Genomic DNA, 54,452 nt, shown 5'->3' with positions numbered 1-54,452 from the left:
GGGCGAAAAGTGGAAAGCGCGAACTGGTCGTCGGTCTTTAACTTAAATGAAAAAATTCCATGCAACCTCTGCATGGTATTGCCCACTTTCCACTTGTTTGATGCCAATATTAAGTTCTCATGCAACTTCCACTTCATACTGGTCGCTTTCCACATGTTTGGATGATCGCAGTGCCAAGCGTTGCTGAGGCCATTGCTGCCGCATACAGTAAAGATAAAGCTGGTATGATTTGGAGGCTACATTCAGCTGACCAAGCTCGCTTTACTGCAGCACCTATCTGCCAAATATACTCGCTCGAAGAACACGGGAAGAATGGTGGACAGTAGTTCTTCTCCTGGTGGCGGTAGGTTAATGCAAACACGAGAAGATACAGAAGTATGGCCCCCAGATGGCGGCTATGTTGGATATAGTGGAACTGGAATATCTGACCGTGGCCCAATCTAGCTTTTTCATGCGTAAGACGGGGATTCGAGGCTACGAGACCAAACAACCAAAATGCTTGCAATGAAGCATATGGCGACTGTTTGTAAGTATAAATGGAAAAAAAAAAAACTTCCGAAAATTTGAGCAACGAGGTGTACGGTATCCGAAATTTCAGTCAGTGCTATACATTAAGGTTCATAGTCATAATTATACAAGGCTTGTATTATTAAGTGACTTTTAAGTATGTTTTCAATTTGCCACTTCTCAGTCAGCAGGAAAAGGGAAAATGTTTAGATGAAATAATGCTTAAGTACCATACCTTTTTGTGGCGCTATTTACGCATGCTCGGCAGTTCTTCAGCCAACCCTTGGCTCCTGCTTCAATTTCTTCAAGCGTTGCACCACTCAGGCCTTTTATCAGTCTGACTGCTTCTGTAAATGGGGAAAATATGAAAATCATAACCAAGTCCGTTACCCTGGTGCAATGATCACGGGAGATATGAAAGCCTACCACTACTACAAATAGACATGGGTGAATATATGAGTGTTCTGACCAGATTAAATGATATGTCACCCTTTTGTTAATGACTGCCGACATAGGCTGTGCCGATTCATTTTGCCCGGCGTGCCCCATGCACACTGCATGACACTGCTAGTGCGAACACGAAATTAGCACTTTTTCATTGCATTTTGCTCATACAATATATTGATGCGCCCCAAATAGTACTTTAAGCTGGAGCTCAAAATTAGCACTTTCCCCCACACTAGCAATTCTGATGGCACGTATCACTTACATAATTGAAACAAAGAAAAAGACAGCCCATTGCTTGTCTGTGCTAACTACATGTGACGTGCAGTGCACAACATCAGAATTTGCTTGAATGTGCCTACCGAATTACTTGTTTCAAATTCCCTGACCGGTGTTTCTCTCGAAGGAGTGCTTATACGACCGAAGAACTCTGACCTGCTATTGGTCCTATGCTCGCCATAGTTGCTAAATTATGGAGCCCAAGTGGCTCATCCCTTTTAATGGATGGTTGCTTGATCTGCCTAGTGACATTTCTGGCAACATTACTCAGTGCAGACACGCTGCTGCACGACAGTTGGGTTTCGTTGCACACCGCCATACCACTTCCATGTGCCATTTTCCCTGATTTAGCTCTTTACTAAAATTTCCTTGACTTTTCCATATGGTTCGAAATTCCCTGACAATCCCAGGTTTTCCAGATTAGTTGACACCCTGTATAATACATGATGACGATTTACAATTTAATACGATTTATTAAAATTTCTTGTCATGTTGCTGTTGGCATGTTTTACAGTGAGGGTTATTTTAATAATTTGGAGCGGCACATTTCCAGAAACAATAATAATCATAATAATACTTTATTTAGTGCTAGTGTCCAAAAACAGCTGCAAAGACCTTGTTATTGGTACACTATAAACAAAAAATTAGCTTCGCACTAAAAAACAAACAAACAGAAAACCCAGCAACATGAACAAAAGTAATCGTCATTTAAAAACGCAGCTAAGTGAGCAAACAAAATACAGGAACATCAGAGGTCTGTAGAATGAGTATATGGCATGCTAAAAGCGAAACAAAGCCCAGCACTAAAAAACAAAGTATATATAGAGGTTACAATCTTTTTAGCGTTGATAAGGAATTATGTATGTGCATATATGTTCAGATCCGCATCATGAAGTTTATTATACAAGTGCGTAATTCTAGACATGGGTGGGAAATCATATGGGGTATTAGGGTAAAATGGTAAAATCACTCTACTACTTCGCGTCGGTATGTGAAAGTTCACGGATGATAGGAGTGATTGCTATCAGTCCGGCCAGAAGTTACTTTATGTAAAAACGCACATCACGAATGGTATGATTTAAGCCGAAATAGTTCACAAGTGATTCATAATTATATTAACAATGTTGAAAGTATCTGTCATAAGCTGTTCGCGCCAGGCGCTTCTGAACTCGCTCAATTTCGTTGCTCTGACTAGAAGACATTCAAGTCATTAACGAACCAAGGAACAAAATAAATGGATCAAACATGTAAAGTAGAGTGCATTCCGCAGGCGGCGACAGTCGCAGAAACAAAAACAGGCGCGGTAACAACAAGGAACTGCAAAGCAGATGACATCGGTACTCCGAAAAAAACAGTCAAAATATCCCAACAAACCACTTTTCTAATCGATTATGTGTCCATTCAATATGTTTTATCAGTAAGGATAATAAAATAATGCATTGGCAACTGATATCAGAAAAGCTCGTGCCACTTTTGAGTCGAAAAGATTGTCTGCTAAAGACGCCAGCTTTCGGCGCCGTATGCTCGTACGTTGGCGCAGTTGGCGTCATGACCCCTTGTGCCATCTTTTGTCTCTCTAGTGAAACGGCGGCATATTGTTTGAAGACCTTTGGCTTCGTCGCATTTCCATAGGAGCTAAGCCTTTTTCTTTCTTTACTTTTTCCTCAAGTAAGCTTGCTCTTTGCAATTTTACAAAAAAAAAATGCACCATCCCTGAGCAACGCTGCACAAAGTCGTAGTGCGATAGGTTAAGAAACCGAATTTTGCAGTCGATTTAAAGAGCCTGGCCGCTCCTTGATACACCCAATATACAACAGCCCAATTCATCCTACTGGTCAAAGTGTTGGCTTACGTCCAAAAACATGGAACGTTGGCAGGTACCTATAGTCGGTGACAGGTCAAGAACGAAGTGAAAGCTCCTCCCACCTCTTTCCCCTTCAGCAGAGCAAACGCTGGAAAGGAGGGTGCCTCCTATCCAGGGTTCAGTCTGCTAGAGTGGAAAAAGGTGGGAGCAGCTTCCACTTCCTTATTGACCTGTCACCGACTATAGAATGTGAGCAACCAATGTGGCTTTTATCTTATTCTGGGCTCGCTTTTGTTTTTGAATGTGTTTACCTGCGTGCCTGCATTTCTTTTTTTTTGTACATATGCACGGGCGTATTTCTACCTTCACGACTGACTACATACCTCCCCTCCCCTCACCCCTCCTGCAATAATGCCTTCGGGCAGTGCAGGGTAACCCGAAAGTAAAGAGATGTGAATGTGCCTGCCATGCTCGGCAATCCCAATTCAACTCCCTCAACTGCAATCCTCGTACAAAAAAGATGCACTCTAGCAACTGCGTGGTTGACATGCCAAAACCCAAACTCAAACCGAGACCAAAAGAACTTCAGAACTATGTGGTGCGCTAACACAGAGCCATTTGCACCTGCCGGCCCCCCCCCCCCCCCCTTTAGCTTTCTTTTTATTGCCACAGAAAGTGGTGTACAAGAAAAGATGAGTTGCTCTTTTGTTCTAACTCAGAAGAGTAAATTAAAGGCTTTAGTAACAGCCAATGCTAATCGAACACTTTTCAGAATGCTTTTTTGTAAAAAAAGAAAAAAAAAAAAGGTCACGCTTTATTTTTTTTGTGTTTGCATAATTAACTAGCTCCGCAAATGCAGCTATTTGTAATTCCGTGCACAGACCAAGCAAGGTACCATGAACACTTACCAACTATCGTACCTACCAAGTGCTCAACCCCCAGCTCTCTATGATTATCTCCAATTTAGAGTGGGCGTTGGTTCGGTATTTTACAGTTTGTAATGTTGTTTGTTTTGAAAATCAAAATGTGAGATAAATCCAGCAGGGCACTGTGGAAGCAGTGCAAGGGCCCTGTTTCACTTTTTACAAAGCATCCTGTCCCCAATGGCAGTAGAGGAACAGGGAGGGGGGGGGGGGGGGGCTGATGCGCCTGCAGGCTCTTGCCGTGTTGATAGCTGCCATCCGGACTGGCAGCTCATCGGCAGCTTCTAGTCACCTGCAGTTTTTTCGTCTTCATACAGACTTCCTGCAACATCATGAATAAGACTCAGACTGACATTCTGGAACAAAAAAGAAACCAGAACTTGCTTCACGGATCAACAAAAGAACAAGTGCAACATGACGCTTCTCTTGTCGTCGACAGTGCAAAGACCATGACGACACCACCATTAAACTCAACCAAATAAGAAAAATTAACTTCTGCATGAAGTAATTGTATTAAGAACAGTGTGCATGTGGAGCTTAGATACCTACCGGTGCATTAAAAGATCCCGGGAACTTCAAAACAAACTAAACACCACCTAGAAATAGCACAGCTCGCTTGATAGGCACATGGACAGCAATCAACAAGCCTTTTGACGTGTTCTGTAGTGCTGGGATAGAAATCAAGAATCAACACCGGAGATGTTGTCAAAATACTTTGGGGTAGTACAATGCGCAAGTTTATCCTGAAGCTACTGTTGATTACAGTCACCTAAGGTGTTAAAGCTGGTTCACACTGTTGCAACCGACTATGACCAAGTTGAACAAAACAGGGTTTTAAGTTGCTTACGAATAACATTGCTGCTGCGCAGCACGATCATAAGCTGTCACAAGAGGCTTGAAGACTGGTTTTGTCAGACTCAGTCCTAGCGGGTAGCAACAGTGTGGACCAGCCTTTTAGACTAAAATTGTACCCAGCACTGGGTTTTGGACATGGTTCCAAAAATGCTTTAAGAGACTCCCTTCAACTTTAACAGAACCTCAAGTATTTAAAAGTTGAAGTAGGAAGCCTTCACATTCAAAGCTGGATCTCCTTGATTGGAATGTGTCTCCACTGTACAAGCGAGAGTGCCTGGCAGGTGTGGGAGTTGGCTTGTGGCTGTCCCTATTCGCACACCGAGTGTGGATAGTGGTGGATTCTAATCCGCACTCCGAGTGTGAATAATTTTGGATTCTAATCCGCACTCCGAGTGCGGATTGTGTTGGATTCTTATCCGCACTCAAAGTGTGTGAGTAGACTGTAGTGTGAGTGCGGATTGCGTGCGGAGGCGCGGATGCTGTACGGGGGTACTAGGAGATTAGGGTACGAAGGCGTTGGCACGAAGCCGTTGAGAGTGTTGGATTTTATTTATCTGCACTTCGCGTGTGGTGCGATTTTGTCGCGCTATGAACAGAGTGGTTTAGAAGTTCTCAACTTTGTGTTGTGAATGACACTGGCTTTGAGCCTCGACGAGTTTATAAAAATATTGGTGGTTCTGGTTTCAGAATTATAATAATTTCATGCAAATGTTTTTGCTTCTATTAAAACAAAATTAATTAGCATTGAGTGGTGCACTTCAGATTAAACGGTACTCACGCCACGGGGATCGGACATAGGCGATCAATGTATGTGTATGTGTTTGTCGCAGGGGGAGGGAGGGGTTAGGAGAAAGGAGTGGGTATCTTGTACCCACTCCAAAACTTAAGAGAATCCCAAACACATCACCCCCCCCCCCCCAAAAAAAAAAAAGGAAGGAAAAGAAGTTTTGGCGATATTTTTTTTTGTAGGGTTAAATATTTTTATTGACGAAAGAAAAAAAAAAGAAACTAGAGCAGCGTGCAATTTCTAATGTGTATTGTCTTGTGCTTAGGTGATGGGGGCAGTGGCATAGGGAAAGGGGGGGCTGCAGGAAAATCAGTCATTTCCAGTAAACAATATTATTAAAAAAAAAAGAACCCCCCTTTCCTATGCCACTGCCCCCATGACCTCAGCACAAGACTATACACGTCTTCTGAACATTTTCAACACTACTAGATGAGGGAATGCTTGAAAAGCCCCTGCCATGGGCGTACCAACCGTGGGGGCAAGGAATGTGTTTTGCAGCCCCCCCCCCCCCCCCCCCCCTTAAACAGCCGTCACTGGGCAGGGCAAACACTGGCCGGCGGCGCCGAAGGGATACCAAGGGCACCGCCCCCCCCCAGCTCGGGGGGGGGGGGGGGTGTCGTTTGCCCCCTCACTCAAAAACAAGTTGGTACGCCACTGGTCCCCGGCCATTTGTTACTGTAGATTTTTTTTTTTTTTTAATAGAATGATGTGCACGTTTGTAAGTAGACGATAGATGTCATGGCTGTTTTGGGTGCGGCAGCAGCGGAAGTTTTGAACATCTGTGTGTGTGTGCATGAGGGGGGGGGGGAGCAATTGCATCTTGAAAATTGTTTGCTTGCCGCCCCCCTCCCCCTTCCTACATTACTGCCCCACCAGCTAAGCACCACAGAATGTTAATGTGCTGACCATGGCAAAGCTTCCGTTTTCGAAGTGCGAAAAGGGACAGCCGTGCGAGTTTTCATTGCGAGCTGTCCACTATACAAGCGAGAGCACCTGCCAGGTGTGCAATTTTTACACTGCAACTTTCTTGAGCATTTTAATCAAATCGTATAACCTATATCTTGTAAACTCTGATATGGGGAATGCTAAAAAAAACGAACAAACATCTTAGGGTTTACAAGATGTTGATTAATTACCAGCTTGCCTGCACTCTATCAGTGCTTACATATAACTAGCGTTCGGGGTTTTCGGTTTAAACCGATAAAAACCGATAAAAGTACGCCGAATACATTTTCAGAAATTCGGTTTTAACCGAAAAAGGTCAGTTTGTAGGTTCGCCATTTTCGACTTAAACCAATAAAAACCGATAAAAGTATGTCGAATTTTCTAAAATTCAGTTTTAACCGGAAAAGGTCACTTTGACCTTCCAGTCGTACCGCAGAGCCGTGGCGAAAAAGTGGAACGACATTGCCGACCGAAACGTGTCCGAATGCATGGGACACACGGACGCCATCACGACGTTATGGTTTAATGCGCGCATCATCGATCGGAACTTGAAGTCCGAAATGCCCCATGACTTCGCCATGTACGAGCCTGTTTTCAAACTCGTTGTAAGGAAGACTGGATGCAAGCTCTGCATGCACGTGCTTCAAAACGTCGCACCGTGTCTCTTTTGGCGGTCGCAACTGGTTGATTGGCCGATTTTCGCTCAGGCAGCGCTTCATCTCCTCAGCCCGCCAGTTTTCAGTGTTAGCGTTAAGAGGGCATTCTCGAAGCTCACGGTCATATTAACAAAAAAGCAAAAGTGCGGATCAACGAAGAAAACCTGGGAAAGTACATGTGTGTGTACTATAATAAGATCACGTAATCCCGATGTACAGAAGGTAAAGTTCCATGTGTTTTGGGCATACGGTTCATATCTGACTTGTTTGTACTTCCGTCTTTTTTTGTTGTTTCTTTTACAGTTGCACACATTTGCCAAATAAAGTATCGATTTCTTTTTCAATTTATCTGTGCAGTTATTCTTTGAGTGATCACAAATATCAAAGCTACAAAGATCGTCTGATCCGGTGTCCGTTAGTGTTAATTTGAATTCACCGAAAGAAGCCGATAAACTTTTTTGGGCATAATATACACCGAAAAAAACCGAAAACTGAATTTTAAAATACACACCGAAAAAAGTACGCCGAATTTTGAAATAATAGAAACCGAAAACGCGGAATTCTACATATAACCTCTTTCCTCAGCCATGTAAAGTATGTGTGCACCCCCGCGTTCTAGAAGTCACGAATATGACCGGGGTAAACTAAAACGCCATTAAGGCAAACAATAATAATCTTCATTAGCTACAGTAGTAGTACTCTGGGTGGCTCGCAAGGCTAGACATATATGCAAGGCCCGTAAGGGAGAAAACAACGGAAGTGACGAGCTTAACAGGGTCCTGTCAACACTTTTAAGCAACTCCAGGCCCGCGCGCCTGAACACCGACGACACGCAGTGCAGGCCGGCGCGGGGCACACGCCGTACGCGAGCGCTACGATGACGCCCAGCTTGGAGCGTGTTCTAACAACCCGCTGAAACCCGCTAAACGCCAGCACCCCAACCGCGCCATCCCGCTGGACGCAGCTCAAAAAGCCAGCGCGCGTTGACCGGGATACGCTGTCGCAAGCGTGAGAAAGGACGAGACGACACGTCAAAGTAAAAACCATCCAATTCTTCACGCGTGTCGCCGTCCCGAACACATTCAAGGCGTTCGTTCTAAGATCCGTATCCAAGCGTTTGACAGCACAGCTCAGTTTGGGAGGCACTCACTTGATCGAATGACGTTTTAGCGAACGCCCACGTTTCATCGAACGACACTTTAGCGAATAGTCGGACGCCGCCAAGCGGCGTTTTCGGGTGGGCCAAATGAGTTCATATTTTTGTAATGAGTTGCCGTAGACTGTCGCCGCGAAGCGGCGTAAAGCGCAGCGCGACGGATGGGTTAACGCGCGCCCCCGTTATTCGCTAAGAGTAAAACTATACGCACTCCGGAGTGCGCTTCGGACGGAAATGGCTATACGCACTCCGCTTTTCTCGTATAAAAAGAGTGGACACAACGAGCTTCCCAAGTGGTGCGATGGCATAGGGGTTAGGGTGTCCGCTTCATACGCAAGTGGACGCGGGTTCAATCCGCGGTGGACCTACTTTTTTTTTTTTTTTTCCTCAAACATTTTGTTTTGTCGAGGCATTTGGCGATATTTACGACATTTCCTTTTCTGCGATGAACGGTAAAAAAAAAAAAAAAGAAATCGAATGTTGTCGAGAAACTTCGCAGAACTAAATGGTATCGGACTCCCTTTCCGGCGGTGCGATCGGGGACAGCGGGGCTTGGATTGCCGGCTGGACGCCGCGAAGCGGCGTGTACTGGTTACGCTTTGTAATTAGCAGCCGATACTGTCGCCGCGAAGCGGCGTGAAAGCAGGTGGGGGGCTGTGTTAACGAGCGCCCCAGTGATTCACGCGCCGTTCGAAAAGGGTGGCCCGAGCGGCATGATCTCTCGGAGGAGTGCGTATAGCCATTTCCGCGCGAAGCGCACTCCGGAGTGCGTATAGCTTTACTCATTCGCTAAAACGACCAATCGCTCAAATGTCGCCGTTCCCTAAAATGTCATTCGCTCTTGTGATATGGACCCGTCTCTGCAGTGCTCCGGTATCGCAGAACATTCAAGGGATTCTCAAGATAGCGGCTAGCATTTACGCAAGGCTTGAACGAACAGCCTCCACAAGCGATAGCGATCGTTTCCCGAAGGCAGCCAGCATCCCTCAGAACTGCGACGCGACACGAAATCGCGGAGACCGCTCAAGCGTCGAAAAAAGTTAAATATCATCCGAATTACGGTGGCAACGTAAGCTACGGTGCTCGGAAGATCATCCAGCACATGTAGATGATACTCTTCGGGCATGCATTATGAATATGAAATCGAGAAAACTTACCTAAACAATCATTTGACCCACGCACGTTGAAGGTTCAAACAGGCCTTTGTCTGCACGGACGGGACGGAGAAGAATCCAGACTCCAGAACTTGCTCCAGAAGCTGCTTGTGGCTTTAGATTAGACTTTGGATTGGCTGTGGCTTTGGATCAGACAAGTATACGACTGCGGCATATAGTTTCAGTTTCGACCCAACTCTACTGCAGTTTATATTTCGGTGGCCGGTGTCGCTACCGTGGCCAGCCATTACTGGAGTTACCTTGTTCTCTACGCAGTTTGAAGTCAATTTTTTGAGCGAGCAGACATAATGTCCCAGCTTCTTCTCCTGCTATACGTTCCATGATAACCTTTGTTTGCTGACTGAAATCTACGTCAACTTATGTGCAAAAAAAGAAAAAAAAAGGAACAGGGTGTTCGGCATCTTAATTAAACTTGATTTTTTTTTTATATGTGTGGGGATATGCAATATCTTATTTAATTATTAAATATTTGTTTTGAGTTTTTATGTTTTGCTTAAAAATTATTGGTATTTCTATTTTTCTTTTTCTTTGTTGTTGTTTTTTGTCTGAAGCTTTCGTCGAATTGCGGGGCTCAGTAACAGCGGGTTATTTTGAGATTTTCATACACCAGTGAGGTAGGTAGAGGGGAGGCGGGGGGAGCTGTCAGGGGGGAGCCCTCTTCCTCCTGCCTCTTTTTCATCCTTGTCCTCCTCCTCCTCCCTCCTCCCCCTTCTCCTCCTCCTCCCTCTCGCTTGGTGCTTTGTGGGAGACGTCTCATAATGCAACACGCGCGGCACCGCGGTGCATTATGGCACGTTTCCGATAATGCACCGCGCGGTTACGCCGACGGCGACGCGTCACGCCGACGCGTTACGTCTACCGTTATGGTCGCCGTCGGCGTAACGCTTATTCGTTACGCGACGCAAAGGCGTGACGAAAAAGCGTTACGCGACGCTGACGTGTCACGAAAAAGCGCTACGCCGACGCATCACGAAAAAGCGTTATGCCGACGCGTTACACGACGCCGAGGTGTCACAAACAAGCGTTACGCCGACGCGTCACGAAAAAGTGTTACGCGACGCCGAGGCGTCACGAAGAAGCATCACGCCGACGCGTCACGAAAAAGCGTTATGCGGACGCCTTACGCGACGCCAAGGTGTTACGAAAAAGCGTTACGCGACGCCGAGGCCGAGGCGTCCCAAAAAAACGCTATGACGATGCGTTCCACGACGCCTCGGCGTCAGCGTAACGCTTTTTCGTGACGCCTCGGCGTCGCGTAACGCGTAGGCGTAACGCTTTTCCGTGACGCCTCGGCGTCGCGTAACGCGTAGGCGTAACGCTTTTTCGTGACGTCTCGGCGTCGCGTAACGTTTCCACGTAACGCTTTTTCGTGACGCGTCGGCGTCGCGTAACACTTTTTCGTGGCGCGTCACGTAACACTTTTTCGTGACGCGTTACGTAACACGTCGGCGTAACGCTTTTTTGTGGCGCGTGACGAAAATGTGTAACGCCGACGCTTTACTGTTACGCCCACGGCAACGCCGCTCAAGCCAGAAACGGACGCCTAAGAGGAGCGCTCGAAGATGAAAGAAACATCAATCAATTCAGGTTTTAAAGTCTGATGGTTAAGGTTTTATAGGCAAAAATGCGTATGTGTATAAATATTCCTAGTACATATGGAAGAATCCCGGCGATGTTGCCGCGACTTGGCTGGTACAGTGTCGTCATTCGGTGGTTGCAAAACAGAGCCCGATATAGAGCTTCATATATTTTCAGCAATATATTTTGGAAGCTGGCAGAAACGGCAAATGTTGCCGTCGTGTGGCCGTCATGTAGCCGGGATGCAGCAATATCTTTTGGAAGCTGGCAGAAACGGCCAATGTTGCCGTCATGCAGCCAGGATGCAGCAATATCTTTTGGAAGCTGGCAGAAACGGCCAATGTTGCCGTCATGTAGCCGGGATGCAGCAGTATCGTTTGTAAGCTGGCAGAAACGGCCAATGTTGCCGTCATGTGGCCGGGATGCCGCAATATTGGTTGGACGCTGGCAGAAACGGCCAATGTTGCCGTCATGTAGCCAGTTTAGTGCCGGCATCATGAACGCTGGCTCTAGACTGGTCAAGCTGGGCCCATATGGGGCCACCTTAACCATGCTGAGACCAATGTCGTCACAATATCTTGTGCGGCCTGGGCAGAAGTTCATGAGGGGTGGAGAAATATGTAATAATTAACGCGAAGTAATAAAAGCAATCGTTGATAAGGAAAAAAAGACATACCCATGAAAAACAGATTTATACAAAGAAACTTTTTCGGATATCCCGACGTTGAGATAAAAATGTTTTCGAGATTACAAATGACGTCTTGTAGATGTCTTCTGGACGTCTATAAAAATATGTCTTCCAGACAGCTTGACAAGGTGTCTTGTAGACGTCTAGGTGAAGACGTCTTATAGACGTCTAGAAAAGTTATCTTGTAGACATCTTGCGTAGCCCAAGACGTCTTGAGCTCATTTTAGACCTTTCAAGACGTCTACAAGACGTTCTGTGTTCACTGGGTTGGAAGGCAGCAGCCAATCTGAAAAGAAAAGTATTTTTATGCGGCCCTCTGTGGTGGTGATACTACATTAAATTATTTTGTCTCCAAATAGTGGAAGACAAGAAAACTTTCATGATGACGAGGTATAGCACGGTGGGCTGACTACCCTTATAATGAAGTGGTGGGTATGTCTAATACATTTTCAGCAGTGTTAAAATCGCCTTTGCTGACCGTTTACGTTTGTCCTTTAGCTGCAAACGATTGACTCCCCAGTCTTACTTGGTAAAATTTTGTTTCATGTTCCTGACGACAAACTTAGGCATAAGATACTTTTTACCCACGTTCCTGACAATCTAAAACTCTTTTGATTCGTATGAAAGTTTCGCCGTTTCGCACGGAAGACAAGAGATGGCGCAAGCGGTCGCAACGCCAACTGCCGCCAACGAACGAGCATACGACGCCGAGAGCCGGCGTCTTTGGCAGACAAGGAACTGCAGTGTCTTGTTGTTACCGCGCCTGTTTTTGTTTCTGCGACTGTCACCGCCTGTGGAACGCACGCCGCTTTTGAGTCGAAAGAATCATCTGCTAATGAGGCCGGCTCTCGGCGCCCGTATGCTCGTTCGTTGGCGGCGTTCGTTGCGCCATCTCTTGTCTCCCTTGCGAAACGGCGCCGTGTTGTTTGCAGACCGGTGGCGTCGCTGCGTTTCCATAGGAGCTAAGCCTTTTTCTTTCCTTACTTTTTCCTCAGGTAAATTCGCTTTTTGCAAATTTTACAAAAAAAAATCACCTACTGTGGGCAACGCTGCACAAAGTCGTAGCGCGATAGGTTGAGAAACCGAATTTTCCGGTCGATTTAAAGAGCCGGGCGTCTCCTTGAACCACCCTGTAGATCCGGTGCCCTCTCTCTCTTCCCTATGGCCGAGCAGAAGGACCGGTGATGGTCTCTTTGTATTCACTTCGGGGCAGGAGGTAACCCACGATGGGGACAAAGGCGAAGTTTAAGGGAGCCGTGCCTAGGCCGAAGCGGCTCAATGGACAAACAAGATTTAGCTGACGTTTGGGGTGTCGAACGGGTGGGAGATATACCTCGCGCGCGCGTTGTTTTCCATCCATTTATACCCGTTTTCACCTTAAGAAATAAGTGGGTGTGTCCCTCTCGTCGCATGCTTATTGGTCGCATGCCGTCGCGCATATTATTCCGTTCTGCGAAGTGGTTCCAATAAAAGTTTGCTCTCTGGGATGCTAGTGTTATTTAAGCTTTAATAAATTTTTTATTCTTAGTAGGATAAATAATACACCTCCTTAGTATACGCGTGTATTCACGTAATTCAACGCCTCACAAGATCTGAAGATCGGTGTTCGTAGCCAGCCGGCCAGCCGCTGTTGCTCGCCTTCCAAAATGGCGACTCCAACAGCTCTGGCTGATCGGTCTGTGATGTCAGCACTCCTTGCTGAAGACGTTTCCCCTCGGGCCCACCTTCGAGAAGGAGAAGATGACCCGCTGGATCCCCCTTGGACCGTGCTTCTCGGAAGCTCAGACCCACATATCCAAGTTGAAGTGGTCTCCCGAGCGGATAAGATAGCGACGGAAATCACGAAGACCCTACAAGAAGCGAACGAGCGACCGACGTTCGACTTGGCGTGAAGATCGGTAAACCTGCATCCCTTCCAGAACTGAGAAAAGCCACCTCGCTTGCATTCCTTCTTTTTTCAGGAACAAAATTTTTTTTTGGGGGGGGAAGCCGCGGTAGGTGAACGTCTATCCTGCGGCTTCTTGATGTGGTGTTCCAATAAAGTTGTTTCTCTCTCTCTTTCCCCTCGGGTGTACTACAAACGTCACGCAAGTCGAAATGTCCCGTCGAGCCAGACAAGGCAGTTTGATTTGAACGTTTATTCTTGGATGCGGCGGCAGTACCAAGAAAAAAACGTGGTGGAAGTCATCAACCTGACTGCCGCCGCAACGGGGATCAGTGTTAGCTCGGTCTACGAGATCAAGCGTGGCTACACACGTGCCAACAGAGCTGTGAAATCTCCTTCAAAGAAGCGCCCGAAATTTGCCGAGAAAAGGAAGAGGATTTCAAATCACGACGCGTGCACTTTGACGACCGTGAGAAGCTGCCTGCACAATTTCTTCCGTTGGGGGGAGATCCCAACGTTGAAGAAAATCGCCGCTCGTCTCCAAGAAGGCGAAGTGCTGCCGTCCTGTTCCGGGTCTACCCTGTATCGCCTGCTGAAGGACATGGGTTTCGAGAAACAGAAACGGAATCGCAACACCCTCCTGTATGAGAGAGAGGACATCGTCGAGTGGAGGCGGCGGTATTTGAGGGCAATCAGAAAGCACAGAGCCCAGAACCGCAAGATCTACTTCCAGGACGAGACTTGGGTGAACGCCGGCCTCACAGTTGACAAGGTGTGGACCGATAGCACCATAAAGTCAGCTAGGCAAGCCTTCATGTCTGGACTGACGACCGGGCTAAAGGTTCCTTCTGGAAAAGGTGAAAGAGTGATTGTCACCCACGCAGGTAGTGACACTGGCTTCGTGTCCGGCTGCCTGGACGTGCTCTGTGAGAAGAAGGGGGACTACCACGATGAAATGGACTCGAACAGGTTTGAAGCATGGTTTCTTCATCTGCTGGACCACATCGAGCCTAACAGCGTAATTGTTATAGACAACGCGCCATACCACAGCAGAAAGGCTGAAGCTGTTCCCACAACTGCAACAAAGAAGGGCGAGATCCAGCAGTGGCTCTCTTCCAAGAACCTAGACTGGACTTTCACAATGAAAAAAAAGACCTTCTGAGCATCGTGGCAACGGTGAAGGATCGCTACACAAAGTACAAAGTTGACGTCATGGCTACCCACGCCGGACACACAGTGTTGAGGCTCCCACCGTACCATTGCGAACTAAATCCCATAGGGTTGATATGGTCACGAGTCAAGCAGGAGGTCGCCTTCAAGAACATCACATTCAAGCCCATTGACGCCGAGCGGCTCTTGAGGGAAGCAGTGGACAACGTAACAGCTGTCCGTTGGCATGAAATTTTTCACATGGCAGAGCATGTGAAAAAAAAAATGGAGGCGAAGTTTCGAGAATTTGATGTTTCAGAGTCGAACCTCGAGCCAGTCATCATGCCCCTCGAAGCAAGCGACACGGAGGAAAAGAGTGGAGACGACGACGAAACTGACGACGAGGATGAGAATGAAGAGATCTCCGGTGTTCAGCCTTTTGAATGGAATTGACCGTGAACTAATGTCCCCTTAGGACATGTTCTCTTCTGAAAGTGGCTAGAACTTTTGAGTCTGTTTGTCATACCCCAGAACACAGAGCGGCCCTTTTAAGGACCATTCACATACTGCAAAATCGGATTCCCGACTTCATACACGCCTAACCTCCAGTGTCATGTTGTTGTCGTGATTCTACCTTTCATTACGTAATAGCCTTGTTCATGGCTTCTCGAGGCCTTTGAAATCAGCTGTATGTATCCCACTGTGTACAAAGATTCACACTACAAAACCAAAAAAAAGTTGCAGTTGTACTGCACTCGCTAGTTTGCCCCTTACAGCAGAGATGTCAGGCGCCATTTTGCCCTTTTGCATTCTAAACATATATGCATACAATTACACTTTAAGGGTCGTTTTCATTCAAGAACGAAGACGTAGTGTTGGCGGCATGCCGAAAGTCGACCATTGTTCTGAAATGTGACCCTGACCTTAACATTTCACTTGCTCACCTCATGCATATTCAGTGTCGCTTACACCTCATTTTGAAGTCTAAACATCATGCTCAGCCCAGTCTTTCATTGAGATAGCTCGTTTATTGCAGTGATCAGTTCCCCAGGCAGTTGGTGGGAAAGTAAACTCACAAAATGCCATCCACATGCCTTGGGGTCGCTCTGGCAGTAAACGTATCTCTCATCCACCATGCTGTTTCAGATTATAATCCGGATTCTTATCGCCATCCTCACACTCTGGCAACAAGCAGAAGCTTTGATGGGATCCTGGAAGAACTTATCTCACATCAACCACGCTGTTTCTGCTTAAAATCGGGATTTGTACCACCATTCCCACACCACGAAACTTAAGAAAACGGAATTAAAGAATAAACATTGAAATTCACCGCGACACACAAGGAAACCGATTGCCCACTCAATACATACACGTGAACGCCAACGCAATAACGTAAACAAAGGTATATTAGGACAGAATAAACTATGCAAACATAGGTTCGTGGCTGGTAGCAGGTCTGATCTAGTTCATCAAGCTTGCGGCGATGTCGATGATGTCAGCTAATCTTTTTGCTTTAGCGCTCCATGGTTGCTGTTAAAAACTGTAAATGCGCTAAAACTGGCAAGTACTGATTTTTTTCTCATAGTGTTTTTAGAAATCCGACGGTATAAACAATGTTAGATATACAAAGATATGTTTATTGAAGACAGTTTAAAGAAGCGATGCAAAATTTGCAGAGCATAAACATGTTTATCAAAAACAAGCACTATTTAACGAGGTATATTCTAGCTTTTTGCCACTAGAGGATGCTGCAGTGCTAAATTCGTTTTGGTTTCGGTCTCTAACTGTGGATCTCACCACCTCCCGACGGAGAGTGGTTAAGTCTGCGCGATATCGCGGCATTTCATTGGTGGAAACCCAGAACACTCTGCCACCAGCCGGACTTGTTTTACTTCGGTGCTTAAGGTGAAAACGAGCATAGTCTCGAACCCAGTAACGTGTCTAGGTGGTCTCACTTATTTGGCATAAGGTGGATACAGTATCTTAGGTAGAGTATTTAGGATAGGCATAAGTATGAAATTAAGAAATATAGAACTTAACTCGCTCACACACACAATTATGAGTGTCAGATAAGTATACTTCTGTACCACCCTGCCATCCTAACAACCTTCATATGCAGATATTCTGGCGCCCAGATTACTTGCAACATGACCTGGCAAACGTACGTTGAATATGTTAATAACGCTAATCGCACGCTGAATTAGCTAAAAAGAAATTGTTTTCTTTCAATGTAATCTTAAAATCAATACTGTATAAAATTCGCGTTTGCTCTCAACTAGAATATGCTTTATCTATCTGGGACTTCAGTTAATCTTATTTAATTTCTACTCTCGAGACGGCACAAAAACCGATCAGCTTGTTTTATTCTCGGTAATTATATTCGCTATGTAAGCGTAACGTTAGCGAAAGCCAATGTATCCCTGCCTAACCTCTCTTTCCTATATCATGGTAACCCGTCCTTAAACAAACGACTTATCACTCCACTATTTTTTTATTTCACCACAAATTGACCAACTGTTCAAAGTGGGTTTCCCAGATTGTAAAACTATCGCATTTGGCCATTCATTCGTTCCTGAAACGTCTGTGAAATGGAACCACCTTCTGGCTTCTATTGTATCCCTTGGATACTATCAGTTGTTCACTGGCTTGGGCCCTCATGAAGTAAGTATAAAATTATTGTCGTGTTTTTGCTGTTATTTTTGTGTTTCCCACTCCCCTCTATAATGCCAATGGCAATGAGGGTACGTAAATAAATAAATAAATGAACCAACACATTTTTGGCATACATAGTTTTTATTCTTTCCAGTATGATATTGAGTATCTCGAAATTCAAAAAAGTCTTTTGAGAAAACGGCTAATAGATGTTATGCGGAAAGCAACGTTCAAAGTTTGCTGCGCTACCCAAATCTGATCAACAGCTTGAAACTGTTAATAATAATGATAAATAAAAAAAAACTGGCTAGCGCACACACCGCCTAAAACAGTGTGAGTGCTTTTCCGTTTTTTGTTTCTTTTTTATTGTTGGAATTTTCATGATGGAGTGAATTGACCAGCGCGCCTGCGTATTTTTACCTTCACCTCCAATGGGCCATGTCACGTGTTGTACGACTTAAAAGTCAAGAAGGCTTTCTAAAAAAAAAAAAAAAAACTTTTTTTTTGCGTTTTTTTGTTGTTTAACTGGTGCGACTGTGTGAGCTTCCCCAGCATACATTTCGCACCATCACACTTCTTGAAACTTGTTGGAGACAAGCTGTTACAACTTTTGACGTCTAGTTTTCACTGTCGCTAGTGAGCCTCTAACAGAAAATGTGGAAATTCACTTAGCTCATGAAAAACAAAATATTATGAGTTAATTTGTGTTACTAGCTTCCGTACATCCATCGGTTTGTTAGACGAATCTTGGGGTGAATCACTGTCTATAAATATTTCGCCGAAGTGAAGCATTAAGAAGATTGACACGCTTTCGCGCTGAGCACGTAGGCTCCTTTTGTATACGCAAAACGCCTGAGGCAAGAAGATTTACAGCTGCAGTGGAACTCCGTAATATCCTTCGTAACTTAACTTGTTTTTTTGTCTTTCCGATTCCTTTCAGCGTTTTTGCCGTGGAAAATTTACGCCATTATAAAACGCGGGCAGTCAGATTCTTGGGTGGTGCCAGTTGAACACAAATAAACACAGTAAATTTACAACCGCTGGACTATCAACTATTAAACCCTTCTTCTTCCTTCACTACTCTCAATATTTACAACCTGGATTGGAACCCCCTATTGAAATATCTCATTTGTATGAGAAATTTCTGTGTTCAATAAACACATATGAATCATACAAGATACATGAGAACATATACGAACCATACAAGAACAATTTAATAACTATACAAGATAAATAAGAGCATATAAAAACCATATAATAAACTTGTGAGAAGTTTCTTTTAAGCTTTTTTATGTGGTTCTTATATGTTCTTATATATCTTGTGTGATTCATATGTGTTTGCTGGACACAAGACATTTATCGTACAAATGGCGTTTTCGCTGGGGCCTCTTCTCCCTTACTTAGAAACTGGGTTAAAGCCGTCTTCATCTTTTTCTATGCCTATTTACAAACGTAGAGCTGCTTCGTGTCTTTCAGGACCCCGCAGAAATAGTTTTTCTCGCTTGTGCAGCGCCAGGGAAGGCGCACTGACACATTTTTCGTCTTTTTCATCGATGGCCAATGCCTCGAAGATTTCACGCGCAAGTTTTTCGTTTTTTTGTTTCCTAAAGCTTTGATGTGTTTCAAACTTGCAGTGCACCGGCATTCTCGACAACGGACTGGTAGATGTCAGCCTGCTGATATCTTCCTTAACGACGCAGCATGTTCCCTTGTTGCATCAACGACCGGTTTGGCCTATGTACTATCGACCGCATGATAATGGGATATTGTATATGACTCCTTTTTCACACGATGCATACTTTGTCCTGTAAACAATGTCACAAAATTCTCCTTTGAATGCTCCCTCCTGGTGTACCCTGTGACATATAGAATATGCTTTATTCGGCGCAGACCAAACCACGTGGACGCCTTGCCGTCCAGCAATCTGCTTCAGTCTGTAAGCGACACCGTGGATATCAGGCGCAATCGCTATAGGCTTCCGTGTATTTTTCTTTGACCATTTTCTCCAGGGTTCCGCTTGATGTTGTTGCAGATCTGTCCACGTGTCGCTCTCAATACTGCATTCGGATAACCAGCAGCCTGTATCCTTGACATTTGTATTTGGAAGATTCGCCCAGCTTGGTGGCTGCAGGCCTTTTAAGGTCAAATGTAAGTGCTGTAGTGGCTACATCTCGTTTCACATTTTTTGAATGTTCAAAGTCAAAAACTAGTTAAAAGGATTCCTTCCTTTTGACTCTGGACATTCATAAATAATTGTGAAACAAGGTGCAGCCATCACAGCACTTACATCTGCCCTTAAAAAGTCCTGCAGTCATCAAGTTGTGCGAAGCTTTTGACTAGCTCAACTAGTCAAAAAATGGAATCCAACTAGCTTAGCTCCAACCAGTGCAAGAGAAGTCAAAGTTCTAGAGAAAGCTTCTGTGTTACCACGCACCGTCGAATCGACATTTCCGATTTGGGAACCGAGATATACTTTCTGAGGCGGGTGAAACTAAGTTGTACGGTTCTCACATTTTCCTGTATTTTAAAATATTTTGAGACCTTGTGAAGTATTGCGTGTTTTTATTCATGGTATGCCATCGTCTTGGGGGATATTTGGTTTAAGCTGCAGTATACACCGCTCAGGTATGTCCGTCCCACGTGCTCCTGCTCGTGAGCTCACGCGCTCACGTGCTCACGAGCACGTGAGCACGTGCTCTTGTGCTCGTGTAGGGCAAAAAGAAAAACAAAAAACGATCGCATCTGCACGTGGTGCATGATGTTGATTGGGGCGAAGCTCTGTCGGTGCTTGCCTGCGTAGACGGTGAGCCGCAGCATGCCGAGCCTTTCGTTCATTTTCATCCATGTCAGAAAGAGAATGTGTAGTGTGGAACGTGGTTATATACGCATTTGAGCATTTGACCGCAGCGTGGCATGGATGAAAACGAACGAAAGGCTCGGCATGCTGCGGCTCAGCGTCTACGCAGACAAGCACCACCAGAGCTTCGCCCCCATCAACATCATTCACCACGTGGAGATGCGGTTGTTTTTTGTAATCCACTTTAAACGAAAGGAAGCACGTGTTTGTCCCCTTGTGGGCAGAATTCCCACACATAACGTTTTCCAAGCATATTCATGCCACCCCTAAAAGGTTCATAACACGATGTCATTCGCCCAGGAATGACACTCGTGCCATTACGCCTAATGCTTTAACAGCTGCAGCAACTGGGGGTTGCTGAACTACACAAACTGGATGGCATGTGCCAGGCACTAGTCTCGGTAGAGCAGTGCGTCCTGTCTAACTCGTTTTTGTAGAAGCTGTCACCAACGAATGTTTGTTCAGAGCGTACGTATAAACCAGATGTTTTGTGTGTGTAAATGAAGAGTTTATTTAATGCTTCAAGTGGAACTCGCATTAGATTTTTTAACCAAAGAACCAGCCATAGAATTGATAACATTGTAAGAATAATCACTGAAGTGTGTCAGGAAAATGTTTGAGGATGAAAATCTATTTAGAACACAAATCATGTTTCATCTAACATCAGAGCAAACGTCGTGCAAGTAAACGTGATTGATTTTTCAAACTTCGATTGAACTACTAGTGCTCAAGGAAGACGATTTTTAAAGCTTTCCTATACGCTATATCTCCTGCTTAGCCTCTTTAATATTATTCAGCTTAATCGACAAATATATATTCATCAAATAATTGTTCAGACATCGACTGAACTCCTAGTGCTAGAAACGACTTATCTAAAGGTTTGTGCGTATTTGCTGCCTAGCTTCCTTAATATTCGGTTTCTCCGCCGAATAATGTGTTTATCCTGGAATCGCCTGGTCAAACTGCGACCGAACTACTAGTGCTCAGGGAAGACGTATCTAAAGGTTCGCCTATATTTGCTGCTTAGCTTCTTGTTGGAGAATAATCGTTCTCATTTGCATGTTGTTCAATTTACCAGCCCACTACTGCATAGGCCAAGAGGATGAGGAATCAGTAAAGCATCGTGATACTTTTCAGGGTCCACTGTCTCAGGTATTAATAAATAAATATTTCCAGGTAAACAGAAAATCTCTCAAGGTTTTCAGAGTTATTAATTTTAATCAAATACCTATTTCTGTGTAATAACACACATTTTGCACCATGCAATTACCTAAGCAGTTCTTGTGACTGGCAACAGGACGGAAGTTCAGACTTCTTTCTTTACTTTTCTCACGCTGCAATCAGCCTATGGCATCTATGGTATCGTGTTTAATTCACCTAACCATAAAATTAGAATACATACTTTTTTTCTCAATAGGGTCAGTTGAACAGTTATGAAATAGAGAAGAACCGAGAGAGGAAAAGACATACACACCTCTGACCAGACTTGTACACGTTACTGAAAAATAGTAAGGAATTACATTTACAATTACTCAAGGTTAAATTGTAATTTATTACAATTACAATTACCCTCCCATGAAAGTAACTTACCATTACCCCAAAAAGTAATCCGTTACCTTCGTGGCGTTACTTTTAACAATATTATATTCAGTTAAGAAACAAAGGGGAGCCGGTTATTCATTTCTTATTGTTGCAACCTGTTCCATTTAATGACCCTGAGTATTTTGAGCAACAGCTGACTCTCGAAAGTCTCGTCAGATATTTTGCGTTATTTCTTACTCAGTATGTCGACTGCTACGCTGAACACCATTTGAACTGATGCACTGTATGGGAGTGCCCTATTGTTCCTGACGAATGCTTTATGCTCTGCATTGGGCTTCTGCAGCGAAGCAATGGAAGTACTATTTACCTCTAAGATAAAGCAAAGCTTCCTCGTTGTAGCCAGCGCCTGATATTTGAGAGTTTAATTACATCTATCCGATACCTCCGATACCACCGTTAACAATATGATGAATGCGAAAAAGCGGCGGCGGAGTATCGGGTATCGTTATCGGAGTCATCGGACCGATCTACTAAAATTCTCCATTGCCGAAATCGCGAAGCTGTAAAAGTCATCATAAATCTAGCCAAAACTAGATGAAGAGTTGATTTATGTGCATCTTACTATACCGGCATATATTAGCAGACAATAGCAATACATGGTTGTAACAGTAAGGTGATAATTGAATAAGAAATAAGGTTTGGCTCGATATTCTTCTTCCTTTGGTTCTGAACATGTCGAGCCTCGGCTGAGACGTTGGTGAATAAAAAAAAAGTTTCCAGTATATAAACATAAGTAATGGAACAAAAAGTACACTCATGACAACAAATAATTAGAACTTCGATTAAAATAAGGAAATATAAACGTACGTTTGCCGTGCGTACCTTTTTTGATACCGTTCAAAAACGCACGGAGCACGAACAGGCTGCAGTTTACTCCGGTGTTCTCCAGATAGACGTCCGCGAAAAGCAGAGTACTAAGTAACCCGCGCTCACGAGTTTCCCTCTCCCCCCAAGCCCAGAATATCAAGCCTACTTTAGACACCAAAATGTTTAATTTGTGAAAATATATGCTCGAGATAGGATGCGTCCTGCTCGGGTAAACGCAGTAAGAAGAACGCTGACTCACGAAAAGGGTGCAGATAACCTGGCTGGAATTCACAAATAAAGTGGGCCAACCCTAGAAGTTGGACTACAAAAAACCTAAGAGAATATGATAAGAGTGCAGCAACGATCGAGGATGCTTGTGAGAATAAAACCTTCACATATTATCACATCTCTTTTAGCGGATTTTAGGGTGGACGGAGCGTTGTCTCGTGTTGTATCATTATGAAAATGGTCGTAGTAGGACAATGTTAGTTATTGTCTGTGCACTTACCTCCTCGAGCTTCTCAAAGAGGCACACAATCACTTGGTGTTCTCCTCTCCCCGTCTTAGATCGCAAAGCAAAAACAAAGGGACTAAAAAAAGCGGATATAACTTCCCCCCCCCCCCTTTTTTTTTGTAGAAATGCTTGGTTGGATTTTTTTACATTGTTTTTAGGGTCTAAAAAATTTATTCAGGGGCTTGATGTTGCAAAAAGACAAAGGCTTTGCGGAACTGAAGAGTGCCAAGCCTTTCTTTGCGCAGGTCCATTCGCGTGACAGTGTCACTGCGCCTCGACTTTAGCAAAATAAATTAAAAAAAACTTTCTTTAGAAGGGTGTGTGGGAGGGCTGGTCATGTATAAAAATGTTAGGTATTACAAGAAATCCGTTACGTAAAAAGCGATGAAAGTAATTGTAGTCTGTTGCGTGTCAAGTGACGAACGAACGTTTATTGAAGTTACAAGATAATATATATACAGCACATGTGATCACTGAAACAGATACGAAGAGCAGCGGCTGATAACATGACGGCACAATCATGACTCGTGTTACATCTTCCCTTTTCTTTTTTAAAGAACGCTTTTTGAATTAAACATAATTGAAACACAAGGCAGTTAGTTACAAGCACTTCTGCTGTCCGGGTTGCTTACTACACATCCTAAAGACACCTAGATGCTTCTTAATGTTCTGGCTCCGGGTACGTATCTTGCGGGACATTTCCTTGGTCGCTTACTACGGCGCAATTCCACCGTCGGAGTCTCGGGCAAAGTTGGTGGTGTGGTGTGTGATGTCGGCATCGGGACCTGGCTTGTGCTTCTCAGGTGTTCTCTCGTGCGGCGAACTTCTCGTCCGTCTTGATCCTGGACAATGTAGGACCGAGGGGCAACCGCTGCTCCAATGACTGCTGCTGGAGCCCACGTCTTGGCCAAGGTGTCGTAGACAGTCACCTGGTCGCCATCCTTTAGATTAGGAAGAGACCTGGCGGTGCGGTTGTAATACGTCCGCTGCTTCTCCCGGATGTGCCGTAGACGTCTTTGGACAACTTGCGGTCGAACGATGCTCGGCTCCAGGTGGCTCGGGGGTACTGGTAGAAGGGTCCTAGTCTGTCGTCCCATCAGCCGATGCACAGGTGACTTGAGATAATCATCCCTGGGAGTATTGCGCCACTCCAGTAATGCGGTGTAGTATTCGACACTACCATATGCATATTTTCTCAGGAGCTTCTTTGCCTCTTGCACCGCGCGTTCCACCATCCCGTTTGCGCGCGGATGGTATGGGCTGGACTTGACGTGCGTGGTGCCCATCTTGCGGAGGTAGTCCGTGAACTGTTGGCTGTTGAATGGTGGACCATTGTCACTGCACAGCGTCTTTGGCAGGCCGTGTGCCGCGAAGATGTCAGCGCAGACCGTGATGACTCTGCTCGCAGTCGAGCGGTTGAAGGCTCTCACTTCGAAAAAGAAAGAGTAAAAGTCAACCCCAACAATGAATTCTTGGTCATTGTGGTAGCACAAGTCGATTCCGATGGTCTGCCATGGCAATTTCGGGATGTCATGGCTGAGTAGAGGCAACTTCACATTCTTAGGTTTATACTTTTGGCACTCGGCACAATTCTTAGCCATTTGCTCAATGTCGCTTCCCATGTTGGGCCAAAAAATCACTGCTTTTGCTCTTGACTTCATTTTTCCGACGCCTCCATGCGCGGAGTGCAGCACAGAAAGTACTTCCCTCTGTTGCCTCGCGGGGATGACGAGCCTGTTGCTGCGAAACACGAGTCCGTCCTGAACGTGCATTTCCTCGCGGTAGTTCCAGTAGGTTCGGATCTCGGCTGAAACCTCGCTTTTGTTTTCGGGCCAAGCATCACCTGCGTACTCTCGGAGCTTCGTCATGCTGGGGTCCCGGTTGGTTTCTTCCAGTACATCGTTCAGACGTTTGTCTGAAACAGGCAAGCATTCGATTACGTTCACATAAAAATGTTCTGCTTCCTCTCGCAAGGTTGCTTCGTTTGGAAACCTCGACAGGGCGTCTGCTAGAAACATTTCTTTTCCTGGCTTGTACTTGATCGTGATTGCATATTTTTGCAAGTTTAGTCGCATGCGTTGCAACCGCAACGGGCACTGGCACAGCGGTTTTTTGAATATCATTTCCAACGGCTTGTGATCAGATTCAACGATCACCTTGGACTGGCCGAAAATGTAGTGGTGGAACTTTTCGCACCCATAGACAATGGCGAGCATTTTCTTTTCAATTTGGGCATACTTTTGCTGAGTTTCAGTTAGCGAACGCGACGAATATGCTAGCGGATGCCCATCCTGAATGATTACAGCTCCGACGCCCGTCTGGCTTGCGTCAACTGAAAGTGTAATTGGCCTGTCTTTCCGGTAAAAAGACAACACCGGGGTTTTGGTCAGGACCTCGCGCAAGGACTCGAAGCTAATTTGTTGTCGTTCATCCCACACCCAGGCAACTTCCTTTTTCAGCAGCTCCCTCAACGGCGCCGTGATTGTTGACATGTTGGGCACGAACCGAGCTACAAAGTTGACCATGCCAAGGAATACTTGGAGTTCCTTACGGTTCTTCGGTTTCTTCACTTCCAAGATGTCTTGAAGTCTTCCTGGGTCCAGGGCCAGTCCCTCGTTAGTCACGATGTGACCCAAGTAGCGGACTCTTTGCTGTAAAAAACGGCATTTTTTCTTGTTTAACCGTAAGTTGTAGCTTCGGCACCTCTCCAGCACGCGTTTCAAATTTTCGTCATGCTCAGTTTTGGTTCGTCCCCATACCAGAATATCGTCCATAACAACTGAGACCCCTTCTAGCCCTTGCAATACTTGGTGCATGGCTCGTTGAAATATCTCAGGAGCTGGTGAGATTCCGAATGGCATTCTTAGGAATCTATACCTCCCATACGGGGTGCTCATGGTGCAAATGTTCGAGCTTTCGTCTGCTAGCTTTATCTGCCAGTAGCCGGAAGCAGCGTCTAGCGTGGAGAAATATTTTGCACCACTCAGATTTGGAGCGATATCTTCCAAGGTTGGCATTGGATAGTGTTCCCTCAACAGAACTAAGTCTGACGGATCTAAACATATTCTAACTTTGTCTTTCTTGACAACTACAACCATGTAGCTTGCCCATTCTGTTGGTTCAGTTACCTTTTCGATTACTTGGTTTGCTTCCATGCGGTCCAGTTCAGCTTTCACATTCTCCTGCAGCATAACGGCAACGCGTCTGGCCGGTTTCACTGAACCTTGGGCACCGGGCTTGAGCTTGAGGTGGTAGATGACGTCTTTAAGTTGCCCTAAACCTTGAAAAACATCACGGTAAGGTTCAGCCGCTTCGTATAGTTGCTCTTCTACGGTAGCCACACGAAGAACGTCGCCCAAACTTTCGGAGACAGCACCACTGAGCGTGGTTGTGACGTCGTCTTCAACCACAAAAAAGTCTGTCTCGATTCTTTTTTCATCCCGGATATACACAACCGAATCTTCGAGGAAGCGTTCTTTTGAAAGCCAAAAAAAGCTTTCAGCACGACGTTGCACTTTTGGCACGGCTTCGAAGTTATCTGTCTAACTTGAGCCGCCGAGATGACTGAGCAGGTTGCGCCGGTGTCTAGCTTGCACTTCGTTGGCGTGCCTTCTATGTCGACCGTGACTGTCCATTTACTTTCTTCCGCAATCGTGTTCACTGACAAGGATTCTAACCAGAAATCATCTGAATCTTCGGTCGTTATCTGGCGCACCTTGTAGCTCGCTTTATTCTTCGCTTGCCTGCTTCCTTTGCTTTTACATACTCTGGCAAAATGGTTTGGCTTGCCGCAGTTCATGCAGTTTTTTCCTAGCACTGGGCATCGATCATCGCGATGCTGGTTTTGATGACCCTTGAATCTCTTGGCACTGTTCTTTACCGTGCTCGCGAGCTTTGCAAATCTCAACTGTCTTGCCGTAGGTCGGATTTTCCGAGACAAGTTTTTCTTGTAACTTCAAGTCTCAAACTCCCAGTATTATCCTGCTGCGGAGCATCCTCTCTTCAAGCTCTCCAAACTCGCATCGCTTGGCTAGTACTTTTAGGTCTGTTAACCACACGCTGAAAGTCTCCCCTTCCTTCTGGTTTCGCGTTCCGAAGCGAAATTCATGATATGCTAGGTTAGATGCTGGTCGAAAAACCTCTTCAAACCTGGCTATCAGGAGACTGACGTCGTACCTCTCTTCTTCGTTGTCGAAGGAAAACGTGCTGTAGGTTCTACGCGCTTCTTGGCCTATCGTCATAAGCAGTGTCGCTGCTTGTACCTCTTTGGGCTGCGATGTAAGGCGGGTCGCGGTAGCGAAGAGTTCAAACTCACTTTTCCAGATCTGCCAACTCTGCCAGGCATCTTCGGTCGTGTCCAAGGGCCTGGGCGGAGGCAGTAGCGACGTCATAAATCCGTGCGATGCTGCGGCGTCGGATGCGTTGACGCTCGACGTGGCCATGGGCGGATCCGTTTCAGCAGCAAGCGGCGTGTTGCCGACAACAGCGAGAGCGTGCTCGACGGATCGCTGTCGCGACCGCTTCTGACACCATGTAGTCTGTTGCGTGTCAAGTGACGAACGAACGTTTATTGAAGTTACAAGATAATATATATACAGCACATGTGATCACTGAAACAGATACGAAGAGCAGCGGCTGATAACATGACGGCACAATCATGACTCGCGTTACAGTAATCCCTGGAGAAGGGGAACAAGAGGGACAAAGGACAAACACAAATCTCCGAACACAGCTAGGTGACTGGTGCGCGACCGAAGAAATCCGCCTGGTCCGGGTATCGAACCCCGGACCTCTCCATTGCAAGTGGAGCGCTCTACCAACTGAGCTAACCAGGGGTTAGACGTCAGTAGAGCAAACGGGTTTTATCAGCTGCCACCAGTCTAACACCAACAAGGGTGAAGCTTGCAATTTAAGGTTATTATTAAATGCGATTGAATGCAAAGGTGCAAGCGAGCTGGACAAGATTGATGAAAATCCCTGGAGAAGGGGAACAAAAGGGACAAAGGACAAACACAAATCTCCAAACACAGCTAGGTGACTGGTGCACGACCGAAAAAATCCGCCTGGTCCGGGTATCGAACCCGGGACCTCTCCATTACAGGTGGAGCGCTCTACCAACTGAGCTAACCAGGGGTTAGACGTCAGTAGAGCAAACGGGTTTTATCAGCTGCCACCAGTCTAACACCAACAAGGGTGAAGCTTGCAATTTAAGGTTATTATTAAATGCAATTAAATGCAAAGGGGCAAGCGAGCTGGACAAGAATGATGAAAATAATCCCTGGAGAAGGGGAACAAGAGGGACAAAGGACAAACACAAATCTCCAAACACAGCTAGGTGACTGGTGCGCGACCGAAAAAATCCGCCTGGTCCGGGTATCGAACCCCGGACCTCTCCATTACAAGTGTAGCACTCTACCAACTGAGCTAACCAGGGGTTAGACGTCAGTAGAGCAAACGGGTTTTATCAGCTGCCACCAGTCTAACACCAACAAGGGTGAAGCTTGCAATTTAAGGTTATTATTAAATGCAATTAAATGCAAAGGTGCAAGCGAGCTGGACAAGAATGATGAAAATAAGCCCTGGAGGAAGGGAACAAGAGGTACAAAGGACAAACACAAATCTCCAAACACAGCTAGGTGACTGGTGCACGACCGAAAAAATCCGCCTGGTCCGGGTATCGAACCCGGGACCTCTCCATTACAGGTGCAGCGCTCTACCAACTGAGCTAACCAGGGGTCAGACGTCAGTAGAGCAAACGGGTTTTATCAGCTGCCACCAGTCTTACACCAACAAGGGTGAAGCTTGCAATTTAAGGTTATTATTAAATGCAAAGGTGCAAGCGAGCTGGACAAGAGTGATGAAAATAATCCCTGGAGAAAGGGAACAAGAGGGACAAAGGACAAACACAAATCTCCAAACACAGCTAGGTGACTGGTGCACGACCAAAAAAATCCGCCTGGTCCGGGTATAAAACCCGGGACCTCTTCATTTTAGGTGGAGCGCTCTACCAACTGAGCTAACCAGGGGTTAGACGTCAGTAGAGCAAACGGGTTTTATCAGCTGCCACCAGTCTAACACCAACAAGGGTGAAGCTTGCAATTTAAGGTTATTATTAAATGCAATTAAATGCAAAGGTGCAAGCGAGCTCGACAAGACTGATGAAAATAATCCCTGGAGAAAGGGAACAAGAGGGACAAAGGACAAACACAAATCTCCAAACACAGCTAGGTGACTGGTGCACGACCAAAAATATCCGCCTGGTCCGGGTATCGAACCCGGGACCTCTCCATTACAGGTGGAGCGCTCTACCAACTGAGCTAACCAGGGGTTAGACGTCAGTAGAGCAAACGGGTTTTATCAGCTGCCACCAGTCTTACACCAACAAGGGTGAAGCTTGCAATTTAAGGTTATTATTAAATGCAATTAAAGGCAAAGGTGCAAGCGAGCTGGACAAGAATGATGAAAATAATCCCTAAAGGAAGGGAACAAGAGGGACAAAGGACAAACACAAATCTCCAAACACAGCTAGGTGACTGGTGCACGACCAAAAAAATCCGCCTGGTCCGGGTATCGAACCCGGGACCTCTCCATTATAGGTGGAGCGCTCTACCAACTAAGCTAACCAGGGGTTAGACGTCAGTAGAGCAAACGGGTTTTATCAGCTGCCACTAGTCTAACACCAACAAGGGTGAAGCTTGCAATTTAAGGTTATTATTAAATGCAATTAAATGCAAAGGTGCAAGCGAGCTGGACAAGAATGATGAAAATAATCCCTGGAGAAAGGGAACAAGAGGGACAAAGGACAAACACAAATCTCCAAACACAGCTAGGTGACTGGTGCGCGACCGAAGAAATCCGCCTGGTCCGGGTATCGAACCCGCGACCTCTCCATTACAGGTGGAGCGCTCTACCAACTGAGCTAACCAGGGTTTTTTTTTTTTTTTGAAACTGTTTATTTACATATTTATATACACAAAAACAGTATAATACACTATGTACAAATCATCAAAGCGAAAAAAATCACGTAAAATATGCCTCAACATTCTTCTCTCTCCGGACGTTTGTAGTAAACATCTTTAGAGAGCAAATATTGCAGCTCAGTACGAATTGTGCAAGATTTTAGCAGAAACTACATCTATCTTTCTCGGCGCAGTTCTGTCGTTAAGTCCATGACTACGTATACAACTCTTTGTATTTCCATAAAAAAATTATATGATGTTTGGTGAACGACTGATACTTGCTACGATTTCTTTCCATTCCTCGTCCTAGGAGCGTGCCAACAAGCTCTGACCAACAAATATAGAGATGCTCTTGAAGTTTACCCAGGAAGGTTTGGCGACACCTCCATCCGTGTCCACTTTCCGTGTTTTCCATAGGCTATATAAACCAAGTACCACAAGTGTGTCAAGGGCCGTATCTAGACGGTCTCCGAAATGCGGGTGACGAAAGTTACTCTCCTCAACTTCAAATTCCTTTTTGACTGTTCTTTTGAAAACGTCCCAAAAAAATACAGCATCAACACATAGTACGAATGCATGAGTGAATGATTCGGTGGTGTTACACAATCTGCAGTTAGTGCTCCAAAATACATCGAATCCCCGGGATTCACGCCACTCTTTCACCGGTATCGTTCGGGAGTGAAAGCGGAAAAAGAACGACTTGCACTTTGGTGGTATAGGCATACGTTTCACTCTTTTTAACACATCCGTAGTACAATTTAAAGGAGTATTGAAAGGACTCAAGCGATATAGTGGTTCAGGGAATAGAGAACTAAGTAGACATTTCTGCAATTTCTTTTTGGAGCACGACTCCAAGAAAGCGCTTGTGAAACGTGCTCCCAAAAATTCAATGGTGTCTGCGACCTCTTTATAAAAGCCGCGTAAACGGATTGCGTCATTCGATGGAATTCCAGATACCTGTGCCTGTGTATACTTTGGTAAAAAATATTCTTTGTACGCTTCCAGGAACGGGTGTTGGGGAGTTTTAAAAAATTTCCATCTCGCGATTAGCTGTCGCACAAAGATGTGACCGAGGCCTAGACCACCATCTTCCGTTCGTCGAAAGAGGTTAGATCTGCGCATAGGCTCGTACGAAGAATTCCAAATAAATGTCGCAAAAACTCTATTGAACTCATTAACTGTAATTCTAGAACAATGCATAACCTGTAGAAGGTATGTTAGCCTTGACAAAAGGAAGATATTGCATACGGCAACCCTCCCAAATGTAGAAAGGTATCGTTGGCTCCATATACGTACAGCTGACTTCACGTTTGTGCCTACAGAATCCCACATAGACTTTGGATTGTCCATCGCACTGAGTGGTACCCCTAAAAGCTGCGGTTTGTTTCTAGACCATTCAATGTCCACGTACTTGGCTGGTGTTGATCCCCACTCCCCGCACCACGATCCACTACTTTTAGCCTTAATCACAGAAGCACCAGGCACATGGCAGTAGTCTTCGACATGTGACATAGCTGTCACTATGCTTGGTTTGTTGGAGCAAATGAGGGCCAGGTCGTCTGCGTACGCCAGGAGTTTCACTTCGCTGGCATGAAGTTGAAAACCTTGTATCTTTGTGTCGTTGATGATGACCCTACAGAGTGGCTCTAAGTAGATATTAAAAAGTAGCGGTGACATTGGGCAGCCTTGGCGTACTGAGCGTAAAACGGGGATAGATTTTGAAAGAGACCCATTTATAATTAACTTAGTCGATATGCTATTGTAGCAAAGTGTAATGCCCTTTTCAAGAGTTTCGCCGACCCGTATGTGCTTCAACAGGGCAAAAAGAAATGAGTGGTCTACTCTATCGAAAGCTTTTTCGAGATCAAGCTGTAAAATGGCAGCTGCTTCTTGTGTGCGTTGGCATATCTCTAGCATTGATCGAACAATGTGGAGGTTTGTCTGTATATTTCTTCCTCTAATTGAACATGTTTGGTGATCTCCTATGACTTGGGTTATGACAGTTTGGAGTCTCCCTGCGATTAATCAAGCCAGGATTTTGTAGTCAGTATTGAGAAGGCTGATAGGTCTATAGCCTTCAAATTTTTTAAGCTTGTTAGGGTCTTTCGATTTAGGAATTAGTATTGTATGAGCCTTACGAAACGACAGCGGTAAGTTACCCATGGTGTAAGATTCTTCAAAAACGCTGCAAAGTATGGGGGCTAATTTTTCTTTCCACTTCTTGTAGAAGCTAGCAGGCAATCCATCTGGACCAGGAGCTTTGTGACTTTTCATTTCAGAGATGTTTTGCACAATTTCTTGTACATTTAGGGGTGAATTAAGTTTTTCCGTTGTGTCGTTTTCTAAGCAGGGTAGTGTTGATATTATCCCTCGCAGACGTGGATGAGGTGCCTTAGTGCCTGTTGCAAAAAGATTAGTGTAATGCGAGACAAAAGCCTGGTGAATATCACTTTCATTCTTCAGTTCCTGGCCGTTCAGTATTAGCAATGATACCGACGTTTTCTTCACATACTCTCGTTCGGCATGTAGGTACCTCTTCGTAGGCTGTTCTCCTTCAATTAGTTGTAGAGTGCGTGTCCTCACAGCCGCACCTTCATAGCGCTTCTTGTCGTGTTCTTCTATTTGCTTCTTTATATTTTTTATTTCATTCTTGTACATCCCTGGCTCTTGACATTCGAGATTATATAAGTACAAGAGATCGTTATTTAGTCGTCTTTCTTCAGTTTTTTCGCGGTACCTTTTTATCGAAGATATCTCGATAGCTACTTCTCGAATTTTAATCTTAAACAATTCCCACTTTTGGCACCACCCAGTTTTGATGAGTCCAAAGTCAGTTATAAGGCTTTCTGCGGCTGTTTGAAAAGCATCGTTTTCTAACAGGCTTTCGTTCATCTTCGAGCATTCCCATGATTGTGGCTTTTCCTTTATTCGTTTTCGGTTCGATCCTACACTAACCATGACCATACAATGATCTGTGAAATATGCAGGAATTACTTTATAATCACTAAATGAACTACTAGCCGAACCAGACACATAGATACGGTCCAAACGCGCATGCGACGATCCCTGGAAGTGCGTATACTGAAGAACATTTTTTGTTGTGAAAGTGTCCAACAGGTCGCAATCCCGAACGAGAGCTTGAAGAATGTCAACACTTGGATCAACGATTTTCTTGATAGGAATTCTATCTTTGGCAGACAATACGCAGTTAAAATCTCCAAGGAGAATAACATCGAATCTTGTGTCGGCGTGAATCCTCACTTGATTGAATAAGTTCTCCCTTTGCGCGGAGTCATTGTACGCGTAAACAACAACTATGCGCCAGGGGTGACCATGTATGAGGACATTTGCAACTAAAAGCCTACCTGCATCTGCACCTTCCACTAAGCTGCACATACGGTATTCTAAACTTTTTTTAAACAAAATGGCGCATCCAGCAGAGTAATCGGTTGCTGGGCAGTGGTATATATCGTATGAGCTTGACCATACGCTGTTAGCCGAGAACAAAACGTTATCCTGAGAAACCTTAGTCTCTTGCAATGCGACTATGTCACAATTGTGTGGTTCTAGAAAACGATATAGTTGATATTGCTTTTTGCGTGAATTAATACCGCGCACGTTAAGGGAGCATATGGTAAAAGAACTTATCTGGGTGGTGCCAAAGCTGACTGTAACCATTTAAACATTTGATTCAGATCGGGGAAGGTTTGGTTTCTTCCGTTCCTTGAACTTCGCCTTTCCACGTTGTTCTTGGGGATGGACGTCTTCCCTGCTCTGGGGGACATCTTTGGAGCAGCAGGGATCTGCTGTTAAGGTGGTGTCGATGGCGTCGACTTTCGCCTTTTTGCACGACCTTTCGTCTTCTGTCTCTGTCGCAGCAGGCGGAGTAATCTGTGTGGGAAGCTTTCTTGTCTCCTTTGATTTAGTGAGTGGAGCTTCAGGTGTGGGATCATTTGGTGGTTCTTGGATTAGGGCATCGATGGTGCAAGGTTTAGGTGCCTCCTCTTGCTCCCCCGAGGAGACCTCGCATGAGTTGTCGTGGTTTTCTTCAGATTCCTGAGAATCGTCCAGAGGTTCCAGGTCCTTAGTGAACAGTTCATCGACGTCCATGAGGTGTTCACTTACATCAGCCGATGGCGAAGCATTACCCTGGAGCTTGGAGGCATAGGTTACAACGCACTCCTCGGTGGAATGGCCATACCGCCAGCACTGTTTACAGCGTGGTGTAGAGCACTGTCGACGGATGTGGCCAATCGCTTTGCAGCGCAGGCAGAGCGGAGGTCGTCCGGGAATGACCACTAGAGTATTCACTCCGTAGATGGTGAGCATGTGTGGGACCTTATTAACCGAGAGGTGATCCTTGAGTACTAGTGTTACAAATCGGGTCAAGGTGTCTGTCTCCTGGAGATCTGAAAATCTCCACCTCTCCCTAGTTATCTCTTTCACCGTTCCAAACGGTTCAAGCACCTTCTTGACCTCGCTGTCCGGTAGCTGAGGCGGTAGCCAAAGCAGTTTCATTTTGATTTCATCCTTCGTAGGATCAATCACGAGGCACTTTTTCTTTTTGATTTCGAGTTCTTCTTGTGCTTTTACCTTGTATTTTGCAGCGCCATTGGCGAAGACGGCCATCCAAACATGGCTCATTTGGAAAGGGCCTAAGGCGACGAGATCTTTCCGGTCAATTATTGAAAAAAGAACTTCTTTGAAATCTGTTGCCTTGTACGGTCGTCCGGACATATCCGCATGCAAGAAAAGGGAGTTTGTGACGAGCATACCTGTAGGTAGACGTGGTAGAATGATTCGATATTCCTTGGTCTGCTTGGAGCATTCCGTTGCCTCTTCATTAACCCGGTCTTCAAGGACCGTCATGCTGCTCTCCTTGGAGCTCATCTTACTTGTTGAAGGATCGCTGCCCTCTTCGTAGCGGCACCCAGGGCCACAAGGGCCCCAGTGAATCACTTTGGTTCAAGAGGACGAAAATTAAGCGTCCACTTACGATCACTTCTTCTTCCCCCGACCACCAGCTAACCAGGGGTTAGACGTCAGTAGAGAAAACGGGTTTTATCAGCTGCCACCAGTCTTACACCAACAAGGGTGAAGCTTGCAATTTAAGGTTATTATTAAATGCAATTAAATGCAAAGGTGCAAGCGAGCTGGACAAGAATGATGAAAATAATTCCTGGAGAAAGGGAACAAGAGGGACAAAGGACAAACACAAATCTCCAAACACAGCTAGGTGACTGGTGCACGACCGAAAAAATCCGCCTGGTCCGGGAATTGCAAGCTTCACCCTTGTTGGTGTTAGACTGGTGGCAGCTGATAAAACCCTTTTGCTCTACTGACGTCTAACCCCTGGTTAGCTGAGTTGGTAGAGCGCTCCACCTGTAATGGAGAGGTCCCGGGTTCGATACCCAGACCAGGCGGATTTTTTCGGTCGTGCACCAGTCACCTAGCTGTGTTTGGAGATTTGTGTTTGTCCTTTGTCCCTCTTGTTCCCTTTCTCCAGGGATTATTTTCATCATTCTTGTCCAGCTCGCTTGCACCTTTGCATTTAATTGCGTTTAATAACGTAAAAAGTGTAATAGAATTACTTTAAAATTACTCTAGAAAATATGTATTTATGCCGTTACTAAATTACTCATAAATGTAACCGATTAAAAGTAATTTCGTTACTTGTAACGGATTACGTACAAGTCTGCCTCTGACTGTCAACTTGCTCTCTTTAATACTTCGTGTTCCTTTTTTTTTCTTTTTTTCTTTTTTTTTTCCCTTTTTCGTACTACAGCTAGTGATAAAAAACCACCCCCCACGTCCGCGCGCTGCACCCATTAGGATATTAAGCGGCTCTTGCCACACCCCAAGTATTGTCTTTCTTTCGCGTGGGTAGACGGGGTGCTCACGCACATTTTACCAATTTCTTCAATGGCCAGGGATCCAATTACATCGCGTGCATGTGCGTTTCGGTGTCGCCCTATAATGGTGATGTTGTTAATAGAGAGTTTTAGTAGATCGTGTTTTCGGGCCACGCTATCTGTAGCGGGGACTCGCGCTACCCCTTCGATGCATGCTCCGAAGCGCGCGCCTGTAGCGGTAGCGGGCCTTTGCAAACGATTTACTAAAACTCTTTAATATCAGGAGTGCACTTGCAGGACCGGCAGTGTTGCAGAGAGATGTCCGGCCGATGTTCCTTTAACAGAAGCCGCGTGCTCCCTAGCTCGATCGTTCACATACCTGCCAGTTTGCCCTATGTAGCACTTGCCACAGGAAAGTGGTGTGTGGTACACAACGCCCATTTGGCACGTCCTGCGAGTAATTGTGCATTGTGTGTTTTCTTGCTTTAATCTTTGATTAGTTCTGCGGCACATGGAGTACGCCTTGTTCGGTGCCGAGCACACAACCCGAACATCTTGTTTTGCGGAATGGGCACCCCCATTCCATTCCAATTCCATTCCGGGGAATTAGAGTTTTTGATAATGTAATTCCTTTCAACTATTAGGAATGGTGACACTAGGCCCATTCCCAGTCCTGGAATGGCTGAATCGTTCCCACCCCATTCCTCTAATTCATAAACGTAAAAAGTGGCACTTGACAGCTGCATCGCGTTGTGGGGTTTGGCAGAAATACTCAAAAATGCATTTGGAAATACAAATACTGGGATAGATGAAAAGGGTAGCTAAAATACGGATACTAAAGTCTCAAATATATCCGTAAAAATTTATCGCGATACGTATTGGAAATACATTTTAAAAGAGGCCAAAAGTCTTTAGAAATACAAATAGAGGAACTTTTTAGGGAGAGTAGAAATATAAATTCTGATAATGCAATACATATCACAAATTTCTTTGAGACGCCAACTCAGATGCGGCTTTAAGTTTGAAGTGGAAGTTTTTTTGTTTTGTTTTGTTTTGTTTTTGTACCGAAATTAGTTTTCCGCATGCTTAGCACTTCGCCTTGAAGGTAGTGGTTCCGGACGAAGAGGAGTCTTTGATGGGTTCAAAGAGCGTTCCATCAAGGAATGACCGCGGTCCCTTCCCTGGCATCCTGTCTGCCTGACAAGTGATGCGAAAAGACTTCGACCTCTAAATAAATTCCATCAAAACATCACCACTTCCTTGTCCAATAAGGGCGCCCCTGTCAGCACTGATCACATGACGTCACAGTGGGATGAACTAGTACTCTTGTATCTGTAGGTGGTGCTTTGAACACGAAACTTTACCCACGCTGCTGTATGAGAGGACAATACATACTTTTGTTGCAGCTTGTAGGTGACTTCCTTGAAGACCATGCATTTGCAATTTTCGAGAATAGTGGACCACCTGAAGCATCCTGGAGCTCATGTCTTCCGGTTGAAAATCGATATGGTGGCATCCCTCCTGTGACGGTCCTACCTGCCGACCCTCCGCCTCCAACGCATGAACGGCAGTCCTCAAGTTTCGCCTCCCATCATCCAAACAGAGACCTCGTGGATTGCGACCTAAGATGGCCGACACAGGTGCGAGCTGTCCGAGAAACAGCGCGCTCGAGACGAGTCGCAGGTGTACGAAGTCTGGGTCCGCACAGCGAGGCTACGTCTGGCCTCCTTCCTGGGTGTCAGATCACCAGAGCGGCTGATGACGTACCTTTGAGCCGTGCAATATCACAGGCGCAGACGCATTCGGACATGTGTTGAACTTTACTGGTGAAAGGCGCCACCGCCTCCCCCCCCCCCGCCCCCCTCCTTCCCCCCATTGTTCTTTGCTTTGACCCTCGTCTTTTGTATTGCATTTTCTTTTGCGTGCAAACCTGTTAGGGTCCACGCGGGATTGCAGTTTCCCGCTAATTTTATTTCTGAACAACTGACTTGCTGACTGGCTTAATATAGCTAAACGTTGAAAAAAAATTAAATCAATAAAAAATATATAAACAACCGGGCCCGTTCCGTTCCCATTCCATTCCGGGCAAAAGGCATATAATTCTATTCCCATTCCATTCCCCTCAACGTTGCCGCATTCCACTCCCATTCCATTCTGGAGTCGCGAAAATGCGGAATGATTCCGGAGTCGTCCCAACTCCGGAGTGGCAACTCCGCAACACTGGTAGGGTATAACTGCAACGTTTCTTCGATTTGTAGCTGTCGATGAAGCCTTATCCCCTGCATGCTGGCGTTTCAATTTTTGGCAAATGGTTTCAGAAACGGCCACCAGAAACGGCCACCACCCGGAATCCAATGCATACTCCATATCTCTGTACATATGTCTGGCCTGAATCCCGGAGAAAAGCTCACCGGAGAAAAGCTCACCGGAGATAAGCTCACCGGAGAAAAGCTCACCGCAAAACCGGCGGATGCGGAGAAAAGCTCACCGGCCATTGAGCGTATGCGTAGAAAAGCTCACCGATATTTTTTCTTCTGTTTATATGAAGGCCGTTGGATCGTGCGTAACATATATCAATTTATTATCATCAAAATTCGTCAGCTTTGTAAAAAATAAAATGTCCTCTTTTGTAATATTTGTTAAGCTTAATGGGTATATATTGCTCCCAAATTAATAATTGCGGGCCAGTGTTTTTTGTAGCTTACTCTCTAGGCAACGAAAGCCTAACTAAAATATTTATAAACATGAAGAACAGGAAAAAGTTTAAAAAAAACGTAATGATGACTGCCTAAAACCTAATAATCAAAGGTGTAAATGCCGAAAATTCAAAAGTGCACGCGCAACACCGCGGTGCCTGAAATTCTCTTTGAAGCTTTTGTTAACATTTGAAAACAGGATAAAACAGTCAATAGGATATCGAGGCTTCTTTCTTCCACGGACATGCACGCTTTCTAACCGTTCGTGCTGGTGTTTCCACACGTTCCCTTTGTGTGATAGTGTCCTTCTACGGTGCGCCAGCCATGACCTCCAGAGGTGCACACTGTCTCCTTTGTTATTCGTGAGCTATATAAGAACTAGTCATTTGTAAGGTAGGTAGCGAATTGGGCGAGTTGGTAAACGTTATACATGATGAAAACCCCTCAAACGACGACGACGGAGTGAAGACAACAAACACGACACGACGAAGCTGTTCTCGAAACTAAAGTTTTGTTAGGGAAATTAACAGAAAGAAAACAGCGTAGCCGACACTGATTACATTAACAAACATCTACTTATCTATTAGGCGCTACACGATATTTGGACCTCAAGCTATTCACAGACCGCTATCCATATTAGCTCGCAAAAAACAAACCCCTTTATCTGACAGAGCTACCGACGGCGCACCCTCAGCTGTCAATAAATTGTTGCCTTTTTTATCGGTGTACGATGTTCTGATTTTATACTTGTGGCTTCATTAATTTATAGAATGGGTGATTACTAATTTCTGAGGAATTAGTAAATATGCCCAATGAACCTCAAGAATATTACAAAAGCGAGGATATATTTTTAATGAACTGACGAATGCGAATTGTGTTAAATTGCAAGGTTTTACGCAGAATCAAGCTAAGCTAAAAAAATATCGGTGAGCTTTTCTCCGCATCTGCCGGTTTCGCGGTGAGCTTTTCTCCGGTGAGCTTATCTCCGGTGAGCTTTTCTCCGGTGAGCTTTTCTCCGGTGAGCTTTTCTCCGGTGAGCTTTTCTCCGCCGCCCGTCTGGCCTTCATGTGAAACTACTCTAGCGGTCAGGTAACACCCTAACAGATCCAAAAAGGAATCAACGTTCATCTCGGCTCCATTTTGAAAAGGTGACACTTTGCTTCTCAGTGATGTCCCGTAGAATTGCAATAATGCTCGCGTGTGGAATTGAATAGTACGTCTTTAACATCAATAGAAAATTCAGAGGCAACATCTTTTCCATTTTCCTGTAGAAAGGAAATGAGTTGTGAGCAGTGTTGTATGCGTTACCGAAAAAAAGTAACTAAATACGTTACTCGTTACTTGCAAATAAATGTAACGTTTTACCGGCCTACGTTACCTCAAAACAAAAGGAACGCGTTACCGTTACCGTTACTGATAAAATGTAACGCACGTTACTGTTGCGTTACTTTTTATTCACGAACTAAAACATTTGCTGTTTCGACGTTTGATATGTGCGTAAGCGCCATAGCTAAAATATGTGCATGCGGAAACTTAATTACCCTCTCTTTTTTAGGGTTTCACCCGAATAGTTAAAAGAAAAAACGCGGAAGTATATATGAAGCTGATTTATAACATGGAAAACGGGAAAGGGAGTGACACGAGGGTGTCATTCTCTTTCCCAGCGGGAAGCGAAACGCAGGTTTCGAGGCAGGAATCTCCCAAATCCACCCGAAGCCGGAACTCTTTGGCCTTCCAGCCGAGGCGACGACGGTAGCGAGGTCAACGAGCCGCGGGAGAAAACCAGTGGCAGGTGGCGTGTGATGTCAAATCTGACGAGCACCGACGTGAAAGAAAAGTGGAGGACAGCGGCATTTTTTGACTAAGGATTTTATGACTGGGCACTTAAAAACACACACAAAAAAAATTAAAATTTAATTTTTTTTTAAGTTCTAGGAAGTAAAGTAACGTAACGTAATTTCGTTACACGTTACTCGAAATAAGTAACATAAGTACGTTACCCGTTACTTCTTTGGAAAAGTAACGAGTACGTTACTACGTTACCAAAAAAAGTAACGCGTTACCGGTAACGCCGTTACTTGTAACGCGTTACCGCCAACACTGGTTGTGAGTATGCATTCGATCCCGGGTTGCTCCTCACCTCTGCGATGTACAGGGTGATTGATACAAGGAGACGCCAGGCTCTTTAAATCGACCGGAAAATTCAGTTTCTTAACCTATCGCACTACGACTTTGTGCAGCGTTGCCCACAGATGGTGCATTTTTTTTTTTTTTGTAAAATTTGCAAAGAGCGAACTTACCTGAGGAAAAAGTAAAGCAAGAAAAAGGCATAGCTCCTATAGAAACGCAGCGAAGCCACCGGTCTTCAAAGAACACGGCACCGTTTCGCACGGGAGACAAGAGATGGTGCAACGAACGCCGCCAACAAACGAGGATACGGCGCCAAGAGCCAGCGTTTTTAGCAGACGATCTTTTCGACTCAAAAGCGGGGCGCGTTCCACAGGCGGCGAAAGTCGCAGAAAAACAACAGGCGCGGTAACAAGGAACTGCAGTTCCTTGTCTGCTAAATACGCCGGCTCGCGGCGTCGTCTGCTCGCTCCAGGGGGGGGAAGGAGCGAAAGGGAAGGCGGCGCTAAGCGGAGGCTGCCATATTAAAACCGCGTACGTTGGCAGCATAGGTTTTGCAGCGGAGAAGTTGCTGCCAAATACGGCGGACTGAGTTTTACTTTCTTTTTCGTTTTGGAACGAGAATGTATTGTTGTGTTACGTAAGTCCTCCTGCATACAGTCAACGAAGTTGAATTATATTTGTCTTGTTTACTTGGTTTGAAACCCTAGAAACGGGTTTTCGACGACTTATTGCTTTCATCATTTTGGAGTACGCAAGGCAGTTATCTCGCTGTTCTGGTTTCGGTTACGAAAGCAAGGCAAAACGCTCGTAGTTCCCGCCCTCAATACACGTTGGACACCTTCCACACTTTGACACCGGATAACTGTATGAACAAGGATTTACATTTACTTCAGAGGTAACTTTCGCCGCTTCCTCACCGTCGAGCAGCCGGATCAGCCGGCAGCAAGCCGCGGATGAAAGGCTTGAGCATCAACAGCCTATGCAACAGCCCAAGGGCACTCAGTGCCGATGCGGGCGACGCGGGCTTCTGTCAACCCAGCGGCGGACCCAAGAGGGGGGCGACGGGGACGCCCCCCGCTTCCCCCCCCCCCCCCCCCCCTGCCCCCTTCTCGAAGGGCGATTTGACATGGGTGGATCCCCCGAAGTAACACCAACTACCGGCCTGCCAGGTGGTAGGAGGCTCGGTACTCAAGGACGAGGGTTCGGAATAGGGTAGGCCGCACCCTTGCAGGCACACTGTACTCTGAACTTGGAGAACCACTCCGTCGCTTCAACCGAGACTGAAGTCCGCGGCGGCGGTATCAAAGCACGGCAAAAGTCCGCGCAGCGGCGCACATCTAGGGGCCGTCGGGGCACTGTGGTTCTGCGGCGGTTAAAACAAAAGGCGTAACCCTAGTCCTGTCTAGCTTTAGATTTTCCCTCCCCCCTCCCCCCCTCCCCCCCCCCCCCCCCCCAAAGAAAGAAAAACAAAAAACGGAGTTCTGGATCCGCCTTTGCGTCAACCGGTAGCCCAGCACAATCCGTGAAAGTTCCAGCTCTTCGCCATGACACGGTGTTGCAGAAAGCAGGGTAAAATACAACTACACGGACCACCGAATCAAATGCACTGTTATCGTAAATATTGGCTTGTGATTGCGCCTTTGTAGATCATCTTATTCTTTTTGCTGGAGAGACGCAACCGACGGGCGTAACAAAATCGTTTGTGTATTCCACATACATACCTCGCAAAAGCACTTACCCAGTCACCTTGCGAAAAGCTTGAAACACGGAGTCCGCGCCGCCCTGACTTACCAGTCTTTTACCTGCTTAGAGCAGTTTGTACCTGCTAGTAGGCATGTCTACTGAAACTGCAACTTGAGACTAGGGGCAATGCCAGAGAGAAAAGAGACAAAGTTGGGAAAGCATGCTCGCTCTCTCCAATTTCTGAACTCTCAAGTGATTGTACCATAATAAATTCCCCATCACCTTTCCAAAATAAAGAAAAAACGCTATGTTCACTACGTAAAAAATGATCTCAGTTCATGCATCCGCAGGCAGGAGGAAACGTTGCCCTAATTTATTCACACCACATGACGAGCGCAACAAACTCACACGAGATTTACAAGAAAATATCGGTGGTGACTTAAGTTTCTCTAAAATTTTGTATGACCGGTCGTTTGCAGGACCGAATCATCTACTCAGGCGGTGTGCGTCGCTGTGCAAACGCCAACAGCACGAAGCATAAAAACGGCAGGTCTAGGACAACAATCCAGAGTCCATTGTTCAATTAAAACGACGTAATTTTGTTGAAAACGCCCGCAGCTTTTTACTCACGGTATGCGTCGAGAATCTTCCACATTTTGAAACGGAACGAAGGAAGATTTACTTTTAAAAGCGCTTGCTGCGTCCTCCCGGACCAGCTGGACCGGATCAGCTGACGACGACGGGACTGAAACCGCTGAATTTCAACCCCACAATAACCAATTTTCGCTTCGTGTTAGTATGGGCTTCTACCTCCAAGCACCGCACCACACACCACGAACGTTTCAACTCTTTGCCGCCCATCGCCGTGTTGCACCGGTTGCACCAAACCTATCTCTATGCACCAAACAGAACGAGATCGCCGAAGTCAACGGAGCGCTGTCGTGAACCTTGGCTTGTGGCTGCGCACTCGTGGACCCTGTGACTCCCTTCGCTTTCAAAGCACACACGACGATTACGAATGATACTTTCCGTCTTCCGGGACCATCAAGGGGCACTTCTCCGGTCACGTCTACGCTACATGTGCTCGAAAACCGCGTCAAACGTGGTCGAACCGAAGCTGCCGAAGCAATACCGGCGCCATGTTGAACGTGCGTTGTTGCTAGATTCTCTCCGACCAAACAAAAACAACGAAAGCAAACCGGCTCTAGCTTCCAGCGTACATCGGCGTTGCGCCGTGGCCAGATTTTCTCCGTCAGCTCTAACTTAAAGATGACCTACAGATGCAGCAACACTGGTATCAAGTTTTAACATGGCGGCCCCCACGGAGCGCCGTAAATTTTGAGGAGGGTGCATTGGAAGCGGCGGCACCTTCCCCCCCCTGGCTCGCTCGTTGGCGGCAGTTGGCGTCGCGACCGCTTGCGCCATCTCTTGTCTCCCGTGCGAAACGGTGCCGTGTTGTTTGAAGACCGGTGGCGTGGCTGCGTTTCCATAGGAGCTAAGCCTTTTTCTTTCTTTACTTTTTCTTCAGGTAAGTTCGCACTTTGCAAATTTTACAAAAAAAAAATGCACCGTCTGTGGGCAACGCTGCACAAAGTCGTAGCTCGATAGGTTAAGAAACCGAATTTTCCAGTCGATTTAAAGAGCCTGGCGTCTCCCTGTATCACTCTGTATATTTGGCAGCTTGCGGGAAGACCATTGAAAGCAAACTAAAGGATAGCAGGATTAAGGCCATCTTCGGATATGTGGGTGATTTTTTTATTCTGTGTAGCACTGAAGTAAATGAAGAAGAGGATGGATGCAAAGCAAAAGGTATGCGGTGCTTCCAAGAATGTTGCCTCGAATTTGATTTCACATATGAATTACCCGGCCGTTGAGAACTCCATCAGGTTCCTTGACCTGGTGCTTCAGTTCTAAGAAAGCCACGCGTGCTGGAGATATGAGCGGCGCTCGTGCAAAGGGTTTCTTCCATGCAACTAGGGCATTCGAAAATCATAGAAAGGAGTGTTGTCACAACTCCTCTTATTTCCACCCTAATGAAGTCATGCCACCATCAGCTTCAACCAAGTTTTTAAAACCAGATTAGGCGTCTACGTGAAACTGGTTATCCACAGTCTCTCCTGGTGGCCGTTTGTGAAACCATTTGACAGAACTTGAAACGCAAGCATGCAGGGAATGAGGCTTCATCGAAAGCTACGAACCGCCAAAGAAACGTTGCGATTACATCCTACATATATGGACTCACACAGCCTAAAAATGATTGCCGGGAGGCATGATGTTAGGGTTATGTGCTAGGCACTGAACAAGGTGTACTCCATGTGCCGCAGGACTGATCAAAGAACAAAGCAAGAACATACACAATGCTCAATCGTCCGCAGGACGCAGTATACCCCGTGCCAAATGGGCGTTGTGTACCACATACCTATTTTCTGTGGCAAGTGCTACATAAGGCAAACTGGGCGGTGTGTGAACGATCGAGCTAAGGAGCATGCGGTTTCTGTTAAAGGAACATCGGCCAAACATCTCTCTGCACGCTGCCGGCCCTCCAAGTGCACTTCTGATATGAACAACATTACCATTATAGGGCGACACCGGAACGCATATGCACGCGAGGTAATTGAAGTCCTGGCCATTGAAGAAAGTGTTAAAACGTGCGTGATCCACGCGATCCACGCGATCCACGATCCACGCGAAAGAAAGACAATACTTGTTGTGTGTCACGAGCTGCCTAACATCCTAATGGCTGCAGCACGCGGACATGGACGGTGATTTTTTTTTTTTTCACTATAGACCTTTCCTTTAAGGGCGCCGCCATTTTGAATTGTCGTCACTTCCACTATGGGCGAAAACATTGTTTTGCCGTCACCACGTCACTAGAAGACACTTAGTATATAGGCGTAGCCGTCACACATTATCGTTTTGCCTGCCCCTTATTTTTTTACTAGTTACAGGCTGAAACGTTTTAGTAGCTTTTCGTCACCCAAACCGGAATCGCCTATTAGGTGGCTGGGGACGAGAGTACACAGACCTTATGCTGTACCGCAGCGAAGGCTAGAAGCGCGACCTCATAGCATTTGCCGCTGCCCTTAACGCGCGAGAGCTCGTGCCGACGAGATGTGCACTAGAGCAAGAAGCTCGCGCTTGTAGCCTTTCCTGCGGTACATGATAAGGTGAAACAGAGTAGAGCTGTAGTAGAAATAAAGAAAAAAAAGGAAAAAAGGAAGACGAATTATTAAAGCACGCAAGTTGATAAAAAAATTGGATTGTGTGTATGTTTGTACAGCCTAGAACTTGGTCTGCCTCGGCGGGTGACGAGTCTCCCAGCTGTAGATGAGCAATTTAGCCAGTGCTGTACAACCGCTAGCCTGGGGTCTTTAACGTGCACCACGCAGTAGTGATACACCACCGCACGCCGGTACGATGCTCGTCCACATGGAAACGGGCAGGGGTGGGGATTGAATGAGCAAGTTGATAGTCAGCGGTGTGTATGTCTTTTCCTCTCTCGGTTTTTTTCTAATTTGTAACTGTTCAGCGGACCCTATTCAGTATGTACTAACTACTTCAAGTCAAACCTGTAGTACTTTTTTTCGGTCCTTGAAAGCAATAAATCTAACCAGCTTATTAACCGATAGTTAGATCCAAACAGAAATACACCATGTGGTGGTCGCATATAGCCTTCGAACTTAGCAAGCTTGATTTGGTTCAAAAAGAAGCATCATGTTATACATCAACAATGATTTCCCTCGATGTTCGAGCTTTACCGCTCTATAAGCAACCTGCACTTGAGACTACTAACCCAAAGAACGAAAATGGCCCGTATCGTTTTCATTCATTGCATCGACAATCAGTCTTGTACCGTAACAAGTTATGGCAACATGATGATGCACGCGCAGCAGACGAAAGCAGAGACCTTCATTAGGCTAAAGTGCGAGGTTCTACAGACGTTTAGAGCGACATTAAACGAGCTTTTCTGACCACTTGCACAAGTACATCGGCGGTTTCCGCATGAACTGCAAACGAGAGCGAGAGTGACCAACGATTCTGCGTCAGAACTTGTCAAACCTAAAACAGAGACCTTTGATATGATTCCACAGGCTTATCGGGAGGACGTTGTGAGTCATGCGAGACATTTTAAGTGCAACTCGCGCTTCATCAGAGGCAGAACATCACTGAAAGACAAGGACAAGTAGGACGATCGTACCCTACCTCTGTTCGTTTTCTAAGTGCTGTTCTGCCTTTCTTGAAGCGCGAGCGCCACTCAAAACACCGCAAACGACTCACTGATTTTTCGTCAAAAAACTGTGAAATCTGCAAAAGCTCTGTTCCTGATTTGGCAAGTTTAACGGAGGATTGATGCTTACTCTTCGCTCTGGTTTGCAAAACGTGCTAGAACTACTGACGTGTTTGTGCACTTATTTAAAAAAGTTCGTATAGCGCAGCTTAAAATGTTCAAAGAACGACGCAATTCGGCATAATAACACGTGAAGGTTCCTGTGATCGACGGCTGCGCGCTCATCACCGTGCTGCCCTTTTTCTATTTTTGCGCTACAAAACTAGAACCGCTACGTATCGATCGTGCCTCGTATTTTTAAAAGGCTAATTTTACGTTAACAAGCCTCGATCATTCCTTAGAATTTCGGTCTCTTTTTTTTTCTTCAAAAAACAAGTTTTAAGCTTAACACCCTTGAGTTATCTTTTCAGACAACAATTTATTCCCGGAGGATGTCGTCTGTAATCGTCTGTAGCGACCATACCTCGGCAAACCTCACTCATGAGGGCCCTCACTCACCCTCACTCACCCTCATCTTCACAGGTGAGGTGAGGGTGAGTGAGTTTCTGAACCAGGAAAATTCATGAGTGTGAGGGTGAGTGAGGGTGAGTGAGGGCCGTGAGGGCTGTGAGGGCCGTGAGGGCTGTGAGGGCGGTGAGGGCCGTGAGGGCGGTGAGGGCCGTGAGGGCCGTGAGGGCGGTGAGGGCTGTGAGGGCGGTGAGGGCGGTGAGGGCCGTGAGGGCCGTGAGGGCCGTGAGGGACGTGAGGGCGGTGAGGGCTGTGAGGGCCGTGAATGCGGTGAGGGCCGTGAGGGCGGTGAGGGCCGTGAGGGTGGTGAGGGCCGTGAGGCCGGTGACGGCCGTGAGGCCGGTGACGGCCGTGAGGGCCATGAGTGCGTGAGGGCGGTGAGTGCGTGAGGCGCCCTTCAGATCGAGCATCTTTCTCAGCAATTTTGGTGTTAATGGCGGGTTGTTCTCTAGCTTTCCCTAGATCGGCACGAATTGCTGAGATCGGGTCCGGCTCGAAATAAGCAAGCAACTCGGAGCAATTCGAATACGTTTGAACCGGCTGCATCCAATCAGGGACGCAAAATTTTCACGTGATACCTGGTGACGGTGATGATGACACCCAAAGACTTGGTTCTGGTTTGAAATCGATCGTTTTTTTGGAAATAAACTGTTTCAGAAAGGTGCACTAGTATTCTTAACGAGATTTAAATTCATAAAGACACGTTTATAACGCGTAATTGTGTCTAAATAGTGCAAGGAAAATAAAATTTTATGATGACGATGGAAAATTGCAGCAATTGGTTGCTGCGTGTGATCGCGGGCGGCCCGTGTTGCTGGTGTTGCGACGTAAAGTGTTTGGGCGAAATTGCCCCATCTGAAGCTGGCCTGAGTGGCGTGAGGGCCATGACTGACGTGAGGGGCGTGAGGGGTGTGAGGGCCGCAAGGGCGGTGAGGGGCGTGAGGGTGGTGAGTGGCGTGAGGGCGGTGAGTAGCGTGAGGGCGGTGAGTGGCGTGAGGGCGGTGAGTGGCGTGAGGGCCGTGAGGGCGGTGAGGGCGGTGAGTGGCGTGAGGGCTATGAGTGCGTGAGGGCCGTGAGGGCGGTGAGGGCCGTGAGGGCGGTGAGGGCGGTGAGTGGCGTGAGGGCTATGAGTGCGTGAGGGCCGTGAGGGCGGTGAGTGGCGTGAGGGCGGTGAGTGGCGTTAGGGCCATGAGTGAGTGAGGGGCGTGAGGGCCGTGAGGGCGGTGAGGGCCGTGAGGGCGGTGAGTGCGTGAGGGCCGTGAGGTTCAGTGAGGGTGAGTGAAGGGCTGAAGGTGAGTGTGTCTGTGAGGGTGAGGATGAGTGAGGGGCAGAGGGTGAGTGTAGCTGTGAGGGTGAGGGTGAGTGAGGGGCCTAGGTGAGTGTGGCTGTGAGGGTGAGGGTGAGTGAGGGCGACCAAAATGCCGACCTCTGGTAGCGACTAGGTGTCCGCGATAGCGATGTGGCTCACAGAAAGCGAGCCACGCGAAAAGACGCACACTAGTGCGCGGGTAAAGGAAAAAGAAGAAGCTCCACGAGATATCGCTCGGGCAGAGCGCTTGAGACGACGACGGCACCATTAGCTGGCTGGTTCCCGGTCCGGGCGGTATCTTCAGATACCTCCTGTAAATTAATCAAGGGCCACCGTGGCCACTTCAATCGGTAAAACAGCACCGCTCCACATTTTCCTACATTTACCAATTATTTTTCTTGAAATTCGTTTAGTATTTGTCCCTTGCGGATTTACTTTAGAGAATTGTTGTTTTATTATTATGCTCATTGATGTTTTGTATGCTTTCCTCCTCATTAAATATGGGGGAAGGAAAGCGCTCAAGGAAATCGAAATGAGACAGAAACAGACAACATAATACACTCTTAAAAAAAGTGTCGAGTTAACTCTTTTTCGAGTGTAATTGACTTGCCACAGAATCCGCTCTTTTGAAGAGTAACTATAACTCTTTCGGAGGCAAGTGTATGTTTAACTCTTCCATACAAGTGTTCACTTAACTCTTCTATAGAGAGTAACTTTACTACTTTTGAGAGAGTCAGGGTTACGCTTTTGATGTGTAAGTGTAAGAGTTAACTTCACTCCTTTGTGTAGAGTAATTATAACTCCATGAGAAGTGTTGCCTAAACTCTTTTATGAGAGTACATTTCACTCCTTTGTGAGGAGTGACTATAACTCTATCAGAAGTGTTGCCGAAACTCCATGTTGACGAGTGAAGGATGCTCCCCAGTAAGAGTTACCTTCATTCCTTCGTGTAGAGTAACTACAATACTATTAGAATGTTGCCTGTACTCTGTATTCAAGAGTTACGTGTACTCGCCAGGAAGAGTTACCCTCACTCCATCGTCTAGAGTAACTACAACTCCATTAGAAGTGTTGCCTAAGCTCTGTATGCAAGAGTTAAACATATTCTCCCGGAAGAGTTTAATTCACTTGTTTGTGGAGAGTAACCAAAACTCCATTAGAAGTGTTGCCTGAACTTTGTATTTAAGAGTTAAGCACGCTCTCTAGGAAGAGCTGTTATAACCTTTTTCTGGGGTAAATACAACTCCATTAGAAGTGTTGCCTACAGTCTGTATTAATGAGTTAACTATGCTCTCTAACAAGAGTTAATGTCACATAAGAGCACACTTGAGCAGTTTGTATGACCCCTCCTTAGAGAGTACTTAACGTTTTAATACAGAGTTCAGGCAACACTTGGAATGGGGCTATAATTACTCTACAGAAAGAATTGTGTACAGTAAGTACAGTCCCATTTGATGTGTTGCCTAAACTCTTTATAAAATAATTAGCACCCTCTTCAGGAAGGGGTCACACAAACTCCGCTCAATTATGCTGTTAAATGTTGTTTTTAGTGTTTTGTCGAGTGTAAGTTAACCCAGTGAAGAGTAACGGAAACATCTGAAAACAGAATTAGAAGAACTTAAGTGTAAAATTGGCTTTGTTGAAAAAAGCTCGCTGAAAAAAAAAAAAAAAAAAAAAAAGCTCTTCTGGCAAGAGACATTTTTAGCCTCTTGAAGTGCGACCACTGTACTTTTCGTTTTGCAATTATTCTATGGAATGTCAATATCTCCCCTGGTTTCACTGTAATTTGGAATACTTTTGTCCTTATTGTATGAATTGTTCCATGCAACTAGGGACAACTCAAGTATTTTGCAATGAACAGTAGCCCTACAATCTAAAAGCGGCAATGTACATGTTCACAAGGAGATGGTTGCATAGGAAATGTGGAACTGCAGCTCAAAAATGACATAAAATATATAGCATATGAGCCTGCACAGAGGCAATAGGTTCTTATGAAAAGTCAGCATAGAAAGAAAACAGTAGAATAGAGTTTATTAAACCAAGATTTTAATTTCAGAACATGGCAAAAAAGGCTAAAGTGGCATACAAATTTCCTCTGGCTAACAAGTTTTTAACTTTGTGATCAAGTCTAAAGCAAGGACGGACTTTGTTCTCTACTTCAAACCAATGAAGTGCCCAATCACTGCGAGTGACTGGCTTGCTTTTTGACGGTATAAAATGTCGTAAACTCCGTGCAGTGCAAGAACGAGCACTGCACCAGCCACAATATCCATCACCTCAAAGGAGTGATCCTCCAAGACCACAGTTATGGTACTTGAGTCCTCTTCGTCGATTCGCATCACCGGATAGGTCTATCGGTAGTGTCCCTCCTCCTGTGAAGAATGAATGCTTAAATGTAGAGTCAGCAATATTAAAAGAGAGGAAACAGCTCGCTAAGTGCCCTTAGCTAATACCAGTGCACTCATTTGCGAGGCAATGGACCATTTGCGAAAATTCCAGGAGCCATTCATAGGATCCGCTCCAATAGTTGGCTGGGACTCGCTTTCCTGCCGATTGAACAAGAGTCCCAACCGAACACTAAGGCAGCACTCATTGCTAGCTCGCCCAGCCGCAGCCATTCAAAACCGTTCGTATCCCTTCTGATATGAAAACCTAAGATAAAGATAAACGACATCCCTCTCTCTCTCTATTTTTCCCCCCTTTGTATGCAATGGCAGCCATAAGAGGTTGCATTTATTTATGGCATCCCCAAGTTTGTACCCTATCGGAAGAAGGGGGCAAGGGGAGGGGGCAATAACCCCCCCCCTTCTCCCTGACTTTTGGAACAATTATAGCAGGCAATATGGGAGAGAGGGACAGAGCTTAGCTTCCCTGCACATCATCCCTCCACCTTCCAAACTGTAGCAAATCAGCTGGCCCCTCCCCATAGCGGTGAAACACATACAACAAGACGAAAAAGAAATTTAAAAGTAGCCCAAACCAAGAACATACAAATTAAGATTGAGGAGTATTAAAATAACTAATAAATATGCCACATGTCAAAAGAAAACATGCATCGTGGCGAGCTTAAGCTCTGCCAGAACCGACACTACTTGAGAGTCAGCGAGCTGCTCATGTGTGCCACTTCATCGTGCTGCTGCACAATAGATGTGGGCTCTATGTTTTTTTATTGCGTGCGGATGAACTGGTCGCACCACTCTGAATGCAGGGGCAGGCACATGTATTGCAAGGTCGAATTTAGAGCTCTTTTTTTTCAAATAGTAGAAAGGTTAATCTATAAAGTGCTTAGCCCTACTCTTGCAACATCACAGTGTCCCTCAAGCCTTCATCTAGACTTAAGGCATGTTTATTGCAATCTAGATATTTAAGTTCACACCTATATTTCTACGTTGATTTGAAAGAAAAAAAGAAACAGTTTTAAGAATTGGGTTGTGTGCGGCGCAGAAATCTGTAGTTATAAATGTACCCATATTAACTCCATATTATTTACAAGTTATAAATCAAACCGCTGGCCTCCCCTTCAGCACACCAGTGTCAAATGTACTGCTAAATTATCAGTCCAATAACTACTCTCTCATACAAACAAAATATGGCAGTTGAGCGGAACATGATGCTTAAATTAGTAAATCACTCACATAAAAAAAAAAACTTGTCGAGTAAAGACGACTACTGGAAAACACACTCGCATAGCGCGGCGACATAGCTGACACTACACAGCCACCCGACAAGCTGAATCTTGGCAAAGAAGGACTACTCAACGCCCCGTGGAATTCGGCTTTGGACATACTGGGAGGACTTTACTACAGCACACATCTACTGTCAAGAAACAGCCATATTTTAACAGAAAAAAATGAACTAAAAATGACTTCAAACACGAAAATAGCCAATCAGAATGTCTCTCACAGACTATTAGAATAAAAAGCACTTACAAATAACGCTGTACTGGACCTTTCGGGCCGATCGCTGTGGACTACACGCGGACTCGTCGGAGATTCCCGGCCCAGAGTTAGACACGGTTCAAACTCATCGGATCATGACAAAACGTACATTGCGTAGCAAGAACACATGTCCCCGATGGTCAAGAGGAAGGAGAGTATCCTCTCATTGTCACTCACGAGGAAAAGAAAGCGGTCCGTCGTGTCTTCGGTGCGCCGAAGCTAGTGGTGACATGTATGGTTGGCCACAACAAAGGACGATCACCGATGTGTAGGCGCTGCCGAGAAAATATCCAAGGTCTTGACAATCCGCATGTTGAAGATCGCACTTGGCATTAAATCATCGTTCTTACTGGTTCCAGCAGGGGTTGCGTGGATAAAGGAGATGCTGAGCCGCTTCGCCCGATAAAAAAAAATGTCCGCTAAGCAATGAAATGCACACCAACAACTTGGAAACTGACACCACGGTGTCCTGATATGAGCATGTTGATCTTGCCATTCTTAAAAAGAGCCATCTCTGCCGGAAAAAAAAAAAGAAAAAAAAACTCCACGAATTGCGAAGCGCATCTGCCTCTTTGCAGTTCGCGGATGCGCGTGTTGGACATTGAGGGGACCGTCCCCACCGTCTTTCCCTGCCTTATGGTTAGGCCTTGGATTCACGCGATCCCACTTTATGTCTGTGTGTGTGTGTGTGTGTGTGTGTGTGTGTGTGTGTGTGTGTGTGTGTGTGTGTGTGTGTGTGTGTGTGTGTGTGTGTGTGTGTGTGTGTGTGTGTGTGTGTGTGTGTGTGTGTGTGTGTGTGTGTGTGTGTGTGTGTGTGTGTGTGTGTGTGTGTGTGTGTGTGTGTGTGTGTGTGTGTGTGTGTGTGTGTGTGTGTGTGTGTGTGTGTGTGTGTGTGTGTGTGTGTGTGTGTGTGTGTGTGTGTGTGTGTGTGTGTGTGTGTGTGTGTGTGTGTGTGTGTGTGTGTGTGTGTGTGTGTGTGTGTGTGTGTGTGTGTGTGTGTGTGTGTGTGTGTGTGTGTGTGTGTGTGTGTGTGTGTGTGTGTGTGTGTGTGTGTGTGTGTGTGTGTGTGTGTGTGTGTGTGTGTGTGTGTGTGTGTGTGTGTGTGTGTGTGTGTGTGTGTGTGTGTGTGTGTGTGTGTGTGTGTGTGTGTGTGTGTGTGTGTGTGTGTGTGTGTGTGTGTGTGTGTGTGTGTGTGTGTGTGTGTGTGTGTGTGTGTGTGTGTGTGTGTGTGTGTGTGTGTGTGTGTGTGTGTGTGTGTGTGTGTGTGTGTGTGTGTGTGTGTGTGTGTGTGTGTGTGTGTGTGTGTGTGTGTGTGTGTGTGTGTGTGTGTGTGTGTGTGTGTGTGTGTGTGTGTGTGTGTGTGTGTGTGTGTGTGTGTGTGTGTGTGTGTGTGTGTGTGTGTGTGTGTGTGTGTGTGTGTGTGTGTGTGTGTGTGTGTGTGTGTGTGTGTGTGTGTGTGTGTGTGTGTGTGTGTGTGTGTGTGTGTGTGTGTGTGTGTGTGTGTGTGTGTGTGTGTGTGTGTGTGTGTGTGTGTGTGTGCGCGCTTTGCGGGCTGGACTCCGTCACTCCTAAGCTGAAAGTGAAGGGGAAGCTAAGGTGTTCGGTGGAACCAATCGCACGTTTGGCTTTAATCACGTGATCACGCTCCCTCCCGTAACTACGCGCAGAGAGCGGAGCAGGCGATAACTGGTCTGGCGGGCGCGTAGCACTTCCGACACTGTCAGCTTAGGAATGAAGGGAGCCCCCCTCCTTCAAGGACGAGGACGCCGAGTCCCCTACGCTCAAAGAGATTTGGAGAGATTAGTGATGGTGGGTGGGGAAAACTAG

General features: G+C 45.9%; 1 protein-coding gene and 2 non-coding genes across 3 annotated transcripts; 1 reads left to right on the top strand and 2 right to left on the bottom strand.

Moving 5' to 3' along the window:
- Window positions 1–13,944: 13,944 nt before the first annotated feature.
- LOC120837106 lies at window positions 13,945–14,844 on the top strand. The gene has a single exon (XM_040206296.1). The coding sequence runs from the start codon at window positions 13,945–13,947 to the stop codon at window positions 14,842–14,844; it is 900 nt and encodes a 299-aa protein (XP_040062230.1).
- Window positions 14,845–28,025: 13,181 nt separating this feature from the next.
- Trnaa-ugc lies at window positions 28,026–28,098 on the bottom strand. The gene has a single exon. It is a non-coding gene; the product is annotated as a tRNA-Ala (tRNA).
- Window positions 28,099–29,818: 1,720 nt separating this feature from the next.
- Trnai-uau lies at window positions 29,819–29,891 on the bottom strand. Its single transcript has one exon. It is a non-coding gene; the product is annotated as a tRNA-Ile (tRNA).
- Window positions 29,892–54,452: the final 24,561 nt, after the last annotated feature.

The sequence above is a fragment of the Ixodes scapularis genome, unplaced genomic scaffold (assembly GCF_016920785.2).
Source record: "Ixodes scapularis isolate PalLabHiFi unplaced genomic scaffold, ASM1692078v2 PGA_scaffold2__306_contigs__length_199485367, whole genome shotgun sequence".
NCBI lineage: Eukaryota > Metazoa > Arthropoda > Arachnida > Ixodida > Ixodidae > Ixodes > Ixodes scapularis.
The sequence above is the reverse complement of the archived record's forward strand: the minus strand, read 5'-3'. Positions and strand labels throughout refer to the sequence as shown.

Excerpts from the sequence above, each read along its gene's own strand:
- LOC120837106 (XM_040206296.1), top strand. The coding sequence starts at position 13,945 with ATGCGGCGGCAGTACCAAGAAAAAAACGTGGTGGAAGTCATCAACCTG.